At 46.8% G+C, this 72,089-nt stretch overlaps 2 pseudogenes; one reads left to right on the top strand and one right to left on the bottom strand.

Moving 5' to 3' along the window:
- Positions 1 to 36,927: 36,927 nt before the first annotated feature.
- LOC124973641 (zinc finger protein 707-like) lies at positions 36,928 to 38,015 on the top strand (annotated as a pseudogene).
- Positions 38,016 to 60,540: 22,525 nt separating this feature from the next.
- Positions 60,541 to 61,115, bottom strand: LOC124973654 (AP-3 complex subunit sigma-1-like; annotated as a pseudogene).
- Positions 61,116 to 72,089: the final 10,974 nt, after the last annotated feature.

Raw genomic sequence — 72,089 nt, 5'->3', positions numbered from 1 at the left:
GGGCCCATCAGCCACTGCTCCTCTGCCCCCCACAGCCCCTGTGGGCCACCGATCTGCTTTTGTCTCCATAGATTCTGGATAATTCATACAAATGGAGTCACATACGACCTGACCCTCTGCAACTGATTTCTTTCATTTAGCATATGGTTTTGAGGTATCTCTGCATTTGTAATGTACTTTGTTCTCTTTTGTGACTGAATAATTTTCCATCGTGTAGATACACAGTCATCCCTCAAGAGTCATGGTCACTGGATCTGGGAACCACTGTAAATGCCCAAATCCTCAGATGCTCAGCTCCCTTATATAAAATATATAGTATTTGCATGGTACCTATCTATATCCTTCTTTGTACTTTAACTCTCTAGATTCCTCATAATCCCTAGCACAAAGTAAATGCTGTGTAAATAATTGTTACATTATATTGTTTAGGAAATAGCCACAAGAAAAATATCTATACATTTTCAGAAAGAAAGCAATTTACTTTTTCCAGTTATTTTGATCCCCATAGTTGATGACATTTATGGATGTGGAATCCGTGGATACGGAGGTTGATGTGCCACAATCTGACAATCAACTCCTCAGTTGATGGGCATTGGGACTGTTTCTGCCTTTTGGTTTTTGGAAAATATGGGCGTTTTTAGCTTCTTTACAAACGTCTACTGACCAGTGTTCCTAGGTCCTCAGCATCAGTGTGCAAGGTAGGGGTCCTGGGTGACACCCTTTCCTGTACTGTTCCAGTGCCATATTTGGGAGGTCTGAAGGTGGATGAGTGACATGGGGACATCTGATGTGCCAGATTCAGCCTCCATGGACTTCTCCATTCAGCTCCACATGGCTCTGGTCTGGTCTTGTCTCCACTTGAACTCACTCTACACTGTCTCCACCCCAGTCCCTGGCTGGAGCTGATTCCTGTCCAACACTTCAGCAGAGGAATTGGGGAGTGGAGGGGTGGGAAGCACACTGCTCCAACTGTACTTTAAAACTGAACAGCACACCTCTCTGTCTGAAACCTACACACACGTGCATGGGGATTTCTCTTCTGGTCTCCACCCAGAGGATTCTGACTGACTCCCTCCTTCCTCCCTGTTCCCCTCTGCCTTCCCACACCTCTCCCATCTGGCCTTAAAGTTGCCAAAAAGCAGCTCTGCTTGCTTGGAGCCTCATGGCCTCCTGTCCTCTCCCATCCACAAACAAGCTTTGGGGTGGGGAGAGATAGGAGAAAGGTTCCCAAAGCTGCTTTCATTTTTCTTCTAAATCAAGAGGACCCCTTTCTCCAGGAGATGAGTTCTGTAACATTTCTAGACTAACAGACTCAAAGGCTCTTAAAAATAATACACACAAATATTCCACCCAGAATACCAGAAGCCCTAATATCTACCTTGCACAGGGGCTGCGATGAGGCCAGTGTAAACCTGGAGCTGCTTCTGAAATTATTCACCTACTCCCTCCTGATAAATCCTGATGGTGTTCCTCAAGCTTGCTGGTAGATAGCAGCTAGGAGCAAGGCTGGAAATGATGGAAGTTGTAAGAAGTGCTGGATTCTGGATGATCCCAGAAGGTTGGAATTACAGTGTGGGAAAGAGACAAAGAGCACATCAGGATTGAGGCCTGATGACTGCAGAGTGGGTTGGCACTGTGTGCCAGTGGGTAAGACTTTAGTGGAGCAGGTGTGGGCTGGGAGGAGAGCCTTGGGGGTGGTTTAGGCACTAGGTGTCCACACAGAGGCCAGAGAGGCATTGGATGTCTGAGATGGAATTCAGCAGTGATGGGGTGGTCACAGCAGAGGTTGGAGGCTCTGGAAAGGAGTGCCTGCTGATCAATAGCCCCTTGCCACTCAGCCCACAGGAAAGTTAGTTGGTGTGGGTACAAGGAAGAGCCTCAAAATGATTTTGCATAAGAGGAAACTGAGGCCTGAGTGCACACTGTGAGTCAGTGACAAAGCCCAGGCAGAGCAGTGTGCTAGGTCCCTTCCCTCACTTCTAGCATGCCACCTGCCTGCTGCACACATGTGGGCTAGAGCTGGCATGATCCGTGGTTGGCCCTCAGTCTTGTCGTCCTGCAGGTCACCATCCTCGTCAGCCTGGCCCTAGTGTTCCTTGCCTACATCGTGTTCCTGGTGGTTTACAAAGCCTTCACCTGTGACCACAACTGAGCAGAGGGATTTGTCTTCAATTTAAGGGACTCCAGTGGGTAGGTGGTCCCCGGTCACTGTCAGCTACAGTTGGGGGTTGACCACTGTCTTCAATTCATTGGTGCCCAAATTCTGAGCCTGTGACAACCACTCTGCAGACTGTTTGAAACCCAGTGTGTGATCAGCAAGGAATTTCTGGGTTTCCTGAGGCTGCAGCCTCAAGCAGAGGGTTGGGTTCCTCTCCCAATTGGCCCTGTCCAGGGTCAGGAGGTGTCCAGCCGTGAGCAGAGCTCGCCAGCACTGGCCCTTACTTTTCCCTCTTGGCACAGTCTTCCTGGTAGGTGGGCAGGGTCCTTACCTCACAGTGCCACAGAACTGTGAAGATGGGCACTTCTAAGGTTTCCCGCCTGGTCTCGTGGTGGGCCCCTCCCCTGGCCACAGCTCCAGCTGCAAACCTTCCTTCAAAGAACTGAGCCACCTGTGTAACCTGAAAGAACCTTCCTACCCCTGTGAACCTCAGTTTTCTCACCTGAAACATGGGCTGCTGATGCCCATAAAGTGGGGCTGGTAATGCCCCAAAGATCTTTGGGAGGTTTTAAGGATAGGATTCAGTTGGATCAGCTGGAGAAAGGCCTGCCAGATGCTGAGTTCTTGACACTTTAGTTACAGTAGAAACAGAATCTGATTTATAATGTTTATAATCACCATTTACTAGGCATTCATTGCATCTCAGGCTCTTGGCTGCACATTTTCATAAGCATTCTATCAGGCCACACAACAATTCTGAAAAATAGGTTTGAGCATCCCCATCTCAAACCTCACCCCACAGGTGAGGAAAGAGGTGAAGCCTTCCATGCTTCCACGAGGAGGCCTCCCCAAAGTTGGGGTGGTGATCAATCACATTCTAACATGAACAGGTCCTTGGGTTCTGCCCTATGACTTCCCCAGACCACCCTCCTCATGGCTAAAGGCCAGGACCTAACAGTTGGGAATAGCTGGAGCTGGGGACACCTGTGTGAACTACGGTAGATGCACAGGGTGGAGTTCCATGGCACTGTGAGGACAGATGAGAATGGCCCAGTTCAGCAGGTAGAACAGCTTCTAGCTAAAGGAAAAAAGAGACCATCTGCCCTTGTGTGAGGAAAGGGAAGTGAAAGCTGTAGCTTACTTTTTAAGAAAGAAAGTCCAGAAGGATAAATTAAAACACAGCCACATCAGTGTTTATAGCAGCTTAATTCACAATAGTTGGATTGTGGAACCAACCAAGATGCTCTTCAATTGACAAATAGATAAAGAAATGTGTATATATACACACAATGGAATAGTATTCAGTCATAAATAATAATAATATTATGGCATTTGCAGATAAATGGATGGAATTGGAGAATATCATGTTAAGTGAAATAAGCCAATCTCGAAAAACCAAAGGCTGAATTTTTTTTCTCTGATAAGTGGATGGTGATAAATAGTGGGGGTGTGGGGTGAGAGAAGAATGGAGGGACTTCAGATTACATAGAGGGAAATGAGAGGAAGGAGCAGGAGGTATGAAAAATGGTGGAATGAGACAGACATCATGACCCTATCTACATGTATGATTATGCAAATGGTATGAATCTACATTGTGCACAAACATAGAAACAAAAAGATGTACCCCACTTGTGTGCAATGAATCAAAATGCAGTCTGCAAAAATAAAAAAAGAATTAAAAACCCTTTAGACTTACCTCCCAAATTATTCAATTAAATTGAGACCTATAATAAAAAAATTATTAAAAATGGTTACTCAGGGACAGAGAGGAAACAGAGTGGAGGGACAGGGACAGGAGTCAGGCTCCTCTAGTGTGTTTGCTTAGACATTTGTCCACGAGACTTTAAGTGACTGATGTATTTGAAAAATTTTTAAAATAAGAAGAAAGAAAACCCTGACAATTAGAAACAAGCTAAATCAAGAACCTGGCCCTAAATTAAGTTGAGAACATAAACTTAGAAAGAAAAAAAATACTTCAAGAGACTGAGGCATACGGCATGCTGACGTCCACCCTCAGTGGAAGGTAGAGATGCCCATGACTTCGGAGGGGTTGTGACATGACAGGCCCACCATAAGTTGAAAATGACACAAGCAAAATTGGCATGGACTCACCAGCACAGCAAGGCTTACCTGAGCCTGCATCAGGAGTCACCTCCCACCGAGCCTGTTTTACAACAAGGTGTCTGCTGTCTCGGTAATTGATTGAATATAACATTGAAAGGAGAGACACTGTCACCTGGTGTACCATCGCATGGTCAGAAAATGACAACCCTTCTAAGCTGGGGACTCTATGGGCCCAGAGAGCCATGGAGCCAAGTCCAAGTTCATTCAGTGGTCTGACTCTGAGGAGGAAGACTGGTATTGCTTTGCGACTGTTCTTCATATGTTAAAAGATAATGCAAATGCACAATTATATTAATATTGTTAGGAACGAAGACTTCAAAAATAAGAGAAAAGAGATACAAATGTTAAATGGAGAACATAGAATAAGCAGCCACGGTCTGTGGGCAGCAGCCCAGGGCAACCCCTGGGGCCAGCAGAGGGGAGCTGGGGTCAGTGGTGCCTGCACAGCCCCACCATCCACAAGCAAGGGAGGCTGGCCTTGGGTGGGTCAGCCCCAGGTTCATTTCCTCTGGCTCCTTCCAAGCAATGGTGATGGTGACGGACAGGGGAGGGGCAGGATTGGCTGGGGGTGTTGCCCTCTGTGCACTGAGCCGGGCTCCTGTGGGATGCTGTGTGATGGGATGGGTGGGCTGGCCGTGCTGCTGTGCACCCCTGATGGTGTCTCCTTCTTCCCCAACACAAGCATTGCATCCCAGCTTCCCTGGATGCCTACTACTCATCCCAGGACCCTAAATCCAGGAGCTGCTTCTACATGGTCATCAACCACTACAGCATGGCCAAGCAGAGCACTGCCCAGGCCATCAGGCCCTGGCTGTCAGTCACCACTGGTCATTCACAAGCCCAAGTCGCCCAAGACCCAAGGCCATTAAGGGCCCACCCGAGCCGGAGTGGGGATGGGGATGGACAGGGGGCCCCCAGGCTCAGCCAAGCTTGAGTGGGCAGACAGCACTGTACTCCTGGGATGTGGAGTGGGGGATTGGGGCGGGGCAGCACTCTCCAAAAATGTGGTGCACTGGAGTTGTCTGAACTGATGTTCCTTTGTCCCTTGGTATAGTTGATTCAGCCCCAAGTCAGGCTCACGTACAAAGGCATGTTTCCTATTGATTGTTCCCATGTAAGATATTCTCAAAGCCACTGCTTCTTCTTTGTTAGGAACAGTTAAAAAACAGAAAAGGAGAGAAACAGAAAAGGAACAGAGAGCATGGGAAGGCTCCACTTGGGAGGCGGTGAGGTGAGAAGCCCAGTCCATCTCAGAAGAGCCTCAGCCCCAGTGCAGGCTCAGCTGAGTGAGTGATGGACAGGAGCTGCCTGGTTGCCCCTGTTCTGTCACTGGGGCAGGAGCATGGAAAGCTAGGAGTGGCCTGGGTGGAATGAAGGATCGGGTTTGGCATTTTGAAGCCCAGCATGTGCACAGTCCAGAGTGAAGCACACTGACCTCTGGTTCATTTGCAAGATGGGCATGAACTGGGGGTGGGCACTGGTGCCAGGGCTAGGCAGCCCCCTGGGGCTCTGAGAGCTGGCCCTGTGGCTCTGTGACTTGCAGTGGCAGGCACTGAAACGTGGACAGATTTGTCTTTGCCTTTTTCTGGCTTTTCTAGATCTACTCCTGGGTGCTCACATGTCTGTGAGCTGGCAGGGCAGAGAGGAAGAAGAGGAAGGGGTGGTTGCAGGAAGAAGGCCTAACCAGCATGAGGGCCTCAGCCTTGTGGTACAGTGTGGAAATATCCAGACCTGTATGGTGACTAGGGGCCATGAACAGCAGTCAGGAAAAGACTAAGATGGGGTGCAACAAAGCCTGGCCGTTTCTACAATGAGCTGACAATGGGGACTTCCTTTTGCTACTTGGTTGTGTTAAAAGACCACATTTGTCCAAAGCCTGCAACCGAGTTCTAGAAGCCCCTGATGAAGGGTCACGTCTGGCATCACCCTGGCCTCCTGCTCCCAGGCCCTCACATGCTTCAGGGAGGCCCGTCCCAGGCCTGTGTTGGCTCCATGGTCAGCAGGCCTGGGACCGGCTGGGAGAATTGGTTATGTGAGATGTGTCACTCTTCCCCATTAGTCTCTGACAGGCCAGTCAAAGGGTATTTTTTGTGGCTTGCTGTGTTGTTGAGATCATCATATAGAACAGCTGGGTAATAAGGCTACTATTGCTCAAACTGCCCTGCCAAACACTTTCATCTGTTCTTCCTCCTCCCCATCCTCTCATCACCAGAGTCACCTGTAAATTCATTTGTCATCTGAAGCAGAATAACAAATTGTCCCTAGCAAAACCACTGAGCGCTTTATAATTTTGTGGTGTATTTTTGTCAGTAGATAGCAGAGGCTTAAGTATTTTTTGGTGTGATTCTCAAAATTTTCTGACAGGAAAAAAATATAGATCCTAACCCAGGTGTTTTGCCACTAGTGTCCTAACAGCTCCACCAGCCACGTGACCATGGGTCTCTACATGTGGCCTGGACTGTCCCTCACAGCTTCGTCTACCTTCTTCTTAGTGAGACTGATGGCAATGCTGGGCAGGGTCCCCAAGTCACGGGCCAGCCCCGGTGGCTGGAATGGGGCCTGACCTGACCTGAGGTCCTAAGTGAGGACTGGAAGATGCACCTGGACACCTGCAGCTCAGAGTTCATTCCACAAGCCCCTGCTGGTCAGCTTCTTGGACTGGGCTCCCAGCCTCTGGCCCTTGCAATGTGGATTCCTCCATTCCTGAGGTTGGAGGCCCTGTAACCAAAATGCCTCCCCCAGGCCCCACCTCCTGACACTCTGCCTTGGGTGGTTTTTCTGGCACCTGGCTTTCGGGACAGACCATGCTGTACAGTCACCACCCTGAAGTCTGCAGCCAGCCTTGGATGTGGATATGTGGCCTAGGAAGGGTCTGCCGGTGGCTTCAACATAACACACCTGGTGGCTCCCCACAGCTTGAGGAGGAACAGGATGGGCCCGGGGAGGGGGGTGGAGACCTTCCTCTAATCAGCTTGTTTAGACTTGTGTGACCTTGGAGGGAGGGGCTATCTACCCTGCTAGGCATATGAAGAGGTTGTGGCTCAGAGGGACAAAGAGCCTGCCCTCAGGCCTCCCTAGAGGAACTGGGATTTAAACCCAGGTTTGTGTAACCCTTTTGCCCCCAGAACTGCTTCTGTTCTGTAAAGGACCCTGAGCAACACTGCGAGGTTACAGCTGATCCCTAGGAAGTCAGGTTCAGCTGCCATCAAGCAGCACACTTGTCCTCAGTTGGGACTCGGGCTCCATGGTCAATGCCAAGAGCAGCATGTGCCTAGAAACCCCTGCTCTGTGCCAAGTATCAGTGCTGTGTGCCACTTAATTCCTTTAACCCTCCTGCCAGTCCCTGGGGGTGGGTGCCCTGCCCCAGTACCACATCCATCAGCCTCATCTCAAGATGGAGACACAGCGGCAGAGTAGAGACAGCTTGCCCAAGGCCGCATGAGCTACAATGCTAACCAAGGTGTTTTGCCACCAGTGTCCTAACAGTGTCCTAACAGCTCCACCAGCCGTGTGACCACGGGTCTCTGCATCTCGCCCTTTAGTTTGCAATCATGCCATGTGTTTCCTCTATCTTAGATGGCAGGCCACTTGAGGTGGAGCTTGGTGGACGGTGGGTAGAGTTAGAAGTGGAGGCCCTGAGCTGATCACTGTGCTGGGGATGGTGGCCTGATGCCCAATGGGTGGGGAGAGGAGGGATTCTGCCCTTCCCATGGTGCTGGCTGTTGGGCACAGGGTATCAGACAGTTCTTCCTTGTGCCCTCAGCCTGCCTTCAGGGACCAGTGCTGGCGTGGCCTGGAGGCCTCAGAGCTGGCCTTCCACTCCAGTGGCCAGCTGATCCACATGGCCAGCACATCAGCACCCAGTGCATTTTTCAATTACACAGAGTCAACTGAAAACTTAATGAACACATATTCAAACATCCTGTTATAGATTTTTCACTCCATTGCCTCAAGAAGCAAACCAAAGCTATCTTTTCTGTGTAATGAGTCAGCCGTGGGTGTGCAATAGGAAATAATGGTGCTGGAGGGTCAGCCGTGATGGCAGCTGTTCTCTCTGAGGACTGACCCTGAAGGGGTGCTGTTCCCAGTGGAGTTAGGAGTTTCCCATCAGAGGAGGCCTCAGTCCCACCATGGACATCCCTGGAGTGGCAGATTCCTTGCAAGGGCCTAACCAAGGAGGTTTGGTCAGGAGCAAGCTCCTGAGTTTGGAGGGTGGGTCTCACAGAGCCCTTCTGGGTGTTGGGGGCTCCAGGGGGAGCCAGGCAATGATCACATTAAGAACACCCCCTCTGCAGCTTTTGTACACTTAAAAATCTGTTTATCCATTATGGGAACCTTCTTGAGAGGCTGCCAGGTAAGATGGGATCAAGGTTGGGTAGCAGAGCTGAAGGGGAGAGGGCCTGATTGTTCCAGAAGTTCTGGGACCAGAGGGGCATCCAGTGTGGGTGTCCACCAGGAGTTCTTGGAAAAACTGGCCTCACCACTGGTCCTGCAGGATGGGTGACTGGGATAGCTCAGGGAGGCATGCTGCCCAGGGCCACCCTCCCAGGCAATAGAGGTGTCTTCAAGGAGCAGAGCCTCTCCCTGTGCCAGCGCTGGATGTGGAGAGCACAGCTGTGCACAAAAGGTTGCCCTGCCACCACTAGCCCAGGGGTCACTGACCAGGCTCAGGAGAGAAGAGCTGGAGGTGAATGAACAGGTAGTGGCCAGGTGTTGGAGGAGCAGTGCTGGCTCCTGGGCAAGCCCAGCCATTGGTCAGGTCAGGAGATACCAAGGGAGGCTACATTTTTTCCCTTGATCATATTCCCAAGAAGCACACAGCACCATTTCCTTAAAAACCAGCGCTCTGAGCAGTGCAGGGAAATGGGCTGGTTTCCATGGTAACCTCAGTGCACCTTCCCACAGATCCTGCTCTGTCTGGCACAGTGACACTTCCTCTGACGCCTTCCTTTTTTTTTTTTTTTTTTTTTTTTTTTTTGCAGTACTGGGGATCGAACTCAGGGCCTTGTGCTTGTGAGGCAAGCACTCTACCAGCTGAGCTATCTTTCCAGCCACTCACTGATGGCTTCCTTTGGTCAGAAGCGACTTGTCTCTGAGAACACAGACCCAGCATCCAGGATGCCAAAGTCACCACCGACATGGCCACCCTGTCTCTGGACATCTCTCCCTGCTCTGTCCAGATATCTTTTCTTGCTCTGCCTTTGGATTCCTCCATCTCCTTAGGAGGGAATGTTACCAAGAGGACATGCAGGGACTTGGTGAATCTGCATATCAATTTGAGATCCTGCTCAGTGACTGCATGTGGGGTGGGCATATGGAGGAAGGGGAGGAGAGCCAGCCCTGTTTCTGGCCTTGGCCAGTTCCCCTGTCCTCCTATGCTTCTGCTTCCTCATCTTTAAAACCGGGTGCTATGTTTTCCTGTTTTGCTTTGGAGAATTCCATGAAATAATGTTTCAAGATTTACCTGTAGTTGACCCTCAACAAACAGTAGCCACTGTGGCAAGCCTTATCCAGCCTGAGGAATCATTTGTGAACTGGAATTACTTAACGCTCCACCCTCCGATAGGGTTGCCTGGGTTAAAAGGGGGCAGGGCCTGTTCTGCCCAGTGTGAAGTTGCTGCCCTCTCATCTGCATTCCAGAAACTTGCAGGCCCCACCAGCCTCTCCTGACATCTGTGAGTGGATCCTCCGTTAAGCCACAGTCTGCCATTTCTCCAAGTCTACTAACAGCATTTAGTTGTTAAATTTAGATACACAAGTCTATCATTTCTTCAGAGGTGTAGACGGGCTTATTTAGGGAAACAGTCACCTTCACCAGAGAGCGTGGACTAGCTGCATTTTGAATGATGAAACTGAAGTACTGCTTTGGAATCTGCCATAGACCCCTGCCGATCCTGATCAAATGCTACATGTACGTTAAAAACATACCTACAGACTTCCTTCAGCTCTCTCACCCATTTTCCTCAGCAGGATCATTTTCCTGGTCCAGGAAATGACTGGAGATCCCTCCATGTGCTCAATGGGCTCCCTCGTGCTCATGGCCTGGACCCCTGTGGAGTGGGCAGGTCCCTCAGAGGTTTCCCCGGGGTCACACTGAGCCTGTGGTTTGGGGGAAGAGTCACACAGAAGGGGCATGATCTTCCCAGAGTGTCCCATCAGTGCACGCCACGGGGATCTGGGGACCTGGAACCCTGGGCCTCTGCTGGCCAAGCTCGCCTAGTGGGGTCTCGCGATTCATCAGGGGGTAGCACATTTCCCTTTGGTAACTAGAGGACTTTGGGGCATGTACTTTGAGGAAGATGGGAGTGGCTGTTCCTTCCTAAACTCGCATGCTCCCCACCAGCTGCTGTCAGCAGCCCACCTGCAGCAAAGGCCAGGTGCACTGGTTTCTGAGCAGTACCGTTCTAATCCCTGCAACCCTCAATGTTTGTTACTTAAGGAGAAGGTTTCCCTTTTCCATAGTTACTACCCAGCAACCTATCGTGTTAGCATATACTCATGGATCTTCTTGTTCCCTGGGCTGAACTCAACATCAATTATGGCATTGCTGAAATTCTTCCAGCTTTGTTCATTGGGAGATCTCTCATGTTGTTTCCTGTGTCTTTTCTTTTGATAAAACCCATTTTTGAAAAGAACTTTGTTATTTTCTGTCATCACAAGATACTCCAGGTTCCATGGGTCTTTCTCTTTCCCAGTCCTGGTGTCAACTCTGTCTCTGGGGAAATGGGTTCCCATCATGGGGTAGAGATTTAGAAGCCAAGATCTGGGCATTACCTGTGCTCATTGCCACAGAGAGTCCTTGTTGGCAGGCTCTATTGACATCCACATCCAAGAAATAATGGATGCTCACTAGCTTGCTTATCTATCTTTGTCTTCTACTTCTCCCAGAACAGCACTGTCAGACATGATCCCTGAAATACTGCATCAGGCATCCCCAGAAGTTGACAGCTACCTTCTAGGCAATATTTAACCTCCCCATTCTAGTACTTAAGGCATTTCATAATCTGACGCCCTCAATGTCATCTTAGTGTACTGAGACCAGGGATGGTCCCAGGTTCAGACCCCATTCAGGACCTTGGGGCCTGACATCTTCACTGGGCCTCTGCTTCCAAGTGATGACTGTTTCGTGCCAGGGTTGGTGTGGTTGACTGAATAAAGGTCCATTGAAAGTGTCCTCATCCTAATCCCTGGGACCTGTGGACTCTGCCTTCATGGCAGATGTGACTTAAGGAACGCTGAAATAGGGAGACTTATCATGAGGGTCCTTCTGAGAGGGAGTCACGAGGATCAGAGTGGGTACAGATTAAATGCCCCTTATCCAAAGTGACTTGGATCACAAGTGTCTCAAATTCAGAGTTTTGGGATCTGTGAGGATTTTCATAGACTTTACAGCTTGTGCATCTCCAATCCAAAAATCTGAAATCTGAGATGGTTTCAAATGTGGAAGTTTTTGAGTGACAGGGTTTCAGACTGGGGGACATTACAAATTTCAGACGTTCAGGGATGTGGCCTTGGAAGCAGAGATGGGAAGTCCCGGAGGAGCCAAGGACTGCAGGTGGCCTCTGGGAGCTAAAAGGCCAGGAAATGAGAACAGTGCCCTCTGTAGCCCCTGGAAGGAACCTGGCCTTGCTGTCACCTCGATTTTAGACTTTCGGCCTCCAAAACGGTAAGACTGTGACTGTGGTTTGTTCTAAACCACTGAGTCTGTTGTGACTTGTAACGGCTACTATCCGCTAGCATAGTTCACATACAAATGCAGACTAGTGTGACCTTGGCCAGTGCAAAGTCATTCATCACGAATTTCCAGACTGGGGTCTAATGCAGGGTTGTCACTGCTCCCAGGACAGCGAATTGTCTCTCTAGAGAAGATCTGGAGAGTAGTGTTGGGGCTAGGCCCATGGTGGGCCCTCGATTGGGATTTAGTGGGTGGGGGCTGGGGATCCTGGGACCAACTCACGTCCCCTCCCCTCCCAGTAGACCTCCTGGTCATCCTGGGACACAGTATCCATGAATCCAGAAAATGTGACCCTGGGAGATGCTTTCCTGACTTGAACTCAGACGCTACTGTGGAAGGGAGGTTGGGGGTCACCCCATGACCATTGTGCTCAGCAGGGGCGCATCATTTAATAGGTGGGGATGCAGAAGCCCAAGGACATTAAGTGACTTGCCCAAGGTCATTAAAATGAGCATGAAAGGGAAGGTATGTCGGGCCAGTGTTCCAGCCTCCTGGCCTCTGTCACTTGAATTTCTGGGTGTCCTGGTCTCTGCCTGTGGGCCTCCCCATCTCCAGCACCCTATACCACAGGAGCCTCCAGCCCTGGAGAAACCAGCTCCCCAGTCAGATCACTGGGGTCCCCATGGACAGCCCACCCCAATCCCTCTCCCAAGAGGGACTCTGCAGAAGAGAAATGGTAATTTCCTGTAAGTCAATGATGGAATGAGAAATGATCCCAGGATAAAATATGTCCCATCTCCTGTTTGGCTTGGACATGAGTCCAGGGATGTGGGTGCAGGCAGTGGGTGAGGGAGGTGTAGACAGCAGAGCTGGGGGAGGGGCAGGAGGGTCCTCAGGCCGCCAGACATATGAAGTGGGATCCAGAGCCCTTGCAATGTGTAGGACAGAGCCTAGATGTCCACTCTCAGCTCTGGGACACAGGGTCCAGATCTGTCTTAGTCACCATAGCATCCCCAGGGACTGGAATGGTGCCTTGTGCAACATCTGTTCTCAGGAGCTGCTGGCTGTAGGCAGGATAACTTGGAGTTCAGAGAACTAGAACCCTGCAGCCCCAGAGCTGGGGATTTTGACTGCCACCTTCTGTCTCTGGGTTGTGCTTCACCATGTCCAATCTACCTGCCAGGCCCTTGGTAAATAAAGCCTGCATTAGCTGCACCTGGACTCTGGATTCCGTTCTGTGCTCAGATCCCTTCTCCCTCCCTTTTCAACCATTCATCTCACTTCTCTAAGCCTCATTCCCTCCTCTGAAAACTGCATCCATATAAGAACTCATTGACTATTAGCAGTTTATATCAGCCATTTACACTTTAGTATGAACAAGAGGTAAAAGTATTTGACTTTTTTTTTTTTTTTGGCATCCATGCTGGACACCCTTCCAAGCAATTTTCATGTAAGTATTTATTTCATTTTCACAATAACTCTATGAAGTTCAAAAAGGGAAGGGAATCCCTAGTAAGGGGTTGAGCCAGGATTCAACCCAATGCCCAACTGCCTGCAAACCTTGGAATTTAGCACCCTGTTACGTCTACAGATAAAAACACCAAAGGACCCTTAGGAGCTTAGAGTAGTTTCTTTTCTAGTCCAGAGTTCAGTGCTTCTCTGACTGTACCGGGTGAGGGAAATTATTTCCTGAATCAGCAGGGTTCTGGTGGGGCCCAAGAGTTTGCCCTTCTAACCAGCTGCAGGGTGGCTCAGGCTGTGGCTCCGCTTGGCATAGTGAGGACCTAGACAGTAGGATCACCTTGTGGGTTTCCTTCTCTTCTTTCTCCTCTCCTTCTTCTTCTCCTTCTTTACCAAGGGTTGAACCCAGGAGCACTCGACCACTGAACAACCTCCCCAGCACTATTTTGTATTTATTTAGAGACAGGGTCTCCCTGAGTTGCTTAGTGCCTCACTGTTGCTGAGGCTGGCTTTGAACTCACAATCCTCCTGCCTCAGCCTCCTGAGCTGCTGGCATGACAAGCGTTCGCCACCGTGCCCCACTTCCACGTTTCTCCTTAAGCAGAACCGCGACAGGGTTTTGCGAGCATGTCTGGTGGCAGGTGAGGCTGCAGGTGCCCTGAGGTTCTTTCAGCTCCAACACCACCCGAGGTGAGGTGCACGGTGGAGAGGCTGTCAGTCTCTGCGGGAAACCAGTGCAAGGAGACACAGAGGAATCTCAGCTCTACCCCCTCCCCAGGCCTAAGAAGAACCACAACTCCTAGGCAGTCTCCACTTATAAATGATGTTCTGAATATTCACTCAGTATTCCGGGGACCACGTTGGACTCGATACATCAGAGGCTGACGGATCACACGGCCCCATTAGCTGCAGACTTTCATTTCCCTTCGGGGCTGGTGGTTACAATGGAACTACGGGAGCAATTACAGCCTTCCCCTCCACTGACAGGCTGCCTGGATCAATAATAGCCCATCGCCAGCGTCGGCCTCATTGTCAGGAGACTCCGGGCCACCCAGGGCCCATCCCTGCCGCGCACACCACCTTGTGGGGTGAACACACAGGGCCACCTTCCACCGGCCTGAGCCCCTGCCCTGGTCTGGTAGATGGAGAGGCTGAGACGGGAATAGTCCCAAACTGGACCAGGTCCTCTAGACCCAGGACACAGAACATGGAAGGAGGAAGACAGGACCCTTGTCCCCATGTGGAGACACAGGTAAAGAAGTAAAGGGGTCAGAGGGGAGGGTGAGGTGGTGACTTTTGAGCAGTCCTGAAGGACCTGGAGTAGGCGTCCTGGAACCTAAGGAAGCGTGTTCCAGGGGGACAAAACTGTCAGTTCAAAGGCCCTGAGGCAGGAAACAATTCATGGAGGGAGGAGCAGCAGTGAAGGGGCCCAGTCCTGCATGGTGACTGGATGGAGCTGGAAAGCAGGGCCACAGCCAGCAGAGGCTTTGGATTTTGCTTTGGAGGGTATGGGGACCCGGCCGGTTTTCTGCAAGGGAATGGATCACCAGAGACGTGGCTCCTGGAGTGGAGTCAGGGTCAAGGTAAGACAGGAGCAAGACCTTCTGAAGTCTGGGGCCAGGGCCCGCTTCTGCCAGGTTGTTTTGCAGAAGCATCTGGTCATGGATTTGGGATCCAATGCCTGGGGTCAGTACTTAAGGCCCCCAGTGACCAGAAGAAGGAGCCGAGATCAGAGCTTCCTGTGTCCTTCAGACTGGGCTGGAGTCTGGGGACCTGCAGTCCCTGTTTTTCTTTCTTTATTTTGTGGCCCTGGCTGGGATGTTCCAGACCCTCCCAGCAAGCCTTGGGTCCAGGATCCAGGGCTGTTGTTCCCTTTTGATAATGGCAGGCACCTGAGGCCACAGGGCCTTCCCTGCCAGCTGCAGGGCAAACCCTGTTCTCCGCACAGCCAGCCACAGGCCTTGGAAGCACACCTCTGGCACTTGCTGAAGGCCCTGGAGACTTCCCTCCCCTCCACACTTCACTGTCATTCAATCTTCTCTGCATTCTTTTTTTTTTTTATCTGTAATTCTTCCCTTGATTTATTAACAAAACCATTATTAAATCCTGCTCCAGGCTAGGCAACAGGAAACTGATGAACAGAGACACAAAAGATTGGGGTGGGGAGAAGTTGGTGAGGGGGAAGCCAACTACCAGGGCCAGAAAACGGGAAGGAAGGGAGCAGATTTCAAACCAAAGGATGCTCTGTCTTTAGCAAGTGAAATCATATCGAGGAAGTAATATTTATGATATCCATAAAGTGACCTGTGCAGGCTGTGTGCGTGGTCAGATGGAGGCCCAGATGTGCAGAGAGCTGGATCGCGCCTGTCAGATGGGGTCTGGGCCTGTGAGTTAGAGCCCTACAGTCAGGGAGGACGTGGAGGTCATGTGGTCAGCAGCCGGCTCTTCTGGCAGTCTCAGAGATGGGGGCCCTCAGAGAAAGGGAGAGCAAGGCCAGGGTCCCCACCATGGCAGAGGCAGCTGGGGTGCTCCAGGGTAGTGCAGGGGAGAGATGGCCCAAGACAGGACTGGTTTGTGGGAGGAGCATAATAAGAAGGGGTGGGAAAGGAAGTGAGGTGGGAAGGGGAGAGGCTACTAGGCAGAGTGAGTCCTGCTTGTCCCAGGGTTGCCAAGCAGGGCCTGGTAGGGACTGAAGTCCAGTTCACACTGCACCGCCAAGCTGCCTCTTCTGGACATCAGTGAGGCCTGACCAGGGGGATCCTCTTGCTCTTCTGCACATAGCGTCAAAGTGGTTGGCCACCTCCTGCCCTGTCCTAGAGGTGAGCAAGGAAGGCTGGAGGGAGGCAATGGCTGGGTCACTCAGTCTCAGGGCTGACAGATGACCACGCCCTTCCTGCCAGTGGCATCACCCTGAGCCCCCACCAACTCTGGGAATCCTTGACCACTGTCCACATCTCCCAAAGGGAGCTCTGAACTCCACTCGGAAACCTGGAGTTTAATCTCCAAGCCGAGTCCTTGCTGGATCAGTGACCCTGGTCAGCAGCCCTTTTGGTGGCCTCACCCTGCATGCACACCTCTCTGCACTCAGTATTCCCACGCTCTGAATCCCTGCCACTCATCCCGAGTGCAAGAACCCCAACATTCTCTTGGGGTTGCCCCTTGAATCCTCATTGTGGATGAAGACCTTAATGGTGCACTGGGACTCGGTGCCAGGCAAGTGGCCCTTGTAGGCAGTGGTCTGGACAATGTCCTAGAATGTCTATGGTCCTGGTATATCAGTGTCCCTTCTCCTGTCTTCTTTCATAAGGACACTTACATTCCTTGAAAGACCCACCCTTCTTCCATCCACAGTCCCTAGGACTCCTGTTGTCCCGTCCCTCCCCTTATCACAAGAGATGAGTCTGTTCCTCCAGGTCACAGTGATTAGTCCATGGCCCTTTAGTGACAGCTACTTCTGTGACTTGTTGCAACTCTCAGGAGAGGGAATCTCTTTCTTCCAGCAGTGGGGAGCAAACAACGCAAAAGGAGTTGTAATCTCTCTCAAGATAGAGAGATCCCAGTCTCTGGAAGAGAGCCCAGTCAGAGAAAATCAGTCAGGAGGTGAAACAAAAACACGGGCACCTTGAAGTAGCAGACCTGAAGCTAACCCTTTTACTCACATAGACCAATCTTTCCCTTTCTAGGTGAAAAATTTCCTTCCGGATTCTGGCCCATTTCATTGAAAGAAAATTCATCAATAAGCAATGTTTCCCAAGTCTAGCTCTTTGTTAACCAATGCTGAAACAGAAAAAGAAGACTTTAAATTAGGAACTAAAAGACCTGAAGTTTCTAGTACTTGAATTAAGAAGGTAAATGATCCGAGGATGCTTGTTTTCCCTCGCCAGGCATAGTTATCTATTATGTAAAATATAAGTTCTCTGTTTTTTTAAGTTTTTCCTTCTTTATTTTAAATGAAATTTTTTCTTTCTAATTTGTGCCAAGCAGCGGCTTCCTGGGGTAAGAAGTAAGGACTGCATTGTGGTGGACCAGATCCCTCTGCCACTCCTGTAATCTCCAGACCACTCCCAATTTTCCCCATCCTGCAAGTGGAAGCTCCCACCCTTGGGCATGGGGAGGATTCTGCCTGGAATCCCAGGGTACCTGATCACTGGCGAGAGAACCCCCACAAGTCCCCTTACTTGTCTGAAGGCCCGTTTCCTCGCTGCAGGTCGGGCAGCCAGAGATCAAGCAGACCACCTTCTGAGCATGGCCACCTCTGATCAGAGGCCTCGTAAGTCAGGCCCCATGCTGTCCCATTTTGCAGAGGATGAAAACAAGGCTCTGAGAAGTTAAGATTCACACCTGAAGCGAAGACCTGGGCTGGGACTGGACCAGATCCAGGTGATTCCAGAGATGAAATTCCAACTCACACAGGACACATGAATATCTGAGCCGCAGCCCACATGTGGCTGATGCCCCAGAGAGCGGATCAAGGAGTGCTGCCCAGAACCAGACATGCAGCTCTGCTGTCCAAACCAGCAGCCTGCACATGGCTCTGGTGACTGAGGACCTGAATTTTAGATCTGACTTAATTTTAATCATTTAAATAGAAGAGCCAGGGCCTTGTACATTTGATTGCCTGAGATCAAATGTGCCATTCCCTAAAGGGAATTATTGGTAAACACATAAATTCAGAATCCTGATGGTGTTTTTCATAAAATTAATTAATTGATTGTGGTACTGGGTATAAACCTGGGGACACTTTACCACTGAGCTACATCCCCAGCACTTTTTAAATTTTTCTTCATACACCACACAGACACACACACACACACACACACACACACACAAAGAAAGTATGTATATAAATATAAAAATAAAGAAAAAATATATGTGGGTTTTGTTTGTTTGGGGAGATTTGGTTTTGGAGTTAGAAATTTTTCATTTTGTTTTGTTTTGAGACAGGGTCTTGCTCAGTTGATGTGACTGGTCTCAGAACTTGCAATCCTCTAACCTAAGCCTCCGGAGTCCCTGGGATCACAGGTGGGCACCATGACTCCCAAGGCACAGGGCTCTGTTTTTACATCTCAGTGGGTTTGACCTTGGGAGGTGACTTTGTCTTCCCCCACAGGTGGTCAGGACTTTCATCCATCCATTAACCCCACCCAATGGAGCTCCTCCCATATCAGGGTGGTGCTGGGTGCAGAGAATATGGTGCTGAGCCTGACAGAAATGGACTTGACCCTGGAGAAAGGTCCAGAATCGCATGCTTATCCATAAATGCAAATGATGCACAGGAGGCAGGAATGCAGCCTGGCCCGCCATGCATGCTGATGAAGTGGCATCTCAGTCCAACAGACATCTCTGAAAGGGACTTGGCAGGGTGTCCAGAGCATGTTGTACAAAACTTGAGAAAGTTGGGAGGGTTATGCAAATAGGCCTGTTGAATAAGGAATATTCCTAGTAAAATCATTATGCACGATGGTTTTCCTTCTGCATAAGGTGGCAAAAATCATCTCCCCGGTGCCAATTATATGCTTGTTAGCACTGACATTCTCGGCGCCATTACACGGAATGGGTGCCATTTATGTACCAACTACACTGGGTTCTATTGTAATTTTTTCTCTGTTTACAACCTGGTATAATAAATGCCATTTTTTTTCAAATGTAAGGTATTTGGTATTTAATATATCGTTAAGGCTTGGAATAACTTGGCACCTGAAAGACACTCGTGCCCAAACACGGTCTGTTGTGTGGGGAGGGAGAGGACCGGGGAGCCCTGGTCGAGGGTGGGGACAGGAGGCAGGATCCGTTTCTGACACTCTGTCCTTGAACACGGAGCTTCCCTCCCAGAACCTAATTATACCATGTGTGCTGAGACATGATCAGATCTGGAAATTTCCAGAGCCCTTTTTGCAGACTTGATTGTGTATCAGCCTGCAGAGTAGCTCGGTTTGGGTTGTTGATTAAAATCCTATTAGCAGATTTTTAAAACGCAAATAAATGGGACAAAATGGAGAAAGAAGAACAGAGAGACAGGGAGGATGGCACGGTGGGAAAATGATGAATTATCCAGTAAATTCTATGAAGGATTCTAATCCCTGTGTGGCGACCAGGAGCAATCGGGCTGGATTAGGACCTCACACCACATATAAAGCTAATACCTAAATAGAAAAGTAAATACTGAACAGAAAAGAGAGGAGGATATTTTTGTGATCTTAAATGGAAAGGGAGGGGATTTCTTAAAAGTATCCTAATATCAGAGCTCACGGATTAAGGACAGAGTTGCTGACATCCTGCTTAAGGCATGTGTCCCCTGGACGCCATGGATTTGCTCACAAGTGAATGAGAGATTTGCAAAGAAGAGCTACCTATAAAATGCCCAAAAGCAAACCTGGAAGTCAAGTGAGCAAGATTTATTAGTAAATGATTCACCAAAAAGATGTGGTGGGAGAGAAAATTGCTAATAATTATAGAAAGTTTTATAGAAATAACTAGTGAGGTGTAGAATCAATCTTCCTTCCTTCCTTCCTTCCTTCCTTCCTTCCTTCCTTCCTTCCTTCCTTCCTTCCTTCCTTCCTTCCTTTCTTCCTTCCTTTCCTTCTTTCTTATTTTGGGGTCTGGGTGTACCAGGGACTAAACCCAGGGCACTTAACCATTGAGCCACCTCCCCAGCCCTTTTTATTTTTTATTTAAAGACAGGGTCTCAAGGTGCCTTGCTAAGTTGCTGAGGCTGGCTTTGAACTCATGATCCTCCTGCCTCAGCCTACCAAGCTGCTGGGATTATCATGAAGTAGCCCATTGTCCACATTTGATGAACAGAAGTATCAAATACAGTATCAAGTCTTGGCCACCCTAAGAACCTTCTGACCAGACCTGGTGACATTCCCCATGCAGATGCCCAGGAGTCCAGTGCTCCCATCCCTGGGGATAGAACGGCAACTTTCTCACTGGCAGATGGGCATGAAGGTGCTCAGTGCATGCTTGTCATGTACCCGTGGCAAGAGACAAACTAGGAAGTATCCTGTAACTGTCAGAAGATACAGCCAGATTGATTGGCAGCGACATGGGTGGATCTCAGAAACTCACCTGAACAAGAAGAGAGCCAGAAGGAACTAGGAGCCGCTTCTGTAAGCCACAGAGGCCCACGCCCCATACACACCCCTTTGAGGGTGCACACGTGGTGGGTTCTCTTGGGTTCTGCATCCCAGGGATGCTGAGTGTCAGAAATACTTGGGAAAGATAAACTGAGACAGCAGGGAGCATGCGCAGACATGTTTGATGTCATTATCCCTGAACAATACAGTAGAACAACTATTTACATAGCATTTACATCATATTAGGCATTTAAGTCTTCTAGAGATGATTTACAGGACCTGGGAGCATCACATAGGTTCTATGCAAACCCTCTGCCATTCTACATAAAGGACTTGAGCATCTATGGGTCCTGGTGTCCTTGGGGGTCCTAAAACCAATACATGGAAAATGGTAGCAGGCGACTGTATGTGCCCATGGTCGGTTGGTGGGTTGAGTACACAGAAGGCAGGAGGAGGGCTGGTGTGGGCAAAGGAGGGGAAAGGGAAATGGAGGAGGGTGTGATTTACAACAACAGAAAGGTCCTTGAAGTTAGTGTACTCAGCACAAGAAGAGAAAGAGAGGGAGGGAGGGAGGGAGGGAGAGAGAGAGTGAGAGAAAGAGAGAGACAGAAGAAGATGGAAGGAAGGAAGGAAGGAAGGAAGGAAGGAAGGAAGGAAGGAAGGAAGGAAGGAAGGGAGGGAAGAAGGAAGGAAGGAAGGAAGGAAGGAAGGAAGGAAGGAAGGAAGGAAGGAAGGAAGGAAGGAAGGAAAGTAGATCAGTCAGGTGTTGTGGAGCATGCCTGTAATCCCAGGAGCTCAGGAGGCTGAGGCAGGAGGATCGTGGGTTCAAGCACAGTCTCAGCAACTTAGTAAGTCCCTAAGCAACTCAGGGAGATACTGTCTCTAAATAAAATACAAAATAGGACTGAGGAGGTGCTTCAGTGGTAAAGTACCCCTAGGTTCAATCCCTGGTTCCAAAAAAAAAAAAAAAAAAAAAAAACACAGAAAATAAGAAGAGCTCGTAAGGACATGGAGAGCCTGGGACCCTGGTGCACTTAGCGAAGACGTGGAAAAAGGCATGGAAGTTCCTCTGACAACTAGACATGGAATCACCCTATGGTCCAGCCATCCTACTTTTGGGTCAATCTCCAAATATCTCCAAATATCTCCAAATACCTGCCCTGCAACACTGCAGGGTCACAAAGAGATATTTGTACACACACACCATCAGTCACATTATTCACCACAGTGGAGAGACAAAGCCACCCAAGTGTCCATCAGCAGTTGAATGGATGAGCAGAATCCCTAAGGTTGAATTTAACTCATCCATCATAAGAAAGAAAATTCTGACACATGAAACGACTTGGCTGAACTTGGAGGATACAATGCTGAGTGAAATGAACTTGTCACAGGAGATGAATACCACGTGATAGCACTTGTATGAGGCACATGGGGTCAATGAATCTACAAAGGATGGTTTACATGGGTTGTGGGCAGGGTCAGCAGGAGGGGTTCAATCCATGAGCTCCTCTTTTGTGTGATGAAAAATTCCTGGGATTGGTTGAACAATGATTTGACTACACTTGATACTATTAAACAACTGAACACCACAACACAACTAACCCCAGGACGGATCTGGATCTGTAAGTGGTCATCTGTCCCCAGCCCAGCTTCAGATGGTTCTCCTCAGGATGGGGCAAAGTGCCTCTAGTAACTGGCTTATTAACCCTGAGTCACTCCCTCCCAGGGTCCTGCACGGACCACTCACCTGGTCAAGAAGAGGTGGGCCCAGAACTCTTCACTCTCTGGCACCCCATCTGCAATCTTTCTGGATCTCACAGCTCCAGTGTGAGAAGCCTTCATCATTCAGAAAGTGAGCGTTGACTCATTTGGGGATTCCTGTTAATCCAGAGAAACTCTCATGTTTTAAGAGGATTTGGAAAAGAGTCATATGGAAGATGGGGGTGGGGATCCCCAGCTTCAGACAAGGAAATAAGGTTCATGGAACTGGGATCCTAGAATTCTTTAGTTGTTCAGGGCAAGAAAACCCAGCCTTCACTGAGACTCCGCTTGACTCTCGGGACACCAGCAAGCTTGTCACCCTGAATGCTTTTGAAGAATGACAAATTTCATTCTTTCTGTGCCTGGTGCTTTTGGATCTGTGGCACAGACTGCATTTCTAATACTAATTGATGCTTCCCTCCAGGGACTGCATCTTGTGCCAAATCTGAACCAAGTCTGAATAGAGTGGGTCAGGATGTTCCCCCAATACCTGGAATATCAGGCCTCCTGCTGCCATCAGGAATACCTATGGAGCTCAGAGAGGAGATCCTTTCTGGAAGGTTGAGGATCCATGACTTCTTCAAGCACACTGAGGTTTGACTTCCAAGGATAGATTGTGGGAAAAGAAAAGAATCCACGAAAAGATTCCTCATTTGGGGGTGGGAGATTAAGGGGGAGTACCGAGGATTGAAGTCAGGGACACTCAACCACCGAGCCACCTCCCCAGCCCTATTTTGTATTTTATTTAGACATGGGGTCTCACCAAGTTGCTTAGTGCCTCACTGTGGCTGAGGCTGGCTTTGAACTCCTGATCCTCCTGCCTTAGCCTCCCAAGCCACTGGGATGATAGGCGTGCACCACTGCAGCCAGGTTCTTCATTCTTAACAAGAGGAACCCCACTTCTGCCAATTCCCTCAGTCATCCTCTTAGCCCCTGTCCATCCAGACCACCCTCATCTCTCACTGGTTGCCTCTGGTAGCTCCCTCGGTGACTGACTTCACATTCTCTCCTCCAGAATCCCTGGGCAACATTTGAATTATAAAATTCAATGATCTGGTCTTGCCACCCCAATGGCTCTTTCAAAACAAGACCCTCCCCTTACCATAATCTGCTAAGTCTTACGCAGTCTGACCCCTGCCACCCACCCTAGTCCGCTCTGCTCTGCAGTTGACACTCATCACACAGCAAGGTGCGCCAGGTCCCGCCTGTGTGCTTCCATTTCTGTGCATCACTCCTGCCTGGGTTGTCCTCCCCCAGCCCCAACAGAGACCCTGACTAACCCCTACTCATCCTCAAGACCCTGCCTTTTCATCCCTGTCAGGAGCAAGCTTTCCATACCCACCACCACCAGGCTGGTGCATGGACATACACCTGCACAATCAGATGGACCCCAGCCCTTGAATGCTTCTCTGCTCCCCAAGGACTCTTCAGTAAAGCCATTTAATTGGTCCCTCATCCAGAGGGGAATATACATGGAGCCGGGGTATGGGTGCCAAAGATGGGACCCAATGAAGAAAGACCAGGGCTCACACAGGGACAGTCTCTGCCTGTACGTGAGAAACCACCCCCCCTTGTTCTCTATCTAAACATTTGTTTTTCTTTTTACTTTTTTCCTAATTTACAAAGAGAGACCCTCCAAAGACTGAAGGAAAAATCACACACAAAAGGTGGAATTGTGGAAGGTAGGGGAAGATCAAGGACATGGCAAATTTGACTCTTGAGTCTGACTCAGCCATCGATTAGCTGTGTAACCTTGGACAGGTCAGATGTCTCTCTGAGATTCAGCTTCTGACAGTATAGAGGTTGGGATGGATGGTGAGTGTGTCCATCCATTCAGTGAGTGTTTGCTTCTGGAGATCAAGAGTGGCAAAACAAGGTGCTTCGTTCCTCAAGGAGTTCATGACCTACAGAATGAGGTAGACACCAACCAGAGAGATTGGAGTGAGTCACAGGAAGGAGGAGGTGCTGAACTTGGAGGACCACACAAGCCAGAATTTGGGGGACTTTATTCCTGAGATCTCTGCCACACAACACACCCAGATGTCCTTCATCACTGCACTGATGAAGGAATTTGGTGCTCAAAGCCCTGGGCGCCAGAGCCAGATGCTGCCCCTACCCAAGAGTCCAGAAGGCAGGTGCCACCCCCAGACCAACAGGGCTCCTCCCCCTCCACCCCATCCCCCACCACCTCAGCCCTGAGCCTCCCACTGCCCCCCATTTTTCTCTCTGTACTTCTCACCTTTCATTTCTGACCAAACTTCAGATCATGGGAACACTGATAAATTAATGATTGTAATTAAATAAAAATTGACTCTGTGCTAATAAATTATTATGAAATGGTCTGTCAGGTTTTTTAATGAAATGCAAAAAGCCACAGTAATCAGATGAGTGTGTGCACTTTTTCAGCCAAGATGTGAAGAAATGCATGCATGGGATGCTCAGGGGGTCTACAAAGGAAAGAACATGGGGGAGGAAAAGCAGATCCCTGGGGGGGGGCCCAAGGAGTTTCAGATTTTGTAGGTACCTACTATGTTAAATACTTAGTCCACATCATTTTACATTCTCTTATCAGCTCCCCACTATGTGACCTCTTACTTCTGTACATGACGAAACTCAGACCCAGAGAGGGTAAGGAATTACCCTGTGTGCACAGCAATAAGGAGCTCTCACCTCCACAATTAGATTCCAGACCCCAGACTCCTTTCCTGTCCCTTCATTATTCCTCCCTCCAAAACTCAGAACTTAGAAGCAAGAAACATGGGTAACATCTAATGCAGTCTTTTGATATCATACTTGGGATTAATAACTTAAACTCTCTGAGCCTCAGTTTACCACCTGTATGGTAATAGACGGCTATGTCTATCACCTGATTTTTGTGTATGTGCCTGTGTGAATGAAGTGAGATGGTTGTATGCCCACACAAGTAGCTTCAGGATCATCCTTCACCTTCTCCAAGAGTTTGGCATAAGAAATTCTCTGTCAGACAGTCAAGCTTTGCCAGACAAGGATCCAATGTCATGGAAGAAAGGCATGGAGGGACCCTCATTCATGCCCTGTCCCAGCTCTATGGAGTGTTTAATATTACCTGTTCCTTCATAAACTATAGTCATGAATGTAAATCAACTGATTTTTACAACAGAATTATTTAACCCTGCAGCAATTAAAAGTACTTGTTATTTAAAAAGGTAATTATGCTGTAATTAGTTTGACATAAGACATTAAGCAGATTATTATCAAAGCCAGGGAAATAGTAACTTCAAAGCAATTTCCCCTCTTGAAAGAGGTATTTACATGCTGCCACCAGAGCACAGGCTTACTGGAGGCACTTTTTAATGCAGGGAAATGTGGCGTCTCACTCTTCCGAGCAGCTTGAAGCTTTATGGTGGGGAATGCCCACATTACCAATTAACTTTGGTGGCTGGGCTGCAGAAGCCTTCCCAGGAAAGCCACATTTCAAGCCAAGGACTGGTGAGGCTTCACCAGCCTGGCAGAGGTGACTGACGAGAGAGAAACACTAAAGAAAATGTCCTCAGCAGGCACATGCAGGGGATCTTCAATAGTCTCTTCTCGAAGCCCCAAAGGGTAAGGATAATGAGACTCCCTTGTGGGGAACAGAAAGCGGTTACTCCCCTCTAGTACATTAAGGAGGGAGGGCATCAAATTTCCTCCTTCCAGATAATGAGGGGAAAATGATTTTCCTAACCATTTTGTGGTTCACATTATATATTGGATCTGGTTACTTTTATTTCTCCAGGGCAATCAAATCTCAGGAGCTGGGTACTTCCTCAAGACTTTGACCCTCTCTCTTGCTGTCTCCCTGCTTTCTCCCTTCAGTGTCCTTTGCCATACTTCCTGTTCTTTAATTTAACTAAACCAAAATATAATAATTGCACCTAAGCATGGTGCATGTGTGAGATTATTTGAGACACAATTGCAATGTGTGTACTGGAAATCCAGACTTCCATATGCAGAAACTAGACCCCGCATCCTCTACCATATGAAGTCAACCCAAGATGATTTGCGGACCTGAATATAAGACATGAAATTTCTAGAAAGGAACACAAAGGAAACACTTCAAGATATCAGTATAGTCAATGATTTTTTTGGATCAGCCTTCAAAATCTCCCCAACAAAAATTCAACTAGACAATGGGATTAGATCAAACTAAGGAGCTTCTGCACAGTAAAGGAAATAGTCAACAGAGCAGAGAGACAGCCCATAGAATTGAAGAAAGTACTTGCAAACTCACTTCATTTTTTCTGACTTGCTGGATTCGTGGGGGATGCGGGACAGGAGTGGTGGGTGAACCAGCTTAGCAATCCCGCTACACAGAGAACTGGGGTTTCAGGACCATGGTCAGTGGCACTTGTATTTTTTTGTTTGTTTTTGTTTACTTATTTGTTTTTGGCTCCTGCTCCCATCCTCAACAAGTCCACCTGTCTGCTGATGTCCCATCTCAGTCACTTACCAACTGTGTGGCCCTGGAGGACTCATGCACACTCTCTGAGACTCAGCTTCCTCTCTTACAAAATCAGAGCATCTACCCTAAGGAAATATTGTGAAGAATTCATGTCCAATACTCACCAGGCAGCCTGGAAGATTGCAAGGTCCTGATACATGAGAATTTTTATTATTATTAACCTGCATTCCCTGATTACTGACCTGTGTGCTCCCATTAGTATGTAGAGCTCTGCTTTCTAGGAGACAGAAAAAATATATACATATATATATTTACTGATATAAAAAGGCAAAGGAGAAAATCCAGACAGTTCAACAACTAAATTAGATCTCTCTCCTCCTGCATTCATATAAATACTGCCTATTTGATTTGGCCCACGAGGTAAAAATTTCCTTTCCTGGGGAACCTTGCAATGGTACTGATTAGTATACATGGCATTTATTAAGCATTTGAAGCTTTACCAAGTGTGACACTAAATGATATCAATTATATCCCTCAGAAATCTCCACTGGTGAGACTGGTGATATCACATCAAATAACATAAATCATACCCATTTTGCAGATGAGGAAACTGAGACCTAGAGAAGGCAGACGGTAAGAGCTAAATCAGGATTTAACCCAGGTTATTCTACCCCTAGACTTTACTGGAGATGCCTTCTTTCCCTCGTGGCTCACAGTCTGGTGTAAAGGAGTCAGGTAATCAGCAGCTAGCTCTAAGTACCGGGTCCATGGGAGGTGTCAGAAAATGTGTCCTCTGTCCTCGCCTCCTTCATCTTCAGCTTCCCATCTCTCCATGCAGGTGTTTAGAATGGTCTTCTCAAAGGGCCCACTGACTCAGCAGAGGCAGTCAGGGAAGGATCTGGAGTCCTGGGGTGTCCCCTCTCACCCTGAGGTCCCACATTGTCACCACATTGCATACCTGAGCCTCCTGCCTCCCCTCGAGAGCTCTGAAATCCAGGAAGAGAGAGAGGAGCTGCTCCTGGCAGAGGGACCTCAAGCCAATCCCACGGTTGCCATGGCAACAGGCTGGCATCAATCTTCTTCCAGTCCCTCTCAGCAGCTCTGCCTCCCTCCTGCTCCTCTCGTGTCTGGGTGCCCCAGCAGCAGAAAGCAGGACCAGGCACTGGGACCAAGCCATGGGACAGGAAGTAGCAGGATGAGGAGAAAAGACAAGGGTGGGGCTGGACCTGGCTCAGAAATGTTCTGGGAGGCATCCTGGGTACCCCACTCACTCCATAAAACACTGTTCTCTCCTCTCTTTTCTTCTGGGCACATCAGGCTTACACTAGAGGTTTGCATTCTTTGTCCTCCTAAAATTCAAGGGAGGTCTAACTTCCTGTGGGCAGTCTGCTATGATCCTTCCCCATCCCGTCCCAAATCCATGCATCATGAGGCCTCCTTCATCACAGCAGTTATCACACTGCCTTCTTTGAATCAACATCTTGATCCTCATAGTGGCCTCAGATAGGCTCTATCGTTATCTATGATACCCATTTATCATGTGGGCACACCTAGGCTCACAGAGACTCATGGAGGATACCCACGTGACCCATGGGCAAGTGGCCCCACCACCATTCAATCCCTTCCCTCTCGGTGCAAATTCCAAGTTTTTCCACTGCATGAGGAGGCCTCAGGGATCTGTCCACAGAGCTCGAAGAGAGAAAGCTGCAGCTAGCAATTGATTTAACTCATAAATTCCGGGAGGAAGGGACACAACCAAGAACGTGGATTGGATGTCAGCAGGGATTGGTCCAAGGTGTCCCATGGCCTCTGGGTGCTCCCTTGACTCCAGCTTATGGCTCAGGAATGTGATCCATGATCTCTGCAGAGAGCAGCAAGGGAATCATTGGGACCATTTGAGGCTGGAGAGGCCTTTTTCCAAGGGGATGATTCAAAGAGACCACATACACAGAGTGACACTCGGAGGGCCATGGGTGAACCACAAAAGCCCAGCTGCTCTGGGTCCTCACAGGAAGCTTACAGTGGTAAGATGCTTCTAGATCATCTCCCCTGACTCAACCTAAAGTCTGGAAAACTGAGACCCAGAGAAGGGTAGGAGCCAGTCCAAGGTCATCTTGCACCAGGCAGAGCCAGGACTTGCACCCAGATCTGCCTGATCTTTCATTACCCCCCACATTAGAGCAGCCAGAGGGCTAAGCCATTAGACCCAGGGGTGGTCCCACCTGGTACCCATGGAAAAGAACCCATGTGGTTGGCCAGGCACTGTGCTGAATACTTAATGTGTTTCAAATGAATTTTCAACATAGTACAAAACAGAGATGTCTACCTACCCCATCTACCAAGAAATAGGAACCTTTATCAGTTTCCCATGTCTGTTATAATAAATTGCCACACACTTAGTGACTTCAAAACACAAGTACTAGGCATGGTGGTGCACACCTATAATATCAGCGGCTCAGGAGGCTGAGGCAGGAGGATCTCAAGTTCAAAGTCAGCCTCAGCAAAAGTGAGACCATAAGCAATTCAGTGTGACCCTGTCTAAATAAAATACAAAATAGGGCTGGGGAAGTGGCTCAGTGGCCAACTGCCCCTGATTTCAATCCCCAGTACCCTAAACACACACACACACACACACACACACACACACACACACACACACACACGTTTATTCTATTACAGTTCTGGGGGATCAGAAATCCAAACTGAGTCTCACTGGGCTGAAACTAAGCTGTAGATATTTCCACCTAGAATTTGTAGGGAAACCAGGGTCCTCAACTTTCCAGCTTCCAGAGGCTGCCATAGTCCTCAGCCTATGGCCTCTTCCCCTGTCTTCAAAACCAGTCACGTTGAGCTGAGTCCTTCTCACACTGCCATCTTTCTAGATCTCTCTCCCCTCCCTCATCCACTTTCCAGGGCCCATTGCCATCCCCTGGGGCCATGCCTATCACCCAGAATTGTCTCCTCCCTCTTTATTCCACCTGCAAGCCTAAGTCTTCTTTGCCAGGAAAACTAGCAAGGTCACAGGTGTACTGGGCCATGGAAACCTGGCTCCCTGGGAGCCAGGAGGCCAAACCTCCAGCAGGCCCTTGCAGATGCGGTGGAATGCAGTGCCTGCCCCTTCTGGGTGCCAGGGCGAAGCAGACCCCAACTCACTACAGCCACAGGTCACCCCTCTCCACCCTCCTGCTGCCTCCACTCCCCCAGGCTGCTGGATTCCGATGCCCATTCCCTACCCTCTCCTTCTGAGGTCACTGGTTAGCAACATTGATGCTTCAACTGACACACAGTTCCCCTGGGGTTCAGAAACACTGTTTTACATTCAAAATTTCTGGTATGATTCTAAAAAATGGGAACTTCCTTTCAACACACATTTTTGGCTAGTCTCCATGATGGGCTTGGAAAATGTAAGTTACCTCTGGCCTGACAAAGACATGTACAACCTATTCCTGTCTCAGACACTTCTAAAATTAGAGTGAACGCCATGTTAACTGCCACAGTTAAGATCACAATGATGGATTCCTCCCATGAAACCAATCCCAAAATGTTTTCTGTCCTGGCCCTTGGAAAGTTCACTCTCCATTTGTATTATTACAATCCTTGGAATTGCCTTAAACAATTACATTGTGACTACCCTTCACTCTGCAAGGCATCTGGTGGTCTCATAGCAAAGAGGAGAACCTCGGACCTCCCTTGGAATCACTTCCTGCCTTGGCCCCAAGTTACTTCCTGTGGGGTGACAACCAATCCCAGCAGAGCTGGGCGGAGCCTCCCAGTGAAAGGAGGACTTCATTTGCATAGAGATGATGATAATTCTGATGAATAAGCATAGAAAACCTCTAATGCTTGGAGTAACCGCCCATTTAACTGATGTCCATTTCACCATTTAACTGGTGGCCACTACCTCTCAGAGAGGAATTAAGGAATTCTGAGCCCTGGAATGCTGTAAAAATATGGAATGAGAAACTTAAATAAATATCCCAAGTTCCATTCAGATGGTAAATGAGATCTTAGAACACTATTCTCACAGCTTGGATGTGAGGTCAGGACACCTCCAACTTCCTACCAGATCTATGACTGTAAATTGCTTCCTCTCCTCTAAGACTCCATTTTCTTCTCCCCAGAAAAGAAAAATCGCAGGAATTTCTGTACAGGGACATTGAGAAAATTCAAGGAAATCATAAAAGTACCAGGCTCAGAATAAAGGAAGCACCCAGTGAATGTGTTCCTCCTGACTATGGAGGAACATGGGAGATTTTTTCATGTCCCCTCTCCCACCTCTATGGTGCTGAGCTGATTCTGGGCTTGCCTGGGAAAGGGAGGAAACCAACAGCAGCATGGGTCAGTTGTTGGAAGCTAGTGACATGTCCTAAAGCATGCAAACAGCTACCGTGACAACCAGCTCTGTGACCCTGAGAAAATTATTGAAACCCAACTGAAATTAATTGTTCTGTAACGTGGGTAAAGTAAATACATACAGCCCCAGAGAGCTTCGAGGTGAGTTAGTAGGTCAAAACACTGTGAACGCTGGCACAACCTCCGACCTGAAGAAGTCTTGAGCGATCTTTAACAGTGTCCCTGTGCAGCCTTCCAAAAGTAACTTACAAGAGAAGAAACCCAAACAGGGCACTTCAAACAAGGAATTCATATCTACTGTAGACTATGAGCTGCGTATTGGGTGTGGAGAGAGGTACGTTTAAGGGCAGGAACTCGGTATCTCTCGGTACATGAGATCTTTGCTCACCTCCTCTTCCCTGTGCTCACCTGGGGTCAAACCCCAAGTCAACTCCAGCCCCTTTCCGTTGGAAGTCAGTGCCATCTTCATTCACAATCAAGTTGGCCCTGGCCAACTCAGCATCAGGTTGGGGCAGGACATTTCATACAAAATACCCAAGTCCGGCTTCTATCCTACCCCTGGATTCATGAGCTGATCTGGGGCTGTGGTAACCCTGGAGAGGTTGTGCCCTCCAGGGGACATTGAGAAATGTCTGCAGCTGTGTTTGGTGGTCACAAGACCACAGAATCGTCAGGGCAGAGGCCAGGGATGCTGCTTAATGCCCCCTGTGCTCACCACGGCCTACAATACAGGTCAACCCAGCACCTGTGTCAGGAGTGCAGCGGTGGGGAAACTGTGTCCAGGGTGAGGTTCAGTCATAGGTATGTTGCAAAGTTTCTCAGGTGATTCTAATGAGTGCCACTGGGTTAATCAAACACTCAACAGTTAACCTTGGGGAAAGAGACTCTTGCAGATGTAGCTGCCCTAAGCAGCCAACTGTTATTAAATCATCAATAGCTTTGGTCAGATTCAACCCATCTAAGAGGGCTCTGAGGACAGACTTCCCGGTCCCTAATGGGAAAACCAGCAGCTCGGACCTATAGGACCCCAAAAGGTATACCTTCTCAGTTCTGAGACTAGAACAGTTCTGAGAAGATGGGGCTGGCTTGGTGGCCCACTTTCTGCCCCTCCTGTTTTCCTGCATGATCCATCTGTCATGTTGTAACCCCTGCCACGCACCAGGCTAACACAAGTGCTGTACACTCGTGGGCTCACATAATGCTCAGTTTAAGATCTGCAGTTCAGCTGGGTGCACTGGCACACTCCTGTCATCTCAGCAGCTCGGGAGGCTGAGGCAGGAGGATCGTGCATTCAAAGCCAGTCTTAGCAAAAGCGAGGTGCTATGCAACTCAGTGAGACCCTGTCTCTAAATAAAATACAGACTAGGACTGGTGATGTGACTCAGTGACCGAGTGACCCTGAGTTCAATCCCCAGTTCCCCCCACCCGAAAAAATGATCTCCAGTTCCCAAAAATCCAGGGGTAAATTGCTTAACCCTAGAAGCTGCTGCAATAGTTAAGTGTTGCAGTTAGGACTTGAACCCAGAGCTGCGGGATCCTTGGTCCTACTGCCAGACCACACTGCCTGCTTCTCTGGCTAGTGACTTGATGTCCAGCTTGGAGGCTCAGGGATGCAGCAATACCCCTCCCCATCCTGAAGCATCTTTACCATTTCCATTGATGGCATGCCACCATCTTTTATTTCTAGGTGGGGCCCCGTCAATTAAAAGGAAAAGAATGAGGGTCCTATAGATGACCTTGAGCCCAACTAATTACCAAAGGCATCTCAGAGTTACCACAGAGCTTCAAACTCCCAGGAAAGAGGAGTGTCAATTGCTGGAAGCATCTGCCTATCAGATCTTTGCCCCATAAAATACCAAAGATGGTCTCCAAGGAACAGAGAAGGAAGCTGAGGCCAGAGAGGTGAGCATCTCCAGTTAGTGGCACATATGGCCTCATCTGTTTATTGCAACACTGCTGATTTTAGCATTTCCTTCTAGGCCACGTGAAGCAGCCTGGCTGCCTGTTGATTTAACACCTGGTGTGGACTAAGTGCCCCAAATAAATCCCTGAAGATCATCTCAGGAAGGCGTTATGTACCAACAGCAACTTGTCCTGGGCTTTGTAGCAGCGTTACCATTATTGACGAGGCCCATTGCACAACTCCGAGAGAGCAGGCTGCCTTAACCGGGGTGCAGCACCCGGGTTTGGAAAGCTGGGTGTGAGACAGGACCCCAGCACTCTGGCTCTCCAGCACGCAGAGGACTGTCTGCCTGTGCGCAGGGCACACGCACCTGCGCTCCTCCGCAGCCCTGCCCGCATGCCTGCACCGCTGAGGTGTGGACCCCACCAGGCCCTGTGAATTTCTCTTAAATTATATTTTATTAAATAAACAAATTGGAGCCATTCCCACAGATTTATGAACAGTTCCTCACGTCTCACTTGTTTGACCCACTGTGGATTTACGGTCCTGCATTAACCTCATGAGCACTCATAACGTTTACTAAGATAATGTTGGCAGGAGGGAGAGGGATTTTTATAGCTGAGTAATAATTAGGAAATACAGGGAGCTCTGGAGAGCCTGTTTATGGGTGATGCTGGGTGTGTGGTGGACGGCGGGACTGTGCCTCTCATGCCAGTGTCAAGGGCAGAAATCAACCCCTTCTCTCTCCAGCTGGTCGCACCTCCATGGCTTCTCTGGAGTCTGGTTCTCACTTTCAGAGAGCAGCATCACGCCCTTGGGTAGCAATTGGAAAGAGCAGAGGGGATGGCCGCCTGCCAGGGGACCCGGTGCTAATTTGCCCTGCCTTTCCTGAGAGTGGATCGCAGAGTGCAGCCTTAGGATCTGGAGGGAGGTGTCCTATTGGAAAGAGGTCGGTCCCCAGGAATGCAGCATCCCTTGGTTGTCCAAGTGGGAGGGACTGGTGATCCGAGTCTTCCTTCAAATGGTTTCACTCAGGGAAAACAGAAAATGGGTGGCCTTGGGGAACAGGATATCTACAAACTGATCAGAAGTCATGCGGGGACCAACATTAGAGAAGTATCAGTAATAGGAAGGACAGACGCTGGCTGCTCAGGAAAACCACCCAGAAAAGAGGAGCCTGGATCCAGCCAATCGAACCAGACCCTCCAGAGATGTTGGGAGGCTACTGCCCTGTCACTAACTCCCTGGTGATGCTAAGGCACAGAGGCCTCGAGCTGACCCTTTCCTAAGTGTCCGGGTCTGGCATCTCACAGGATGGGCTGAACACCAGCAGCATCAGCCTAATCTGAAGACCCCTTAGAAACTGTAGAATCTCAGGCCCCATGACCAACTCACAGGATCAAAACTGGCATTCCAACAAGATTCGTGAGCAATTCTTGTGGGCATTAAAACTTGAGAAGGACTGCCAAGTGGCATTTGACTCTCAGAAATGCCACCAAGTAGGTAGAGGAACTGCCCAGGTACTGCACCATTGTACAGGGGAAGAAATGAGGCTCAGAGAGGCTGAGCCACCTGCCTGATCACACACAGCCTGGACCTACCCCAGGCACTTTGCTGTCCTCAGTACCTCACTCAGATACAGCCACCCATGCAGGGAAGCCAGACACCATGGCAGGTGCTGGGGAGGTGCTTGTGGGTCAGAGCTAAAAATGACAGATGGAGAGAGGGGCACCCGGGGGAAGGGAATCCATGAGTGGTTGTCAATTAGTCACCCGGCCTTTTACAGCTGGCGGAGTGGGGCCGCCTCCGAGTCCACCCACCTCCCTCCCTTCGAATCTGCCCTCTCTGCCTTCCTCTTCCAGAGCCTCCTTCAGATTTGAAACTCAAACAAGAGGGTATGAATAATGTAGTGCGATCACTCCTCTCATCTCCCCTCAATCCTCGGAGGGTGCGCATGGCTCCTTGTCTGCCTCATTAGTAGCCATTCAACCATTGGATTTCAGTAAAAACGAGTGTGCCTTCCTTGAAATTTTCATACCTATTTGCATCACCAGAGTCAACACTGAATTTCTGAAACCACATGAAAGTTTAATGGTGTGATCTGCATCCTGAGTGGCTCTCTTCAAAGGTCCCACTGCCCCAGCCCTGGTCTCAGCTCCAGGGGATAGGTGAGGAGAGCTGATGGAGACAGAAGAGTCCCTGTCCCACCATGAGCTCCTTCCAACTTTCAGTGACCACTGAGACCTTAAGTCGGGTCAAAATCCAGCTTCAGCATTTCCTGCCTGTGTGATCTAATGTAAGTTGCATGGCCACTGTGACCCTCGGTTTTCTCATCTGTAAAATGGGAAGAACAGCAGAGTTACGATTGCAGGGATTAAATGAGGCAACCCCTTAGCCTGGGGTCTGCCCATGAGAGGCCACTAATGCTTAGTAGCTCTTGGGTCAGTGATGAGGACAATGATGTTTTCTTCCACCCTACACCTAACTGGACTTTGTGCAACATGCCCACATCTCTTCTGATGCTGTTTTCCCATCTGTGCTTTGGGACAGCAGACAGATCTGACTTGATCCCAGCTTCTCTCTCACACCCTCCATGGCTTGCAGGAAGTGAGGTCACCTCACTAAGCCTCAAATTTTCTCCTCTATGAAATGGGGAGGTGAGACCCCACCTTCCAGGGCTGTTGCTGGGATTTCCTTGCAGGAGGGTACTCTTGATGCTGAGCAAACTTCTTTTTTACATTTTAGCTTCTCTGAATTCAGGGTGTGGCGTACCATGGTCAGAGCATCCCAGAGTCATGAACTCTAATGCTGTTATTCCAGTTGAGGATGTTCCTGGAGGGCTTGCTCCTGAGCCATGCGTGGATGGCATGCTGCGTGGTGACTAGCTCACGCCACCCTTGCAAACACCAGAGGGAGGGACCACAGGTGTCTTTCCTAAACATGACTTGAGGATAGGGTACTGAAGCCTCAGAGAGGTGACATGGTATCACCTGGTTCCTGTGGCTCCCTGGGAAGGAGCAAGGGAGACTGGTTTGCCTTACAGACTTCCTTTCCTTAGGACCTCTGCTCTGCCACCTCCATCCCCTCCCTGGGTTCCATCTGAATAGCTAAAGAGGGCCAGGGAGATGGAGCCATCTGCCCAGAGCAGCACAACCAGTAAGAGGCAGAGCTGGAATGTCCCTTAGACCAGACGTGGAGCTCGTTCTGTTGGGTTCCACCTTAGCGGGCAGCAGGCAGTGTGACCCTGCGTTGTACAGGTCGGGCACAGTTCAGAACAGTCTGCCCTTGTTCCCAGGAGTCTTGCTAGTGGTTTCGCATCTCCCACCCTCCCCTTCCTCACCTGTAGGATGGAGATAACAATCCCAACCTCTCAGGAGTGTTTTGAGGAACAATGCCCAGAAATGAGCTCCGTAAAGCATTGCGAGACCTCTGAATGGGCATGATTACTAAGGATTGGCAGGCAGGGGCTCTGAGAGCAGCCCAGCTGTGCCACAGGACCGTGGCACTAAAAAGAGCTAGAAAAGAGACAATCGTGGTGGTGCAAACACCTGTCATAAAAGTTAAGTGACATCAGAAACATAAAACTTTCTGCACAGAAACTGATTCCATAGTTAATGCTTAAAAGATGCTGATCCTCGAGTATGGCACGCGGCCGGGCAAGACTGGTCCCTGTGCTGGCCCGAGTGCTGCTTTCGGGTTGCTCACCACCACCCACACTCCAGGCTTGCCTGATGCAGGCCCGTCTTCCCAAGCCATGCTTTGAACCCCCTGCACCTTCAGACACGCCAGAGTCCAGGCCCGCTGACCAGCCGTGGAGGGACAATGTGCGAGCCCAGCTGCAGAGGGGACGCTGCGCCTGCACTGTCGCCAGCCATGAGGCCCCAGACTGTCTGCTCGGTTATGCCTGTGTTTCCCCAGAGCATGGCCACTGCGGTTCCCATGGATGTGCCCCAGGAGCAGCTAGTCCTGGAGTCATGCGTGTGTCAGGTGCCTGTGAACTTTGAGGACATGGCAGTGTACTTCTCCAGGGAAAAGTGGGAGTGTCTTGGCCCTGGGAAGAGGGCCCTGTGTTGGGATGTGATGCTGGACAACTTCAGGAGCTTGGTTGCTTTGGGATTTTGCAGCCCCAGACCAGATATTGTCTCTCACCGGGAACAGTGGGATGAGCCGTGGGTTGATGACTGGAAGAGATCTGAGTTTCAGGAAGCATGGTGATGTTCCCACCCAGGGTCAAGGAAGCCTGTTGACCACAAAAGAGTCTGTGATCAGCCAGCCTGGGCTCACGAGAAAACCCACCTGTGGGGAAGACTCCAGAAAGGGGCTGGCTTGGGGAAGAGCTTCCTCCCAGGGGTGGGTAACGTGCAGCTTCCCAGGACTTCTCCAGGGAGGAAACCCGACAATCCTGTGACTCTCCATGGCCCCACCTGTGGGAAGGGCTGCAGGCCGTGGCCAGGCCTTGGGGAGCCACACAGGAGTCTCATGGAGGAATCTGCATTCATCTGTGGTACATGCGGGAAGGTGGTGAGCTGCCACAGCCAGCTGGCCGCTCACCAGACAATACACACACGAACCAGGTCTTTGAGTGCTTCCAGTGTGGTCAGACCTTCTGGTGGTGCTCCAACCTCCTGCACCACCAGAGGAACCACACAAGTGAGAAGTCGTTCAGCTGCGAGCTGTGTGGACAGACCTTTAGCTTGAAGGACCATCTGGTGCAGCATCACAAAGTACATGCAGAGCACCGGTCCTACGTGTGTGGTAACTGCGGGAAGGCCTCCAAGCAGAAGTCCAACCTCCTCCAGCACCAGCTGGTGCACACTGAGGAGAGGCCTTTCTTCTGCACCGACTGTGGCAAGGCCTTCCAGACTAAGGAGAACCTTAGCCACCACCAGTGCATTCACAGTGGGGAGAAGCCCTATGCCTGTGCTAAGTGTGGGAAGTCCTTCCGGTGGCCCAAGGTCTTCAGCATCCACCAAAAGCAGCACCTGACCAAGTGGTCCTATGGGTGTGAGCGCTGTGGGAAGAGCTTCTGCCACCTGGACTTCTTCACGTGGCATCCAAGGACTCACAGGCAGGGCCAGGTTTAGAGGCCCTGGCCTGGATGCTTCACCTTTGCTGGGGAAGACCTGTACTCTCTTTCAGTCACTCTTGAGCCTAGAAGGAAGCCTTCTTTGTTCTCCAAACAACTGATTGGAGCTCCACAGAGCCCCCAAGAAGTACCACCAGGAAATGCCATTGGAAGAAGGGGCTCCGGAGTATACCACGGAGCGCCCCCATATCCAGACCCTGGAGAGGCACCCACGGCTGTCTTAGCCTGGGAATTTGACCCCCTGTCCCCAGTGTCACTCATGTGCACTTTAACCATTTGTCTTGACTCTTTCTTTCCCTTACTGTTTGCTCAACTGTCTTTCTTCCATCTCTGCAAGATAGTTTTACATTTTGTAGAGAAGTGAAGCATCTTTTGCAACCTCACCAAGTGAGAACTTAGAATTGAGCACATTTGTGGCATTGGGAGCCAGTTAAAAGGCCAGACCTGTATTCAAAGCAGGGTGTGGTTGGCAGAGCGCATATGGGGCTGCCTGCCCAGTGGGCAGCACAGGACTGGTGGGCCATCCTGAATTGAGCAGAGCCACATCCTCAACTCTTCCCCCTTTGTGGCTTCTTGACTTGGACAATGGGGTTTGGGCAGAATAGCACTGTCTTGCTTCTATTTATTTGAGTTCATAGGATGTGCCCAGGAAGTAAATTTCCCAGCATCATGTGGGGGCCTCTGCCCTGAGCATGTGAAGGAGAACTGGACATATCTCTTCAACCCTGCATCCACATGTTGGGACCACAAGTCACAGAGATGCTGCCAACCTGGACTGTGCTGCTCAGCTCTGGCCCTTGACTTTCAGGCTCCTTAATGACCTCACTGCACTGCCCTGCGTCATGGGCTTTGGGTGTTGGCAGCTTTGTGCAGGTGCCTGGTGATGGGTGGCACAGAACCTGGCTGTGTTGGGGTTTCCTGCCTGGTGGGCAACGCGAGCTCCATCTGCCCATACCCTCTCCATTTGCCAGTGACTTGGAGCTGGTCATGTCCCTGGAGCTGGCAAGTGTGGCTGCTCTAAGAGCAGCAGGTGGTGGCCATGTTTGCTGCAGGCCATCTTCTCAGTCAGTCCTCAGCTTGGGGTGCCTCTGCTTACCCAGGCAGAAACATTCTGGGCAGCTCCCTACTGCCAGGGTTGACTGGGGACCAAGCATTTGTCCCTGCTGTATCTCAGGTTATCCTAATGTCTGATGAGGGGTTTTGCTTTTTAAGATTCTAGTTAACAGTCAGATGCAGTAGTGCACACCTATAACCCCAGCAACTCAGGAGGATCGCAAGTTCAGGGCCAGCCTCAGCAACTTGGTGAGACCCTGTCTGAAAAAATGAAAAGGTTGGGGGTGCACCTAAATGGTGAGCTCTTGTGCCCAATCCATGTTACCCCAAAATAATTCCCAGGTAACAGTTGCACCTGGACTTGGAAATGAGGTCACAGGAAGCAGGGTGAAGAGGACAAGCACAGCTTGCCCTCAGTGACCTCACTTCTGTCCAATAGATCCCACCCCTGGTGGTTGTGCAACCCTCTGATAAGCACCTCCAGCTGGGGCCACGCCTTCCATGTGGGGCTCTTGTGGGACGTTTAAGATCCAAGCCACGCATATCACGTGGCTTTTGCTGCTGAGGGGAGAAGAGACTCTACCAGGGAGAAAGAAACTCTGGAAACTCGTCAGGAAGCTCTTGCAACTGTTTGGGAGGAGAAAGGAAGTGGCTCTAGCCACAGTGTTAAGGGGAATTGCAAGCAGAGGCCAGGGTAATCTCAGGGCAGAAAAGGCACTGTGAGAGGTCAAGGTGTCCATGTCCCTGCAGTGATGCCAGTCGCCTCCAAGGCCCTGTTGAGGCAGATACAGCCAAAATGATAGTGTCCCCAGTGTTGTCAAAACAATTTTGATAGAAGGAAATCATTCCTGCCTCCTAAAGCCACCGCACACCACCTTGTGCAATTCTGCAACCTTACCTTCTTCTGAACTTCTCAGTAGCCCTCAGAATGTCCCCAAGGGGATCTCGCCAGGAAGGGTGCTGCCTGCCAGTTCTGCAGCCACCTGTAGGCCAAGCTAACCCTACCTGCTTGCTCCCCCTCCTCTCTGACCTGTCTGTGTCTTATACATCACCTGCCCATGCCCTCCAGAATGGACATGCAGCTGTCCATCCATTTTGCAGACAAGGGTTTGAGAGGTGAAGTGGCCCTTCACGTGGCCACACTGGGGACCTGAGGGAAAATGCCACTCCCTCAGTTGGTATCCTGGTCAAGCAGATGCCAGCCCTGCTGGATGATCTCTGCAGCCTGTGTCCCCCTGACCTAACTTCACACCTCTATTTGCTCCTGTCACCGATGATATCTGTCTGTCTTTCCAGCAAACCCATTCCATGGGGTCGGGGTCTTCCTGGTTCATCTTGATCCTCCCAGAGCATGAGGAAGGATGCTCCTATTAGGGGCACTTCCATGCTTAAATACTCCCCTTCTGTTCACTCTGACCTTGGGTGACTGCAGTCACCTTAGGTGCACAGTAATATACTCTCAGTCACTGTTCAATGCCCCAGGGAATGGTTTAAGGTCCTCCACTGTAGTGAATATTTTTATGCAGGCAGTAATTTCTTCATTTTTGGTCTTTGCAATCATTTCCCTTCATAGCGTCCCTGCAGCCTCCACCATGCCCTCTCCTCCCAAGAGCACACCGCAGGAAGCAAAGCCCCTTTCTAATGAGGGGAGCAGAGAGCTTCAGGCAGAGGCAGAGGAGCCAGGCTGAGCTGGCCCCGGGCCTGAGGGCAGGATCTGCTTTCTCACTGTGTTTATTTTGCTAAATTCTCTTCTTAGTAATAATGAGGGCCACAGTTAGTGCTTAAGTCCCCAGCCCCAGCCTCTTCTAGAAATTGACACAGATGGTCTCCTTTAATGCCCTCAGCAATGCTCAAAGGCTTGGGGCCCATTTTACAGGTGCATAAACCGAAGTATCAGGAAGGAAGGGGTGGGAGGTTGTGCCCAAGGTCACGCTGCAAGAAAGGAGAAATGTGGGTTAGAAACCTGAAATGTTCAGCTGAGCCAGGTGGCACTCATCTGCAATTCCAGGGACTTGGGAGGCTGAGGCAGGAGGATTACAAGTTCAATCCCTGATACAAAAGAAAAACAAACAAACAAAACACCAACTCTGGAAAGTCCAGCTTCTATCCATAATGCCAAAGTACCTTCCACCCAGCATCCAGGGAAATGATTGCAAAGACCAAACCTAATAATGCCACTTCTTAGCTCCAGATCCTCCTGTGACCCATACCTTAGTATCTAGAAGGAGAGATTTGTCCATTAATGGGAGTAAAATTTATTGTGTGATACAATTATAGAGGAAAGAGAAATAAGCAAGGACTGGAATAGCCAAGGAAGGGATAGTGGGAGAAACAAGAACTGCACATTTTGGAGGCTAGAGAAACTTTTCAATATAAAATAATTTTTCAAAATACTTCTTTCCAAATATTTTTGGAATGAAAGCTCAAATCTAAAGAGATTCAAGAAGAAAGGTTGGCCCATCACCCAGATTGACCAACTTTAAGACAATTTGCTACCTTGCTTTATTGTTAGTTACATATATTTGTTGCTGAATCATAATTACAAAGTAGATTGCAGACATTTTAACATTTTTCTATATAATATTTCAGTAAGCATCTCCTAAGAAAGAGGACTTTTTTCTAGAGTTACAATGCTAGTATCACATTCAAGAAACTTAACATTCCACATACTATCCATATTCAGGTTTCTCCAACAGTTCCAAAGATGTCCTTTTTTGATTCCTTTTCATTTATTTCTTTTTATCAAGGATACAATCAATTGTATTTGGTCATCTCAGTTGTTATGTTTTTTAGTGCTTTTAACCTCAAACACTCCCTCTGCCTTCTTAATTCATTTGCCACTAAATATTCTCTTCCTTTTGAAATCATGCATAAAATAAATTGGCATAATTTTTAATCACCTCCTAAAAATCTATGTACTATGGAAGAGATGGGGTATAAGAAACTCAAGTCTTTCCTGTGCTATAAAAATGCAGATTAGTAGAGGACTTTTGTCATGCACACAGAAAAATAACTAAAATAATAAAGTTGATATATTTCTAGTAACTCGTCCAAGTCACACGGAATAGGAAAGAACCAGCAGAGAATGTACATGAAATGGACTTCCACTTCACTGAAGGAGAGGAAACAAATCCTCCTGAGATAGTATCTCCATGGGCTACCTGCCCAGGTTGGTAAACACCTTCCTGTTTGAGCTGCCACTCCCCTTTACACTTCTCCATTTGTGGTTCTACATAAAGGCTCACCCTTTGCAGACAAGAAGTTCCACCACCACTGTCATGCTTCTTATTCCCGTAATGGAATGGGACCATGATGTTATCATCTGCCTAATACCCCTTCCCTCTCCATCCCAGAAGGCACTGCATCCCCAGCCCTGTTTATTTATTTAGAGACAAGGTCTCACTAAGTTGCCAGGCTGGCCTGAAATTTGCAATCCTTTCACCTTAGTTTCTGGAGTCCCTAGGTATACAGGCTTGTGCCCCTGTGCCCGGACATGCTTCCCTTCTTTACCTTATTCTCCCAGCAGCTAACTGCCCCTGAGAAACTCAAGGTTCACCATGAAGTTCACCTTCCTTCCCCTTGCCTCCCTTCAGACTCACCTCCAACCTAAGGCAACCCACATGAAAATGGTTGTTTGTAGCTGCCCCCACTCCTACTCACTACCACAAAATAGAAAGTTTTTTTTAAGACCATGACCATGCCTTTAGTTCCTTACCTTCAGTACCTTCAATGTCTGAAACTTTGAATGCATTTAGTAAAAATTTATTGAATGAATGAATGCATGAATAAGTGAAAGAATTAATTCACCACCAATAAATTTTCTGGGTTATCAAGAACTCATCTTATGACTGCAAAGAATTTATTAATGCATTTAACAAAGCAAAGAGCATTACAAGTGTGTTAGTCAATAATGATCAGCCACTTTGTGCAAACCTCTGAATTTTGTATTGGAAAGTTCCAGAGTAAACAGATAAAGAGATACCCTTTCCTTACAGCTCTAAAGGGAAGGGGCAGAATTTGGCTTAACTCACAAAAAGCAATAGCAACACATTCAAGTGCATACTCCAGTCATACAGTCTAGCTATTGGTCTTCCCAATTACCTGCTGACCCTGGGTATTGCTGTATCAAGGACTCAGGGAGAGTAGAGTCACATGGGCTTCCTTGGGGATGATTTGCAAAGAGCAAGGAATGTTTGAGTAGTGTTCTGTAAAGAGGAGAAAAGGAATGGTTGAATAAATGGCATGTTTCATGATGGAGAAGTGGCATTGGCAGAATTAGGTAATTCCTGATTGAGAAAGAGAGTTGTATGCTGGAATGGAGGTAGATGGATTGTGACACATAATAATCAGATGGAAGTTCAAAAATAAACAGTATCAGCTTAAGATGAGAAATTTTGGTTTGATATGTTTGGGTTAGTTTCCATGTACTTCTAAGTCTGGTAAGCAAAGTTGTGTATTGTTTTCCTTTCTGTTATGGTTTAGATGTGAGGTGTCCCCCAAAAGCTCATGTATGAGACATGCGATAAGGTTTAGAGGTGAAATGATTGGGTTCTGAGAGCCATAACCCAATCAGTGAATTAATCCCCTGATGGGGATCATCTGGGTAGTAGCTGTAGGCAGGAAGGGTATGGCTGGAGGAAGTGTGTTCCTGAGGGCATGACTTTGGGGTATGTATTTTGTATCTGACAAGTGTCTCTTTCTTTTTCTCTCTCTCTCTGTGCTTCCCCATCTTCTTGTAAGCTGCTTCCCTCCATCACAGTCTTCTGCCATGGTGTTCTGCCTCACCTTGAGCCCTGAGGAATAGAGCCAGCCTTCTATGGACTGAGACCTCTGAAACCATGAACCCTCAAATAAACTTTTCCTCCTCCACAGTTGTTTTGTTGAGCTAGTTGGAGGATGCAGATTCTAGGGAAGAGGAAGTAGCTGGAAGACTATTCAATCACTCAGGCAAAAGATAGTTAATGACTTAGACCAGTGATGACTGTGGGGATGCAGAAATGTAAAATGTAAGTGGAGGACCAAACTGGGAAAGGATCTGGGCAGAGAGCAGTGAAGGTGGGAAGAGATCAGGATTGAAAATGCCAGGCGTCAGCAGCTCACAGTGCTGTACAATTTACCCACTTGAATCTTCAGTTAGCAACCCCTGTTTTCCAAAGTAAAACAGAAAAAAGAAGAGGAAAATGGAAAGAAAACAAGAGCATCCAGAAAGATTTTCTGAAACCAAGATGGGCCAAGATAATGTCCGTTAGTTTCATCTAACTGATGAAAAGAAAAATTCGCAGGTAGAAGATCACAGCTGGTTGCTGCTACTTTATTGTTTAAGCTTCGCTAGCAGTTCCTGCTTGGGTCACCTGCTGATGCACGTGCCCAGGATATGAGGGGAAGGAAAAAGGTAAACATAAACAGATTATGTCTAATTTCACAAAATGGAAAATACCCAACCATCTTCATGCCCTCTGGGTGCCTCAGTCATCTCCTATCTTATCTACCACACCAGTGTTTGTCAGCAGTACCTCAAAGATGGCACCTCCCTTACAGGGGAGCCAGAGAGCAAAGGCTTCCATTCCTCACACATGCTGGGGTTTTTATCAGGTAAAAATTCCAAGAGAAGGAAGTTCTGTGTGGATAAAGTCCATAGCTGGCTGTGTGCTACTGGAAAAGTTCTTAAGTTTTTAGCTCTCTGTTGTCGATCACAGCATCTCTCTGGGACAGATACTGTTCCGGGTGCTGGGGCAACAGGTGGGAACAGGGAAGACAAATGTCTCCCACTTCACAGAGCTTCCATTAAATGGGGAAACACATAAACTAGACAGATGTCAGAGTGCCTATGAGAAAGCCGACTGCTCGCTGTTAAACAGGTGGTCAGGACAGGCCTCCCTGACAAGGTGACACAACATAGAAATACCTACCTCCTTGGGTTAGTAGGGGAATCAAAGTGGTCTCTGAGTGTAAAGCATCTGACAAAACCCTGACAAAAGGGTCAGAAGAAACAGTTAGCTATTATCTTTAAACAATACATTTACCAAACATAATGAAATCTGAGTTTGGACTGCTGGGACTTGGTTTTTATATGAAAGAAAGAGATAATTTTTATTCATGAGTTCTTGTGTTCCAAGGAAAACAATAATATCACTTACACCACCTGCTCCCAGAGAGAAAACGTGAAGACAGCGTCTCAAACTTCCTAGCTGCTCTTGTGCTTCTGCCTGCAAACAGGGTTCTGAAGCAGCAGGAGGTTGTGAAGTATCAGGCAAGAACTCAGACCCAGTGCCTGGGCTGGCAGGGCAGGAACCACTGGCTCACGCTGGATCTCAACTCAGCTCTTACCCAATCATTATTTGTTAAATGCAAGAATAAATGTGTCCCTTGATGCCCAATATCACAGCACATTTCAAATTGCAATATAATTCAGCTGTTTCCTAAAGGTCACAGGAGGAAACGTGCCATGCTTGGGTTAATGTACGAAAAAGGCTAATGGTTTAATTGTAGCTAGAAATCCAAATGCATCTCTTTATGCTAGAGCAGTTCCTTTTCTCATTTATCTCCAGCATTTCGACTGGAAATTTGCACAGTCGCTATCCTGGTCTCTTGAGCACGGCCTTGTATGCAGTTTGAGATACTTGGTTATATCATCTCTAAGAATCAAATACAATGTCCCTCTGCTCCTGGTTCAAGTTTCCAGGTGCCAACATGGGAGTTGTCCAGCTTATGTTATGCACCTGCCCATAAGGATGTATTTGAAAGAGTTGGTGGTCCTCCAAATGGCCCAGGGATGTTGTCACCAGAAGTAAGGAGAGTGGTCAAGGGCAGCAAAATCAGGTGATGCCCCTGGTACCACCCCACAAGTTGCAGAAACCCCATGCATGAACTGGGGCAATGGTTTAGGGGCATGCAGGCCACTTCCTGCTTCCATGGCCCTCTGCACCAAGCACTTGTACTTAACAGTCATGCCAAGTGGGTGATCAATGCCCGCTGCCACCAGGGCCCCTCAGAGAACACAGGCAGTGCTCAGCGAGGAAGCACCCTTCTGTAGGAAGGGACCCAAACCCAACACACACCAGGGGCCACCCCAGTCTGGGTCCCTGCTTCTGTTTCCAATTTGCCCCTCAGAACTGCGGGCATGGCTGCTTTGGAAGGCAGAGTATCAGCAGAAACAGAATTGTGTTGATCTCCTAGCAGCTGAAATAAGCGGCAGCCCTTTCTATGCTTAGAATGTCAGCCCTGGAAGATTTCCTGAGTAGTGTCCCATTCCACCACCCCATATAGAAGAAAAGGTCCAGAGAGGGCAAGGCTTACCCAGACGTTGCACAGCATGGGATTGGCAACAGAGCTTAGAAAAGAAAAGAGACAAAGAACTGATATTGACAGATGACCTACTGTGGGTTGGGCCATGCCAGGGCTGTGGCTGAGTTTCAGCTGCCAGCTCAACCTCAGGGCAGAACTTCAGGGGCAAACACTTGCATGAGGCACAAAATGCCAAGCCTGGGATGTGGCCTGAGTGGCCATGTGTCCTGACACAAGCTGCTGCCCCGGGTCTTGGACGCAGTATCTCCATTTATAAAGTAGAATCAATGGCTCCCAGGGTGCTTCTACCTCAGTCTCCAGCAAAAACCACTGGGGGCTCAGGAGGACTTGTGGGGGCCTTCTTAGCCATAATAACCAGAGTCAGGGCCACCCATGGTTTCTGGGAGCAGGCGAGGCCGTGACAGTGCAGCCTTGACCAGGAGGGTGGGGTTCCCAACAGGCCCACGCATCTCCGGATGCGGCTAGCCAACCTCGCCCAGCCCACCTCACTCTGCACAGCTTGTAGAGATCCTCCTGGAACAAGACTTGACCCCTGGCCTCTGTGGGATGGCCCCTGATCCCAGCCAGGGTGACCTTCATTACACAGTGCCAGGTGGAAGAACTCCCAGGGTCAGGGTCTTCCTTCTTCAGGGAGGAAGCTGAGCCCCAGACAGGGCCCAGCATGGGGCAGGTCCAGGTCCAAGGACACCATGGTCAGCACCTTGGAAAGCCCTGAAGCTGGAGGGCCTGTCAGACTGGGTAGGACTGGCCAGGCCCTGGCACCCTGCTGTGGTCAGCCATGGGACATGAGCTGGGTCTTGGATGCTGAAGGCTCAGGGCCACAGGCCCACCCCAGTATCTTCCATCACAAAACCAGTGGAGCCTTCCTCCTGAGAAATGCTGACAGTGGTCCCACACCATCTGCCCGAACCCCAACCTCTCTGACCCTAGTTCTCCTCCCTGAGTCCAGCCATCCTGGCCTCGTCTCTCCAGCACACCAGCATGTTCCTATCCCAGGGTCTTTGCTCATGTTGGTCTCTCCACCTCAAATGCTTTCTTCCTTCCATTCCCACGAGTTCTGAAGACTCCACTCAAATGTGGCCTTATGAGAGCTTCCTTCCTTGAAGCCCCCAAAACAGGGCAGCCCCACATCATCCTAGGCCCCTCGCCCTCTACTAGTGCTGCCATGTAACATCCAGTATAACCCTTGCTTATTTATTTTCTGCTGCACCCCATTGGAGCTAAGGCCCAGCAAGATCCATCTGATCCAGGACAAAGTCCAGAACCCGTGATGTTGTGCAAACCTGATCACTATCTGAGGACAGACCTGTGGAGCTTCCAGCGCTACGCCCACCATGGAGAAGCTCCGGATAGGAGAAGAGCTGTGTGAAGCAGCCCCCTGATGTGTGGGGCCCCCTAATGTGTGGGGCCCCCTGATGGGTGCCAGCTGAGCTCAGCAGCTTACCTGTGAAGTCGGAGCAGGGACTACTATTTAAATGCTCCTCATCTGGATTTTACAGAGGCTCCATCAAGGCTGAGACCACAGTGACTCGACCAGGGTCAGGCATCAGGGCTGCTGCCCAGGACCAACCCACTCCACAGCCAGCAGACGCGGCAGGAGTGCACACCCCACATGGTGGTGGCTCCTGGGTGGGCTTTGGTCCTGCTGCCCCTGCACCCTGGACATCCCTCCATCTCATAGCTGGTCTGCAGTCACTCCGCTGCGGATGGCCGTGTTGGTGAACTTCCTGCTGACCTCATTACTCAGTGCCTTATCACCCGCCACTGCTTTTAGTGCGGGAGTGATAATTCCTAACCCATAAATAGCCCAGCGCCATCGGCCACCCATCACAGAATCAGAGGCCACTGCCTTGCCTGCAGTTCAAGTCCAAAGGCAGAGGGCTGGTGGGACCCCAGCCTTGGCCGCCGCTCTGTAGCTGTAATGTGGAGCAGGAATCCATCTCAGCCACCCAGATTTCTGTGTCCCTTACCTCTCCCTGCTGCAGCTCTGTTTGTCTCCACACTGTGATAAATCCACTGCCATGTGGAACTCAGCCTCTGCCTGGTCAAAGACTTCCCTGGTTGGGAATTTCTGGGACAACATGGCAAAATGTCAGACAAACCATATCTGACATCTGTGCCTGGAGGTCATTCTGTGCTCTCAGGTGAGCCAGCCATCCTCTCTGAGCTTTGGTTTTGCCATCTCTGCAAAGGGCACAGTTGTCCCCTCTGTGAATGTTTATGCTGTGATTTACATAAAATAACCAATGCTTGGAGCTTAGAACCGTATCTGGTGAAGCCAGGCACAGTGACACATGACTGTGATCCCAGCAACTTAGGAGGCTGAGGCAGGAGGATCACAAGTTTGATGCCAGCCTCAGCCACTTAGTGAGACTGTAAGTCACTTAGAAAACCCTATCCCAAAATAAAACAATAAAAGGGACTGAAGGTGTGGCTCAGTGGATAAGCGTCCCTCAGTTCAGTTCCAGGTACCAAAGAAGAGTGTCTGATGAGAGTTCATTTCTTTTCAAATGTAAAGCAGAAAGTGAATATCATTCAATCTGAGTTATATTCCCCTTTATACCAGCAGTTATAAAATGTATGTTTTAAAATGTTTTTAATGAAGGAAAGATCCATGAAGCAAAAGTGCCCAGGATCTGCAAAAGCCATAATCCAGCCCTGCAACTGACATTTGTCCTTTCTGCTTGAAAGCTGTTGGCAAGGCCTGGCCACAGCCCAGGACCCAGCAGGAGCCCTGGAGCAGTTTAACCCACAGCACGATGTCTGAAGTGCCCGAGGCTCCGTCACATAGTCACTCCACCATGGAGCCCTTTCCTGACAAAACCCAGTCCTCTCTTCTTGCCAGGAGCACCTGCCCTCAGCCAAGTGGGGTCTGGGTTCAAAGATCGGTTGAGGCCCCTGCTGGTTGTGTGTGCCTGGGAGACAGGCTTGACCTCTCTCTGCCAACTCTAAAATGGGAGAATTAAGCTGGGAGCAGTGATGCACACCTGTCACACTCGCAGCTCAGGAGGCTGAGGCAGGAGGGTCACGAGTTTAAAGCCAGCCTCAGCAACTTAGCGAGGCCCTAAGCAACTCAGTGAGACCCTGTCTCTAAATAAAATACAAAATAGGGCTGGGGAGGTGGCTCAGTGCTCGAGCGCCCCTGAGTTAAATCCCTGGTACCCAAAATAAATAAATAAATAAGAGAATGAACCCAGGGAAAATGATGGGAAGAGCCCCCATCACAGAAACAGACCCCCAGCAGCTCAGCCCAGGGACCTCCACCCTGCCCTGCCTGGTGTTGGCGAAACCTGAAGACTGCAGTCCTTGAACCACAACATGAACACCTGCTGAGGTTCCATGTGATCCCCTCTGTTGGGAAGGCATGTGGAGCAGGAGCAAGGCCAGCCTGGGGGACGCTGCAGGAAGGCCCAGTAGCCACCCCACCTCAGAGTGCCCCTGAGGCAGGCCTGAGATGGCTGCATTTGACAGATGAGGCAACCAAGGCCCAGAGAGGGGACAGGATGCCCCCCAGTGTCCTCCAGAACCAGACAGAAGGACAGAGACATGTTCAGGAGAGAGAAGACGTGCGACCTTGCACCACTGTCCCTAGTGAGATACATGGGTCACCAGGTGTGGTTCCCCAGGCCTTGGAAGCCAGGATGATGAATCTGCCTTCCCACAGGTTCTGGGAGGTTCCCAGCAGGCACCTGGGAGGAAAATCGGGCACTTTCCGCCCTTGTGAGATGTTCTTGCTGGGTCTGCATGAAGCTCCCGGGCCCCACCCCAGAGCTTGGGGTTTCTGGGTGAGACCTGCTCACATCTGCCAAGCAGGCTCTCTTGGCCCCTCACCCCTGGCAGTGGGCTCCAAGGCCATCGCTCACAGCAGGAGCTCTCTACAGACTGTGCACCAGTTGGGAAAACGGGACCCTAAACCACCTTCCTGAGAGGCGCAAGGAATGGCTGGAAATGCTTCTTCTCTGCTGTGGGATTCACCACCTGCCACCTGCTCCTTCTGCCCCATCCAAGCCAATCTGGATGACTGTCACTTCTGAACTGATATCCTCACTCTCTCTGACCCATTCCCTTTGTCTCTGCATCACCACCAAAATAGTATCCTGTCAAGACCAAACCTGACTCTGTCATCCGCTGCCCAAGACTCCTGGATGCTTCTGTCATTCTTGGGATCCAAAGCAATTCCTTGAAGTCATGTGTGATCCTGGATCCATCAGCCTCTCTTCCCTTCTCCTCCCTTCCTGACCCTGAGCTTCCTCCCAGGCCAGGCTCTCTCAGTGATCTCACTGCCACAGGGCTTTGCACAGCTGCTTTCTACCTGAAATATTTTCACCACACTTCAAGTGGTCCCTGATGAAACTTCATCACCTCAGAAAGGTCTTCTCCAATCTATGGCTCACCTAGAATCCCTGCCCTCTCCAGCTGTCCTCTTCTTTGATCTTCATAACCCTTATCCCTGCAGAGCATGGTGGTCCCTTTGTTTATTATCTGTGTCCTGGGGGAAGGTGCTCTGTGGCATGGTCTTAATCAGTGTGTCCCTGATGACTGGCATATGGTGGGTGCTCGGTAATATTTCCAAATAAATGGAGGGATTTTAGCTAAAAAGCCCTCCGCTGAATGAAGCTTTATTGATCACTTTGCTTGAAAAGCACTCTGGGCAACCTCAGCCTCCAGCAGCCCTGGAGACGGAACCCCACCAGCACCCACCATTTGGCACTGTCTCCATCTCCCTTAGACAACCCAGGGTACAACACCAGCACCTCCTGACCTGGTAGCTGCGGAGGGCAGCCTGGGACGGACCATGCTGTGATCTTGGGACTCTCAAGGAAAAGCCCACCCACTCCCTTGACTGACAAAAACAGCAGACCCTGGGGACCAGGTTAGAGGTGGGGGCACTCGGGAGGGAGCACTCTCTGGAATAATCTCTGGATGCATTAGCCCTACATCTTCAGAGCCTGGGAAGCAGGATGGGGACAGAACATTCCTATGCAAGGGGGGTGGGATGTCAGGGACCAAGGTCCTCCTGGGTTACACCAGCAGGGACTCCTCTGCACCTGGGGCAGAGACGGCCAGCAGGCCAGGGCAGCCAGGATGCAGAGGCTGATGGGAAGGAGCTCGCAGACTGAAGAACGGCCAGCCTTCACACTGAGCGACTGAGAAAACCCCCAGGGCTCCATTCGCCACCATTGACTCCATCCTTACACTTAGACCCATATAGCTTTCTGCGTGGCTCCAGGGTGACCAGCAGCACCTCAGATCCAAAGTGCTCTGGGAACTTGCCAACCTGCCTCTCTGCATAGGATCTGGCCTGATAGATGGGTCCAAGCTCCACTCAGTCACACAGGCTGGCTCATTACCAGCTCTGGGTGAGTCGAGGTCTGCTATGGAATTTGGATATGTTCCCCAAAGTTTTCCTGTAGCAGAAACTAGAGCCCCACTGTGGTGGTATTGAGGTGACAGGACCTTTAAGAGACGGGGCCTCAGGGAAGAAGGTTAGATCATGGGGCTCTGTCCCCAGAAGAAACAATGCAGGTCTGTAGACAGATTCCTTCTTGTGAAGAGCAGTCATTGTCTGTCAAGTTCTGCTGTCTCAGCCCTTTGACCTGCTTCTAGTCTCACCATGTGTTCTGTGCAGCACAGGATCCCACCATTGTGATACCACCAGTCATGAGGGAGGCCCTGAGCCCCAAAATGTGAGCCAAATAAACCTGTTTCCTGAATAAAGTGCCCAGCCTCAAGCAGTTTGTTGTAGCAACAATAACAACAAGAAAAAGAACTCTACTAAAACATCCACTCATACAATCTCTGGCATTGTTCAGGTCTCTCCACCCTGCTTGTGACCACCCAAGGGCAGGCACAGCATCTTTTGCCTGAACCACCAGAGCAACCTCTTCAACAGTCTCCTCTCCTCTACTTTTGCCTCCCTAGAGTCTGTTGTCCCCCTGCACCTGTAGGGACCCTTCTGAAACACAGCTTCCATCAACTACAACTGCTTCAAACTGTTCCATGACTTCCATTGCCTTCCAAAGAGACTCTGAATCCCTTGCCATGACCTACTGTGGCAACCTGGTCGCCATCTGCTTCTCCTGACTCACTCCCGGCTCCTTCTAACCTCAAAGGCATGGCCACAATGGACTGTCCCATAGGCCACCGGAGCTGTGTGAACTGAGCTGGGTCCTCCCAATTCAGCAAGAGATGGGAGCAGGCAAAGGGAACCAAGGGTGCTAGCAGCCAGCGAGAGCGAAAGATCCTGGGAGGAAAAGGGTGGTTGGCTCCCCCTCCTTCAGGGGGTGAAAAGCCACACTGAGCTGCCTGGGGAAAGGAGCCCTGTTTCAAACCCCCAGTTGCCCCCTTGGCCCAGATAAGGCTCTTCCCAGCCCCGCCACCTGCTCATTTCATTACCTCCCCTGAATTCCCCATCAAGTCCTTAGCATCCTGTCACCCCTCATCAGCCAGTGGACCCAGGGAGCCGGGCACCACTGCATTAAAACTTGCCCAGGGCCCAACACACCCTCTCCTTCCCAAGCTGGGGCTATGGTTTGAAATGCGGGATTCTCTTTTTCCAACCAAATGCAGAGTCATGAACACTAATTCCCTGAGAACTTTGATACACATCAAAAACTTCATGATACCTTGAACTCAGCTGCAGTGCAACCTCTGAGCCCATCTCACTTTATAGATGAGAAAACAGCAGCATTGTATCTAGCTCAGAGACGGTGAGTGACTGGTACAAGGTCACTCAGGAAATAAAGAAGCAGGGGATATGCTACTGGTCATACGCGGTAATTCCTAGGACAGGGTGCAAGGGCAGAGCTCTTTGTGAAATTATCCTGGTTTGATGTCTTGGCCCAATCTTTTCAGTTGCAATAGGTTGAAAAATGGTCCCCAAAGATGGTCACATCCTAATCCCCAGAACCTGTGAAGGTGACTTCACATGCCAAAAGAGACTTTGTAGGTATGATTCAGTTAAGGATCTGGAGATGGGGGTTATCCTGGACTCTCCAGGTGTGCTCATGTCATCATAAGGTCCTTATAAGAAGGTGGCAGGGGGTTGGGGGAGAGAGAGAGAGAGAGATAGGGTCAGAGAGGGAGAGCACAAGGGAGAGAGGAAAGAGGGACAGAGAAAGGTGAAGACTAGAAGTTGATGAGCTGCTGACTCTGAAGAAAAGGGAGAAGTCAGGAGCCAAGGCATGAAGGGGCTCCAGAAGCTGGAAGCCAGGACATGAACCCACTCCTCGAGCCACCAGAGGGAACACGGTCCAGGTGGCACCTTGAATTTAGGACTTCTGACCTGCATGGGACAAGGCCCAAAAGAGCTGGGTCAGTCCCATGGAACTCGGTGGCATTCTCAGGGCTGACTGAGGTAAGTTTATTTAAGAAAAGCTTCACTTCTCACTGCCTACTGTTCCCCCAAATATCAGGGTTTTCCACATCTCTCTGCCTTCACCTGGGCTGCCCACCCCTGGGGTTCCTGCCCCCATCCCCCGCTTGGGCAAAGCCCAGCAGTACAGTGCAAAAGGTCAGATTCTGGAGTCCCACCTGCAGGTATCACATCCTCATTCTGCCACTTCCAAGCTGTCTACCCCTGGGAAGCCAACTTACATGACTGAGCCTCTTTTTGTCACCTATAAAATGGGGGAGAATACAAGAATACACCCCATGAAACTCCCACTAGAGCCAAACGGAGCTGAGCCCTTGGTGTTGCAATGAATCATGGTCTGAGGGATGGTTAAGAGCTGCGTCCTTTCTCAGGCCAGCCCTGGACTCTGTCTCTACCTGTTAAGACCCCCTTTTTCTTTAAGCCATTTTGTAGACAGTCCTGGGGTCCCTAAATGCTTTACTCTGCATCTCCTTCAAAGGTTCTGCTCCACGAAGGGACATGACAGTGGTCACATTTTTGTTCTTAGCATCAGGTGCACAGTAGGGAGATAGGGGTGAACATGGAATGAATGAATGAGAGAGTGAATGGGTGGATGGAGGAATGAATGAGTTGATGGATGCATATGTCAGAGTGTGAATGAATGAGTGCATAAGTGAGTGAGTGAGTTGAGGAATGAGTGAGTGAGTGAGTGAGTGGATGTGAATGAGTGAGTGAATGAATGAATGAGACATAATGAATGAAGGCATTGGTGAGTGAATGAGTTGATGAATGAATCAGTGAGTGTATGAATGAGGGTATAAGGGAGTGAATGAATGAATGAGTGGATGAGTGGGTGAATGAGATGAGGAATGAATGAGTAAGTGAATGGATGAATCAGGCAATGAATGAATGATCATGTTGGTGAGTGAATAAGTTGATTAATGAATCAGAGAGTGTATGAATGAGGGGATGAGTGAGTGAATGAGTTGAATGAATGAATGAACAATAAGCAAATGAGTGAATCCTTGAATGAATGAGTGAATGAAAGAATGAATTAGTGAATGAATGGGTGAGTGAGTGAAGGAATGAATTACTGAGTGAGGTGATGAGCCAATGAATGAGTTAATGAATGAATCAGTGCACGGATGAGGTGATGAATGAATGAGTAGATGGAGGAATCATTGAATGAATGAATGGAAGAGCACATGAGTAAGTGAATGAATGAGTGAGTGAATCAATGAATTCAGAAAGTGAGGCAATGAATCCATGGGGTATGAATGAATAAATGTGCTGATGAGGGAATGAATGATTGAATGAATGAATCAGTGCAGGAAGGAATCAATGAGTGAGCAAATTATGAGGTGGTGAGTGAATAGTTGAGTGAGAGCATGAGGTCGAGTGGATGAATGAATAAGTGAATGAGTGAATTAGTGAATGCAGAAGCCCTGGGAGGAGCTCACGAGTGAATGAAGAAAGGCAAGCTCAAGCAGATGTTGCAGCCATCCAAATGGCCAGCTTGCTGCTCTCCATCTGCATGGGTGGCACTCCCTCTGTCCCCACCTGGACTAGTGAACAGGGGACAGGATGATGTCCAGCAAAGTCCAGGTCAAGGATACAGCAGATGGTGGGGGGCGATGAGGGGGCACCAGGCCGGGAGGGATGGTGGGAAGGACTGAAGGTCAGCTCATTGGCAATGCAGAGAGAATCCCAGAGAGTTGATGGCCCTGGCAGGGAGCACGGGAAAGAAGAAAAATGAAGTGACAGCAATCTAATTTTCAGAGCCCTGCAAGTCAGCCAGGAAATAGCTATTATTCCATCACACTGTTGGTATTAAGTTATTGCCCTCACTAAATATGAGAATGTGCACGAATATCTATTGAATCCCAGGTACCGACCCTCCTGGCTCGGAGGCTCTGTTACTGCCTTTACTGCCTTTACGCTCCTCCAACAACAATCCTCAATCTTGCTGTGAAGTGAAAGACAATAGTATTTTAAATTAGTTAATAAATCTCTGGATTGATGCTCCTGGAAGGCCCGAGAACTTCATCTCTATTACTTGGAATAAAAGGGATCACATTTTAACCACTGCCAGGCTATGTATTTGGGGGAGCAGGAACCCAAGCCAGCTGCTCCTTCTTCCTGGTGAAGGGAGGGATGAGGTTCCAGGACCCTGGATCAGAGAGAGCTTTCTTGGTAACCAGAAAATGTCACCAGTTTCTATCCAATTTGGACCTGCTGGACATCTCAGGTCACTTGGGTTTTGATGGCTTTGTTCGGCCATTTCCCCTGGATTCAAATGGAAAAACCTTGGAACTGAAGCTCCAGAGAAAACATAAAAGTTGGTTTCTCTCATCCTTTTAAAAAGCACCCAGACAGGGCCAGGGTGCAGCTCAGTAGTAGAGCACTTGTCTAGCATCCATCCTGCTGATGTCCCCAGGTCCCTACCACCTGTGTCTACTCAGCATCCAACCTGAGTCCAGCCCAGGAGTAGAAACTCAGAAAAGAGTGGGATTGGCTGAGGGAAAACATCCCAATTTATAGACATGCAAACTGAGGCTCAGGAAAGACCAGCAGCTTGCCCTGCACCTTGCAAGGAGCTGCCTGTCTGTGGTTTCAGTCAAGACAGTCTGTGCACCCGCTATGCCCTGTCTCAGAGTCTCGAGAACCAGAAGTCAAGTCAGGTGTGGTGGTGCACACCTCTAGTTCCAGCAGCTTAGGAGGAGGCTGAGGCAGGAGGACGGCACACTCAAAATCAGCCTCCGCAACAGCGAGGCACTAAGCAACTCAGAGACCTGTCTCTAAACAAAATAAAATATAGGGCTGGGGAGGTGGCTCAGAGGTGGAGTGTCCCTGAGTTCAATCCCAGGTTCCACCCCTCAAAAAAAAATCAGCAAAAGGGATCACTCTCACTCTGGTGGGACTCATCATCTTGGGGGCACTCAGGGTTGGGAAAAGGAGGATGTAGAGAACACTTAAGTGACCAGAGAGGTCCAGGAGAGTGTGACGTATGCCTGATTGACAAGAAGAAGGGAATGAAGTGGGGTGAACGGACCCTCGGGACTGGGATCAGCCAGGCTGGCGGCAGTGATCAGATGGAGTCTCTAGAACTTTCTTCAGACCCTGGAGAGCCGAGGAGCCGAGCACACTCAGAACTGCAGAGGTCTTCGGGAGTAGCGATGATCTTGGATCCACAGCCTCAGTTTGCAGCACACAGCTGGCTGCAGGCTGGTGGCCAGCAGGAGGGGAAGTGCTGAGCAGTGTTTTCATGAGTATTATGACCAGTGAGCTTCTCATGGTTCCCTCTTTCCTGTGTCCCTCAACCCCCTTCCCCAGACTTGGTAACCATCTCAAGCCAACAACCCATTAATTCCAGGACACGTTGTGCCCTGAGCTGGCTCACTGCTCCCCAGCCCTGCTCTCTGGTCCCTCTGCCTCTGGTCTCACTCTTGGACCAGGTCTTGACCATCAGCATCAGCAATGCTGCTGACCATGCCATCCTTCCCCCAGGGTTCCCCGTGTCCTTGTCTCATGCCCACATTCCCTCTTCTAGGATGGGTGTCCCTTCTCTCACCACCCCACAGTGCACCTCCTTCACCCCACAGGATCCTGCTATCACGTCAAGGGGGAGATCAGAAGTGGCCTCCTCCAGGAAACCCTCCCTGACTCCAAGCTTCCCCCTTGACTGTACTCTCTGGAACACTATCATCTATTTCTTTCTGGTTTGCTTTGTTTGGGGTGCTGGGGTTGATTTTGATAGAAGGAAATCATTACTGCCTCCTAAAGCCACCGCAGAACACATGACATTTTCATTGGCAGAGGTTATGGCAAGTTCTTTGTTGGGTGGTCAACAATAGCTCTGACAACTGCCCACGTCCCCATCATGCAACACAGCCTTTCCACCTCTGGGATCTAGGCCACAGATGATATCCCATTCCTTTCAAACAGCCTATGTCCAAAGGCTTTGAGGGAAGCATTGACTGACATGAAAGATAGGACACAAACTAAACAGCCAACAACAGGGCACTGGGGTGGGGTTGAAAAGGGGCCCTTCATGGGTGGCACAGCTAACATATAACCAGAATGAGGACAGACTTCAAGGGTGGAATCGCACCCATCTCTGAGATGCATCCTGAAGTGAGCAGGGTGGGATGTACCTGGTGTCTGCTCAGTAATCTCTGCTGGGAAAGAATCTTAAAGATATGCTTGCACCTGTGTGCAGAGGCTGTTCAGGGAAGTGAAGGATATGAAATTGATAAACCTCCAAAACTGTGTGACCCAGGAGGAGTGAGAGAGAGGGAAGCCAAAGCTTTGATCCTTCCAACAAATAATTTCTCAATGACATGACAGTGAAACTACAAATTAATCTTGTCCCTATATCAATATAATGACCCCTGGAGGTCAGAAGAGCCCTGGACTCTGAACCCTGAACCCTCTACCAATGCCTTGTAAAAAACACTGTCTAATTTAAAACCATGCTCAGTAGAAATATTTCCAGATGTTTGCAACCTTTTGCCCACATCCTGTTGAAGTTTTCAAGGACTAAGACACCCCTCAATGTAACCTATGTAAACCCATAGCTCCCCTGTAATTGGTGCCTTTTTCTACCCAGAAAGTGTGCCTATCTGATACCTGACTCTGCTGCTGAATGAAGGCTTTGCTGAATTTGTGAGGTCTGTACCTATCTCTGTCACTTTTGTACTTATAGGAGGGTTACTGGTCTGAGTCTTTCCAGCCTCTAGGGAAGGGAATTGTGACCAGGACACAGAAAAGGGACAGAAAAAAGTGGAATCTTTCTCCATCCTGCTTCTTCTTTCTTTCCCTCCTTCCTTCCCTTTCCTTCCTCCCTCCTGCCACCTCCTTTCCTTCCTGTCCTCATTTTCTTTCCCTTCAGAATTCTGAACCATGGGACAGTCTCTGATGAAGTGATCAACTCATTTAAAATGAATAATATGTTGAACTTGTGAATGCATTTGTTAAAAAAAAGGTTCTTGACTTTAAGAGACTTTTGAAATAAAATGACTTTCCTTTTATTCCCGTATTTTCCCAATCCTAGATACAGTTTTGTGTTTTCTAGTTCCTCCCATGATGAGCACATATGCTTCTGAAAATATACATCTATAGTTCACAAATGCACATAAGTAAAATAAATTTGAAAAGTTCAGACAGACCTCTACCCACAGATGCAGAGGACCTTCTCCTGGGTGGATGCAGTGTTCTCCCCTGGTGTCCGCCTCTTAGCCCTGCCCCACTTACTTAACATGTTGACACCTGATAAAGGTGGTCTGTGTTCCTGCCAGTGTTTTTAATTAATTTTCAGTCATGAAAATTTCCAGTCTCCCACCTCAGAGACCTAGACAGAGTTCACCTTTCCTTTTGCAGGAAGCAGCTGCTTGGGTGCAGCTAGTTTAAAAAAAAAGTGAGGGAAGGGAAGGTCCACTCACACTTCCTCTTGTCCCACCCACTTCCATTTACACTCATTTGAATATTAGTAGTTCACATATTAACCAAGGACTTCCAAGGGTGGACAGGCCTCAACTTGAACTCAATTTAACTCATCCATATTCTAATTACTCTGGAGATTGGTGCTCAGTATTCATTGAAATTATTGGAGGAGCCAGACCTAGTGTGGGCCACTCTACCACTAATCCAATTAATCAGCCTGTGGATTGGCCACCTTGATAAGTGTCCTTTGTTCAGCACTGGAGACTATGGACAATCCCTGGCCTAAGGGATAATATGCAGAGGCAAGGAGGGTTTGACCCCACCCTGAGTCCTGAGTGGTGTTGGGCAGGAGGGGATGCTGACTATTTTTTGGAGAGGTGTCCTGGATCATGCAGAGGCAGCTGCTGTCCTTCAATGATCACTCTGTCATTCAATACTTCAGACCTTTCCCCAGCTCATGGCTTCCTCCCCATGGGCTTCCTGCCCAGGGAGGCTGAGCTATACCCAAGGGCTCTGGGTCTCTGGCCTCCTAAAACACAAATATTTCACAAAATGTGACTGATAAACTTGGTAAGATAATTTATCATCAACTTAATTTAAAAGACTTATATGATAATTTATTGAACATACATGTTTTATGAGCATATCTGAGAAACATTTTTCTCCATTAAGAGTAATGTGTGTTAGTTTTTACTTTCCAAAGAATTGAATGGTTTTCAAAACTCACTGAATAAAGTTGTTTTTTTGTTTTTTTGTTTTTTTTTTTTGATTTTTAAAAATCTTTATTTTTTTTAACAGTGATAAAATATACTTTTATTTACTTTGTTGAATCAGAGGGTCATAAAAAAATCATTGCTAAAGTAGGTTATCAGGCAAACAGACAGGTACTTTAGAAGTCCAGTTACCTTGGAATTTATTTAAACTAAGAGAAAAAGGTCATAATGTTTTCATGCAATACACATTTGGTTCTTTAAATATCAATTGTGACAAATAGCAGAAAGAATTAAGGAATGCTGCACTGATGATCCATACAAAACACCAACATTTTAGGTTGTACATAATTAAAGAAATATCTTACTTTTCAAAATACAGTAATATTCAATACACAGAGGCATGCCTTAGGTGGGCATAGGAATGCAATTTTTAAAAGGGAAAAAAAATCACACTGGAACTACTTAATTTCATTAAAACCACTGAGCAAAAAGCAACATTGAACTTCCATACTGATTTTACACAATTTCTATACAGTACCTTGACTTAAATCCAAGAGCAAAAGTTAAGACTCTCCTCCTCTATTTTTGGTAAACAACTGCATGGTAAACTTAGATGATTTTTCCCCTGGATTTTACCTGGAAGTGGCCTTTTTACCTTATTTAAAAGAGGGCAGGTTTGGCACTTTTATACTGATGTCACCAATGTTAATATTTCTTGGGATCTCAGGAAGATTCATATTCTTTATAGCTGATACAGCACAGGCTGGAGCTCCTGCTAAGCCAGCCTCAGATTTCTCCAGTTTATTTTGTGCATCAATTTGTGTAACGATCTCATTCATGTTGGTCTCCAATACCATTCCCCCCATCACCATTTCTGCAAGAATGTTGTGAACCTTGTCTACATGGAAAATTAAATCCAGTTCACATTTTCAAAACATCTGTCTAAGGTTTCCATGAATACTTGAATTAGATCTAAAATGCCAAGTTCACTTTCTGAAGAATCCACACAGAAGACAAAATATAGGGTTGCATAATGTCTATAAATCAGTTTGTTGTCGGATCCTCCAATTAATAATCCTCCTTCTAGGAAATTACAAACATTTTCATCTCTCTTAGATACCAAATGGAAAGTCTCTCTGATGGTTCACTGTTGTGTACCTTCACTGTAGGGTTGGTGAAACTTGGAGAGCCGCGGCTTCCCATGATTGTTGAAGATGATCGCGTTGATCATGGCTGAGCTGATGGCGCTAGGGGCCAGGGCCGGAGTGGGCACGAGCCTTGCCTCGGGATCTCGCAGTGATCCTTCCCCACCCGGTCCCTCGAATCATCGGATTTTAAATCACAACTAGTCTATTTATTTTTGACTATAACTACAATTGGAAGTATTGTAAAATTGTTATGAACTCTTTCCAATGTTTTTATCTCATGTTAGTGTCCTTACAGAAATGAATACTAAAGATTCTTTGAAAAATTACATACTATGAAACAATTTACCAGGCAGAAGATAAGCAACACACCCAGCATTGCTATGGATTTTAATATTTGAAAGTTTGACAAAGCAAAAATTCTTCTATTAATAAATCAAATTTTGTACATGATTTGAGAGGGCTCAAGCTATAATAGCCATTATCCTACCCCATGTGCCTGCAAATGTTTGTATCTGAACAGGCAATAATTTGTAAGACCCTACATATTCCCCCACATTTTACGTAAAGTTGTTTTTAAATTACTTAAATAGGTATTGTTATTAACATTTTATCCCTTTAATAGTCCCCATAAAATATGTTTAGAAGCATGAAAGAATATTATATATTCTAAAACTTGGATTACTTAGGACACACTAAGAAGGTGACTTTCTACAATCCATGCAGAGAGACCGAAAGAGAAACCAAACCTGCAAACACCTTGATTTGGACTTCTAGGTTCCAGAAGAATTGGAAAATAAATTTCTGCTGCTTAAACCAGCATGTCCATGTTAGTTTGTTAAAGTAGAGCTAGAAAAATTATATACCATCAGATTCTGACAAAGTTTTAAAGTCAACATTTGTCTCCTCTGTTAAAGATCAAATTGGTTCTCAGCCTCTGGAGTGCAAATTTAGGATATTCATTATCATAATGGTTTGGAAAGAAACTATCCTTTTAATAGTCACAAATAAACAAAACACCACCAAACCATTTGGCATAGAAATCAAGTCCTTCTGGTTGGAAAATTCCAAGTAACTGAAGTTTACCAAAAGTGGAAAAAACCTAGGTTTACTCAAGAAATCCCATCTGAGCAGTGCAGTGTCACCTCTTCTGTGGAGGGCACACTTGAGGACTGGACCCCAAGGCAGACGTGGAAAACACACAGTCTCATTCCAGAGGCTCAACACAACTCTCAGCCTGAGTTTAAATGTAGGCTGTGTGACTGTCAGATGATGGGCTGGTGGTCAGGGAGGAGCCTTGGAAACCATGCTTCAGCTCCCATTTTGATGATTTTGAGATGTATGAAAATGTTTAATAAGCAACTACCATGTGTACAACTGTACCACAAAGTGAAGGATAATGGACTTTTCTTGTCTAACCACTAATAAAAAAGATGTGCCCAAACATTTCCTTCAGGATGTTTTTTAGTGACTAATCTTATGCCCAGGCTATTGATCAGTGACAGTTTTTTAAGACTTCTTTAGCATTCTTTCCTATTTTTTAAATGTATTTTTAGTTGTCAATGGATTTTTAATTTTATGTATTTATATGTGGTGCTGAGGATTGAACCAAGGGCCTCACACATGCCAGGCAAATGCTCTACCACTGAGCCACAACTCCTGTCCCTACCTTAGCTTTCTTGACCTCTTTTTTAAACTTTAAATTCATTTTATTATTTTTTTTATTTTCATAGACTTCAGATAGAATACCTCTATATCTTTAACTTTTAGCACTTATTTGATTGCTTTTATTGGTGATTGTTATTTATACAGAATGGTGGATTTCAGTGTGGCATATTCATATACATATAAAAACATAATTTCATTTTACACCTCTTGACTTTAGTAAAACTTTAATAAAGAAGGTCAGACAAAGAAGAGTTCTTAATCTATAGAAACATATATACATCCTGCAAAAAACATGCTATTTGCTTCTTTACAGTAAATCCAAGCTGTGCTTTTTAGAAAGTGGGTACCAATAAAACAAAACAAAACAGTGCCCCTGGGACTGAGGGACAGCTGTGAAGGCAAAGCCAAAAGGACCCTTCTCAAGGGGTGAACAAACAACAGAGCTCCCTTCCCTACCAGTGTGAGGCAAATTGACAGATCATTGATTTATTGTCAAATTTAAGAGAATTATTTGATAAAAAGAAAAACTGCTAAATGTCAAACTTTATAGAAAGATAAAGTGAGAGTAAATAAGTCAGTGATCAGTCAGTTAAAGTCTCCTAAATAAATATACAGGATCTAAAAGAGGGATCAGAGGAACAATGAAGTCAGGTAGTATCTCCTCTAAGTTACCTCATAGAGCAGGGCCCAACAGCTGGGCAAGTTCTCAGCAAATACTCAAGAAGTTGAGAAGACTCAGGGGCATCTCACTTTTCACCACCTGCTGCAATGGCAGTTTGTGGAGTAGAAGCACACTAGACAAAATTCCTAAGTATGGAGGTAACCAAACTGAAATGACTACCCAAAATAACAACAGAATGCTTTTTGACTGAGGGCACTTCAGTTGATACACAGGTCAGAGCTATGATCCGTGGAGCAGACATCACACTAGGTGTGGATCTGGGAGAGGTGAACCTGGACTGTACTGTGGAGGAGACAGGAGTAGCAAGCCAACAGAAAACAATGGGATGGTGAATTCAACCTCACTAAAACTCTTAGGCAGGCCAACTGTGAAAGCTCTGGCCTTGGAATATGAATATGGGTCTAGGTGGCTGAAAAAATGGTACAGTTTTGGTTCTAGAATGCTGCTGCTGAGCCACCAGTGCTGAGATGCAGGGAATTCTCACATGTGCAAAATGCCTGTGTCACATGGGCACAAGGAAAGGGCATGCAGCTCCTTGCCACAGCCTCCCTCCTACCTCCTTCCCTGTCTTCTCAAAATCTCTGAGTTGGTTTGAAGGAGAGTCAAAGGAAAACAAAAACATTTTGTCCCAAGGCCCACTCAGTCTGGTAGAGCTTAGTTTCTAAAGATAGAATTCTCTAGTGTAAACATGGATTATCATACAGACTAGCCATAAGATCTGAGGGCAATTGGTTTAATTTTCCAAGTCTCAGTATTTTCACATATGAAATAATGTAGTCACAGAAATGACTTCATGGCATAATTGAGAAGCTCAGCCAGGAGTAGTGGTACAAACCTGAAATCCCAGCTACTTGGGAGGTTGAGGCAGGAGGAGTATGAGTTCAAGGCCATTGGCCACTTAGTGACACCTTGTCTCACAACAAAAGAATAAAAAGGGCTGAGGATAAAGCTCTATAGCTTAGTGGGAGAGTGTTCCTGGGTTCAATCCCTAGTACCATGAGAAAAAAAGAAAAGAAAAGAAAAGAAAAAAAGGATCAGATAAGAGAAGGCATGGATAATGATACGTGGCAAAGAGCAAGCATTCATTCAGTATTCATTAAATAATGTCAATAAAAATAAACACCAAATTTAGCTGTTGAGTTCTTCATGTTAGATTTTAGCCCCAAGAAATTTTCTTCCTTATCCCTTCACCTAACCTAAGTGCAACTGCAGGTATCAGATCTTCCACTGAGTCCCACAGAAGTTGCTAAATATAAACATATATATATATATATATATATATATATATATATGTATCAAATTTTCAGAGAGGTATAGTCCTCTTTATGTTCTGAAGGATCCCATATTGCTTGAATAAACAAGGCCTGGTCATTTGGTGGTAGAAATGACACACTTCTGTTGAAAGTTGAAAGGAAACAAAAGACTGGTCACTAGGTCTGATTTGGAAATCTTGAAAAATTGTCAGAGTTAAATAAACCTATTTTTAGCTCCCCCATATGATGAATTTCTAGCAAGAGTTATCTGGGTTAACAAGTGATCTTTCCTTGGTATTATTCTTCCCATTGTGTCTGAAGCTTAGTATGAGCATGTTCTTGACCCCATTACTCCACTGAAACAGTTCTTGCCAAGGTCAAGAATGAACTTCATCTTGCCAAATACGGTGATGAATTCTTCATTCTCACAGTAGTTGACCTATTATCAGGACTTGATGCAGCTTTGCACTCCCCCATTCTGGAAACACTTCCTCTGTTTGGTTTATAGGATCCCCACTCTCCTCTCCCTGGTCAGCCTCTGCTTCTCCTCTCAATCTATGACTGCTTACCTGTGCACTACCTGTGATACTAGCCCTCTCTCTACTTTCACTCACTCCCTGGAAGATTCAACTTATTTCATGATTTTAAGTGCTGTATGCACCAACATTTCTCAAATTTACATCCCTTACCCAGACATCTTTGAAATCATGCATCAAAATGCCTACTTGACATCTCTACATCAGTGTCTAAGTTCACACTCACCCTGTCAAAAACTAAATTCTTGAGTCTACTTCAACTCTCTTGTCTAATTCAGGAAATAAAAGCTCTAGTAACTCATATTTTCAGGCCAAAACTTTGAATAATCTTTGAGTTCTTGCTTTCAACCCCAAATTCAATTATTATTTACTATCTCTATTAGTCCCCACCCTGGTTCAAGTCACACCATCACTCACTGAAGTACTGCAGTCACCTGTCTAGGGGCTCTTACTACAACTCTAAATAGTCTCTATGTAGTCAGTTCTTTATCAAGCAACTGCAGAACTCTCTTTAAGATTTAACTGAGATCATAATACTCTTCTTCTTATGAACCTCTAACACTCTCCCACTAAGCTATAGAGCTTTATCCTCAGCCCTTTTTATTCTTTTATTGTGAGACGGGGCATTTGAATCTTCAGAAGGATGAGGAAACAAATAGTTTTTCAGCATCAAAGGGGCAATCATGGAGAAAAAGAAAGCTGAAGTATACACAGGAACTAGACAAGCATCCATCAGGAACATCAGAGAAATTATTCCTGCATATACAAAGCAGGAGGCTGGATTATTGGTATCTCAAGGCCACTTCCAACCTTGTATATACAAGGAGAGGGACTGTAACCTCCATAGTTTCACTCACCCCTCCACATCAATGACAAACACTAGGCATGGTACAGAGCAGGTTCCTCATAACTACTGGTTGAATGAATGAATAATCGAACAAATGAAAAATAAATGAAAGAAATATCTGATTCTAAAGGAAAACAAAAGAGAATGGTCTACTTCATTCTTTGGCAATAGCTAAAATTGCTAATTGTGAATAATAAACAAGGTTACTTTTAAATATCAGGAAAGTAGTCTTGCAAGTTGCACATCTTGGCTGGGAAATCAACTCCCAAGGATCCTGCAAGATTCTCTGGGCAGATAAGTGAAAATGCACTGCAGGTAAGTGAAATGCACTGATCATCAAAAGTAAATGTGACTGGTGGTCATCTGCTCTGATGCTCATTACAACTCAGAAAGCAGAAATTAAATATGACCATAAACTCACCTTTTGTAGTTCTGAACAAGAAATCATGTCATTAACTACATAGGATTTATTTGTATAATTGTCAGAAGGAGAACACACACACACACACAAACACACACACACATACACACACAATTTCTTTTAGAACACCTCCAAAATGTGATAATTGATCTGATTGATCTGGTAAATTAAGCTGTGTACAATTAGGGTTAAGCAGTTTTCTTTTCTCTTGAGATACCATGCTTACTTAACAAAGAATATCTGAACAGACCTTTAAATTAAAAACTTCTTAAAATAGAAACAACTTTCATTCACTATGTTATCAACTGTCTGGCACCATATTTGTATCCATTTCCTAGAAGAATAAAGGTTCTTTCAGAATATATCTGTCATTTCTCCACAGTGACTGATTAAACCTGCAACTGAAAAATGTTCTGAACACGCTACTCGTAGTACAAGCATGGTTTATTTCTGTCAGAGACTGACTGCTGGAGTGTGAAAGAAACTCATGAAAAATCTGACTGTGATCTTACATTGTTAAAAAACAAAAGGAAAAAATCCAAGAAGGAAAGAAAGAGAGAAAAAAGCTTAATGACTGATACCCTGAGCCTACAAACTCTCATATGGTGCTTTTCTCTCTTGGTCTTCTTTAGCAAGCAATTAAAGAACACAATTATTTCTGGGAATATGGCATACACTGGTTGTTTGGGGAAATCAAGTGCATTAAAACAATTTTATTTTATGCTAATATCATGGAAAGTTAATGAATGAGATCAGAATATTGTACTATAAGAAAATGATGGAAAATAAACAATAATATTATTTACTTCAACTTAAAATGAGGTTCATGGCACAAGAAGCTTCTGTGTAGTCTTCACTATCATTGGGTTGGCCCTTTAAAAACAACACAATGGTGTTGAAAACTTTATTGAAAGAGGAATGAATAAAATCACCATATCCTTTGAACTATACCTCCCTTTCTTTCTGGAAATATTAAAACTAGGACTTTAGACCTGCAGGTTTTGTTTGGCTTTAGAATACCTGAAAGTGCAGATCAGAATGATGCTCAATTCCCAACACAATTGTGGACAGAATGTTTCAAAGAGAGAGCCTCAGTAGTACAGTGGACTCCATGAATGAGTGACATGAACTGCAGCAAGTGCAAAGTAAGGTCAGCCATCCAAATTGGAGCCATCAGATGTGGCACCCTACAATGCAGCAATGGAATATCAGCCACTGGGCCTTAGTGATACACAAAGGTTGGGGACCTTAAATCTTAAGATGCAGAGGAGGGTGGAACCAGTAGGGTAGACATCCACTTATTTTTCTGGTTTTCCTCACCACAGCCTATTTCCTGGAATATAGATTATCAATTTCCATTACCTTTACCACATAGCCCCACCCTATTCCTTTGTATCCTTGAACACTAATAGATTTACTTGTTGGAGTAGGAGAAAATAATAAGATTTCAGGTCAAGACTTGGTTCTGCCACTTACTAGCTATGCAACAATGACAAAGACCCATGGAAAAGACCTGTTTTCCCCTTTACAAAGAAGGGATAATACCAGCCTCAAAAGGTGTTGGGAAAATGATTTATATGACAGTGAGCCATAAACTATAAAATATTAATCAATCCTAGTTATTCTTATCCTTTTACTGTTTCCTTTGCTCCCTTGGCTTTATGACATTATTATTATTATTATTATTATTATTATTATTATTATTATTTTTATTATTTGCCTTTCATCATTCAGGTAATCCCTATTTTTTATCTCTTACTGAGTTGAATGACACAGCACAAAGCCCTAAACTGAATTCTGTTTCTACCTCTGGTGTGACTTCACACAAACAACTCAACCTCTCCAAGTCTTGATTCTTCAACTTCAGGATAAAGGCCAATTTCTAGGCTATTAGACCTCAAATATGCTTCCTGCAACCAAGAAACCCCATTGCTCTTGCTTTCTCCCAAATAAACTATTTCCTAAAACAAAGATCAGTCAAAATAGAAATAAACTTAAATGAAATATACAGATTTAGAAAGAAAACACTGTGATTCTAAGGCTGATGATGTTTTATAGTATAATCACTTTTTTGTGGTAGGAATGCCAATTTTTTGTTGGTTCTTTTAAGTTATACATGATAGAATTCATTTTGATATAATTATACAAGCATGGAATATATGTTATTACCCCTCCTTTTTTTTTTTACAAAAAATCTCAATTATCCTAATAAGTGCATGAATTTTACATTAGATGACTAATTACAAGAGTAATGAATATCTATCCTAAGTCCCCTTGATAGTCTCCACACCCTCTAAGACATGTGGACTTGATGTCTTCTAATTACACTTGTCATCTCTTTGAACCCTAGATCCCTAAACCTTACCCTGAGCCAATTCTTATTTGAGTGTTACATGGTCCTTTTGAGTGTTACATGGTCTTCAAATATGTGTCACTGTCTCTAATGAATGCTTTTGTTTGGTGTTGTTGTTTTATTCTCTTCCTCCTCCCATACACACTGGAGATATTCCTTCTGTTTCCTTAGGAAGATGAAATTAGTATTCTTTTCCAATGTATTTCAAAAAACATAGCATTAATGACAAAGGTATGAAATTGTGACAATTCATAAAACATGTGAAATTTAATATACAATAGCTAATAGAATGAACAGAATTACATTTTACAGTGCTTATGTGATTTTGTTTATGTGTGTGTACAAATGTTCCCAATAATCAATCTCTCTCTCCCCTTCCATCTTCTTCTCTGTCTCCTTCTCTTCTCCCCTCCTCTCCACTTACCTCTTCTTTCCTTTCCTTCACCTTATCCTCCCTTCTTCACTTTCCTTTAACCCCAGTTCTAAAACTGGGATGAAACAAATTTGCTGTCATGTGTGTGTGTGATATTTATAAAATACTTAACTTGTATAATTATAAGTGGGCTAATTCATTGAATGGATATAAGAATTATAAATATATAGGCACCAAACATTAGTACATGTAAACATTCAAAACAGATATTAATGGATCTGAAAGGGGATATGCTTTAATTCAGTAATAGTAGGGGACTTTGATATACCACTTTCAATGATGGACAGGTGACCCAGAGAGAAACATAAAGTGCACTTTATACAGAACAATTAACATAACAGCAGTGCAATATACATTCAAGTGCCCCTAGAACATTCTGAAGTACAGATTATATGTTAGAACACAAAACAAGTATTAATCAATTTAAGAAAATCAAAATGACGTTGAGTATCTTTTCTAAATAAATGATATTGGAACTAGAGATTGATACAAGGAGTCTTAGAAAATTCACAAATACATGGAAATTAAATAACATGAACTGGAAAATAAAAAAAATGAAAAAATTAAAGTGGAAAATTGAAAATATGTTTAAACAAGCAAAACTCAAAACACAATATTTGAAAACTTTATATATAGTACAATCACTTTGTAAAAGACAATTACTAGCAAGAATCACCTATATCAAAAACAAAGGTCAGAAGTGGTGGGACAGTGGTGCACTCCTATAATTCCAGAAGCTCAGGAGGCTGAGGTAGGATAATCACAAGTTCAAAGTCAGCCCTAAGCAATTTAGTGATGTCCTGTTTCCAAAAAAAAGAAAAAAAAAAGAAAACAAAAAAGCAAAAAGGGCTTCAGATATTACTAAGTAGCTAAATGTCCTGGGTTCAATCCTCATACCAGAAAAAATAAATAAAAAGGAAAATCCCAAATAACCCAATGTTATACTTCAAGGAACAAGATAAACACAAACAAATCAAGTATAAAAGAAAGTGATAAATATCAGAGTAGAAATTAATGACATATACTAGAAGAAAGCAAAATATAAATTAAATTTAATTGGTTTTGTGAAAACTGACAAAGCTTCAGCAAAACTTATAAAAGAGAGGACACAAATAAATGAAATTATACAAAAAATGGAGACTTTACAACTGGTTCTGCAGACATAAAAAAGAATTGCAAGATACTACTATGAATATTACACTGAAACAAATAAGAAAACCTAGAAGAAATTGATAAATGCACTGACAAATATAATCTAAGAGAATTGAGTTAATAAAAATATGAGGAAACTGATTTAGTCATAAATATTCTCCCATCAAAAAAGCACAAGTTATTATGATTATTACTTAACTCTACTAAACACTCTAGGAATCATTAATTCTAATGATTGCAAACTCATCCAAAAACTGAAGAAAAGGACATACTTCAAAACACATTTGATCAATCCAGCATTACCCCGATGCCAAAGACAATGAAAAAAAGAAATGAAAATTAAAGTTCAATATCCCTCACAAATGTAGATGAAAAATTTTCAATAAGGTATTAGCAAACCAAATTGAACATGATATTAGTGGAATTATTCTCCATGACTAAGTGGGATTTTTCCCAGTGAAATGAGGATGGTTCAACATATGTGACTGACAAATGTGATATATCACATTAACAAAATGAATGACAAAACTGTGCAATCATTTCTTGATAAACACAGGAAAACTTTAAACAAAATTCAACATCATTTCTTTATAAAACTTCACAAAAGAAATGGAAAAGAAAAGTATTTCCATATAATAAAGGACATATAAGACAAACCCCCCAAAAATATCAAATTCTAAGTGGGGGGATTTAATTTTTTTCTAATATCAGGAATATGATAATTATATCCACTGTCACCACTTCTATTCAATTACAAGAAGTCTGAGTCATGTGACCTTTCAAGAAAAGGAAAGAAAGGAGACTAACATCAAAAAAGGAAGGAAGAAGGCAAAATGTTAGTTGACAGAAAACGTAATCTTGTAAAGACAAAACACAAATCCTTACTAACAAAATTGACAGAAATAATAAATGAACTCAGTAAAGTTGTAGTATATAAAAATCACTAGCATTTGAATACCCTAAAAATAAACTACCAGGAAAAAAAAAACAAGGAAACAACCCTGCTTACAACAATACCAACAAAATAATAAGGGTAATTAGAAATAAAATTAATCAAGGTGGTGACATATCTGAGCACTGAAAACTATAAAACATTTTAGAAAGCAGTTATAAGAAAATACAAAAAGGGAAAACATACTGTGGTCATGAATTAGAAGAACTAGTAATATTTAAAGATCTGCATTTCCCAAAGTGTTCTAAAAAGTCAATGCAATTTCTGCCAAAAGTCAAATAACATTTTTTTAGGAAAACAGAAAATTCAATCTTAAAACATATATGAAATGAGACCACAAGTAGCCAAAATAGCCTTGAACAAAATATACAGTTGCAGGCATCATACTCCCTGACTTCAAAATACACCACAGTGATATAGTAACCAAAACAGCATGGTACTGGCATAAAAACAGATACCTAGACAAATGGAACAGAAAGCCCAGAAATAAGTCAAGTTATTTACTGTCATTTGATTTTTCAGTAAAAGTACCAAAAACACAACAGGGAAAGAACAGTCTCTTCAATAAATGGTGTTGGGACACTTGGATAGGTAAACTGTGAAGAATGAATTTAGGCCTTGTCTATCACAATATGTGAAAAGAATTCACAGTGGAATAGAATTTTAAATAAAAGATCTGAAACTATGAAACTACTAAAGAATAAGATAGTGGAAATTCTCCATGATGTTGGTTTTGGCAATAAGTTTTTTGATAAGACCTGGA

Source organism: Sciurus carolinensis, unplaced genomic scaffold (assembly GCF_902686445.1).
Source record: "Sciurus carolinensis unplaced genomic scaffold, mSciCar1.2, whole genome shotgun sequence".
In the NCBI taxonomy this organism is placed as follows: domain Eukaryota; kingdom Metazoa; phylum Chordata; class Mammalia; order Rodentia; family Sciuridae; genus Sciurus; species Sciurus carolinensis.
The sequence above is the reverse complement of the archived record's forward strand: the minus strand, read 5'-3'. Positions and strand labels throughout refer to the sequence as shown.